Source organism: Telopea speciosissima, chromosome 5, assembly GCF_018873765.1.
Source record: "Telopea speciosissima isolate NSW1024214 ecotype Mountain lineage chromosome 5, Tspe_v1, whole genome shotgun sequence".
NCBI lineage: Eukaryota > Viridiplantae > Streptophyta > Magnoliopsida > Proteales > Proteaceae > Telopea > Telopea speciosissima.
In genome coordinates, this window is record NC_057920.1 from 17,523,535 (window position 1) to 17,595,623 (window position 72,089).

Consider the following 72,089-nt stretch of genomic DNA (forward strand, 5'->3'; position numbering starts at 1 on the left):
TGTCCCAACATAGGGTTCACATACTGAAGGCTTTCACATCTGGTTGTCTCATTACCTAACCCAACTTTAGAATGATTTGGAATATTGATGGAATCTCCTATTGTTCACTCCCGACGGAGGGAACGCATTTGGTGATCCATTACCCCATTCATATCTGTCGTTGGAGAAGGTTTTGTTACATCCTTCGATTTTAGCTCTCACAACCTTTAAACCTATACACAATTATCCCACGGGAAGAAGTCCACATCGAGTCCTCTTTCGAGAACCAACAACCTTTACTAGCTTTTGTCCAAGTCAACTCTTCAAGCAGTCTCCATAATTTAACCTATCCGGTCATTAAATTCATTATTCATTACCCTAAGGTTTGGTCAACCAAGGTCAGGGCTCCAACTAGTTTCACAGCAAGGTCGAGGTAAGTCATACTTGTAGTACCAGAGAATCACTCTAGTCACACAAGTCCAAGGTTCTAAGGTATATCTATATATATTTATCACACCAATATGTAGGCATAGATTCAATAATTACATTCAAATCCCTATGGACATATCTGTCATCTAGGTCAATCCACAAGAACAAGAAGTTCTCAGGTACGGTTCACTAAGTCTTTTTTTTTTTTTTTTTTTTTTTTTTTTTGGAAAGTCAAATCACGGTGTAGGACTTTCTCTATGAGTCTAAACAAGGTTTGGATAAACCAAGTAAAGTTCAAATAGAGTCGTCACTAGCTTGAGGTGTTATGAATGACTTCCAAATACACGTGACCTTCATGGCTCAATCACATAGACCAGCCCAAACCAGCCTATTACTTTCCTTTCTTAGTACCTACCCATAAGGTTTGGGTCCTTAAATTCATAGGATCAAAGGTCTTCATCCTCAAAGGTAACTCTTCTCCTCTTATGTAAGAGAGGAGTCACAACGGTTACCAATGCCTGCTAGTTCTTATTAGCTGGCCCAGTCGGGTACAAGTCCTAACCTCTTTCAATTCAAGGTATTGACTAGACTTAGGTGGTTCCCACAAATGGGTCACACAACGGGGTGTCCGATCTAGGGTATAGGCACATAATCATCACATATAAGTGTAGTCAAAGGTCTCCAAAACAAGCTAAAAATCCTAAAAGAAATTGGGTGGACTCACGGCGGTGTCGTACTGCGGTCGTTCGTGGCTCCTCCACGAAAATAGGGAGAGCAGACTAACGGGCGGATGTGGAATGCGAATCCGTTCGTTTGTCCAATCTCAAAAGTCTCAATGGCCGAGAGGGTTTAAGTCAAACGGATTTACGGACGGATGCATGAGTGTGGATCCGTTCTGTTGATCCCACTGATTTATAATGAAAATTTCAAGTTTTATGCGGAGCGGATTCACGATAAGTGGATTCGCTCGTTCGTTCATTTGCGAGAAATTTAACATAATAGAGCCGCGAGTTTTAAAACTCACTTTTGGCTCCAAAGAAAGGAACATAACCGCGAGGAGAAAAAGCTCTGAGGGACTTCCGTTCAAGCTTCCCTCGGGTGGTTTTCTTGTAATCTTAAGCCTCAAGGTTTAACTCTCACTTGTTCAAGATATGGCTTTCTTCCCATTTCTACTTTCTCTTTTCTTAGATTTGGGATGAATCATCTTAAGTTGTGATCATGTCTTGATTTTGCTTGTAATCCCATAGCCATGTACACCAAATCCATACCAAAATTGATTGGCCGAAACTAGGGTTTTTGGGTGTAATCAAGTCCTATTTGATCGATGGCACTAAGTTGTTGGATCCTTGTTTGATTATTGCACCTTTTATAAATTTCAAGTCTTTGCAAGTATTTTAGAGATTGTTGCTAGGTTTATCATATATAGTTGAATTTTACTTGGATTATGTTCAAGTTTTGGTTGTAGTAAAGTCCTCAATTCACAGTATTTTGGGAAAACTCTCCAAGTTCAAATCTAATTCTTTTACATGCCATAAAATTCTCATAGAAAATTATCACATTGTCTTATCTTCAAGCATATTCTCTTGTACACATGATTGTTGATAAAATCCTTAAAATCTTTCCTCTTTTCCTCAAATAAATAATTCTTGTCTCTTGTTGAGATATTTTCATCCAGCAATTTGCTTGGTTGGCATTGGTTGGAATGTAAAGTAGCCAAAAGTACATGTTGTTCACATTGATCTCATTATTCACATCCACACATTAGGAATGTCACATGAATTTTACATGTGCATTGATCTTATTTATTTCTCTTCACTCCAAACATCTTCCTATGGTTATCATGTCTCATTTTCCTTATATGATCTTGTCACAATACCATTTTCACATCTTGTATATATTTCACTTCTATACTTTTATTTGTCAAGCATAAAGTTTAAGTTACCGGGGTAAGATATGCCACAAGAGGGGCGAGGAAACATCAAATAGAGGTAATAAAAGCCTAACATAGGTTGGTTCATCAAGACAGGCAAGAAAATCCTTTACGGCTTGGCGGTTTTAGGTGTGGTTTCGATAAGTTGCAACCACGGGTAAATCCGAGCTTTTTAGAATCAAATTTTGTTCTCGAGAAATTCATGGATTCTCAGTCGATTTCACAAAATTGAATCCACGGGTGAAACCGCATGGCCCAAAATTAAAATTTTAAAACCCGTGACTTAGAGGTTTATTTTTCTCCTTCAAAACACAACTCTAAAGCTCCGGGAGAAACCCCAACTGCGACCATACTTGCTCTCTCCTCACTCCTTGGTGGATTTTAGTGCTCCAAATTACTCCTCAACAACATCCAATCGCATTCGAGTAAGATCTCTCTCTCTCCCATTGATTTCTCTCAAGGAGAAACCCCAAAACATAATTTAGGTTTTGAAAACTTGGGGGTTTTGCTTTCTTTTGCTCAGTAGGCTGTTCACAATCTAATCTTAACCATTTTCTCACCATAAGCAACCTATACAAGGGCTTGCATACGATCTTGGCATCTAACTCAAGGATTTAGGTTGGATTTTGGAAAAACCAAAACCTACTCAAATTTTCCTCTTCTCTTTTGCCATGTATGAATCGGTCTTACTAGATAGGGCTTAGTTTACATCCTTTGAGTTGTCACAAGCCAACTTTACTTGTTTCTCAAGATTCAAACTTCCAATCACAAAATCTGAATTTTTTTTTTTTTTTTTTTTTTTTTTTTTTTTTTTTGAAGCCTAAGGCATGCTCCATGATTGAACAAGTCTACTTCTTGTTTGAATTTACTACTTTGTAAAATATCATGTCCTAGGCATAATATGACCATGAATCTTCATTATTTATCATGTCATTCACATAATGGCCATGCCTTCCCTTTTTCCCAACTTCTTAGATCACAATTGGATAAAATCAGAATTTTCTAGCCTAAGAATCCTGCTGTAATTTAATTTGCTTTGAAAGGAAAATCAAGGGCTAGGTTTTGAACTTTACAACCTTACATTGATCATCTACTTAGGCCTTAGCATTCAAGGTACAAATTTGCTATCAATCTTGGCTTTTAGCTGCAGGTTAAAACAATCAATGGCTCCAAGCACGTGGCGTGCATGCGTGGAACAAGTTGCACCAACTGTCCTAGATCCACTATGGTTTCAAAAGATAGAGGACCCAGAGCTTTACCCAGACTACTTCCGCTTTAAAAAAATATAGTGGAAGGGCGGGATGTAGTGTTGGATGATCTCAAAGCTTCCATGGTGGGGCAGAGATTCGAGGCATTGGGGTGGACCAACATTCTCAACCTTCCTGAACCATACTACCTACAACTCATTTACCATTCTATACAAATCTGGACACCGAGAACCCAGGCATACAGAATTATCAGGTTGTTTCATGTGTCAAGGGGTTCCTATAGCCTTCATTGCGGCACGGTTGGCGGCGTTATCAACGTGTCCATTGGAGGAGCAAGAACCTATTGTTCACTTAGAAGGAATCCCTATACCTTAATCAAGTGGGAGGTATTGACATTCGATGGCCATCGGTGGCTGAACTGCGAGTGGTGGATGGCTTCGATGAGGTCACGAAGCAACTCTCCAATCAGACTTGGCGCCTAGAGGGTATCGAGAGAGGGGTAGATGACATCGACACCTTTCTTGGTCGCGATGGTGGCGGTGGTGCAATGTCTAGCTCGACTTTCTCTCAACAATTAAAGTTATCCGGATCGAGTTCTTATAGTTCTTGTCTTAGGATGAACAACTGGGAACTTTTAGAAATGGTAGACTTGTATATTTAATCGAGATGAAAGAATCAAATGTTTTGAGTTGGAACAGGATGAGATCTTGCATTTTGAGTTGGGAAAGACACGTTATGCCGAAGCGGAGAATGCGGAACAATCATGGTGTTAGATTAGTATCTTTTGGATTGAAGCGGGATAGAATCATATGTCTTTGTTGGAATAGATGAAATCATGAATGTTGAAATGGGAAGGATATGATCGCCTCCCAAGAAGATTTGGAACGATTGAATATTTGTAATTAATCTTATATGTATCTCTATGTATTTGCTTACTTCTTTCTTGTTTAAATCATTGTTGATAATTATGCTTGGTTATAATTGGTTCATTATTGTTTATGAATTTTAACATATAGTTACTCATTTATGACCTACTTAAGGCTCAACCAAGCAATTTCAAAGTTGTAGCTTAACAGCCTATGGTTCAAGTCCTAAGTGCCCTGTTGCCTATTATCTTCTAAGTTCTTGTTTCACCACAATCAGTCTTCTCCTATGTTTGCACACCCAATCATTTATGTTCTTAAAGATTTTTAGTTTAGAACCTAATTGTGGAGAGTAAATCAAGAGTCCGCGAGGCGTGGTCGGTGCGAGCATCATTGCTCCGATACCACTCTGTCACGCCCCCATCCCAACAAGGGATAAAATACATTATAAGGGGTGACTAGGACGACGCTTGTCATCCTACTAAGCTGCCAGGATCACGACACGGTGTCCCAACGCACGATCATAACTAATATTAAAACAATATAATATCGAGTGCGGAAAGGGAAATATTACATTCCAAATGATCGGTAGTTTTGCGGAGCGTATAAAATCAATAGTTACAAGATGATCAAAGCCTAGATGATAAATACTGTAGTTAATCCATTTTTCATTACCACCTAATAATGATTAACAAGGGTATAACAAGTAAATGTTTTTACATGGGCCTACGCCTAAAATAAACAAAAGGGGAACAAGTCCCTAGAATTCTCACGGCCGTAGGCGCAATCGTCACAAGGACACCCGTTGCCATGTTCCTCTAACACGACTTAGGCTCCTCCGTACTCCGCATCATAATCTAAAAATTGTGTACACGAGGGGTTAGCTCTCCACCGAGCAGTGAGGGGATGGGGATGCACAAACACACAATTCACATAGTCCAATGATGCATGCATATGTTAAGTAATTTTTCCACCTAACATCACAACTAAGTCAATGGCATATGCTCTTGTGACAACTCGGGAGACACTTGTGGGTCACTTAACTTATCGCCACAATGAAACCTCAATTGTCACCTGGGACCTACGCCGATCGAAGCCTCCAAGACCACTCGGTGGCGGACCCACGATAACCAATACTACCATGATCGGCCTCTCCCACCTCCCACGAATCCGGTGTCGATTACCCAACACCTAAACCCCTGTTGGTAAGGGTCGTAGCATAAGGGTGTAAAATCCTAGCCACGCTACATGCAAGTCCTATCGTCCCGAGAGGTAATCCGGCGCATCAACTTTTCATCCGGTTTAGTGCCCGGTTACACCACGGCACGGCGCATACGATTCAACATGACATTCAACATAATTTCTTCATAAATATATATATTATCCGGGGTTTAACACGCACCCACCGCACTCGAGACCCATCAAAGTAAAGCATCTCCAATTAACATCATAACATTCATATATAAAAGTATGCAATATCGCAAGCATGCTTAATAATTTATAATGATGACATAATATACAATGCAATAATAATATCAAGCCCAAACAACCAAACCCACTCACAACGTATCGCAAGCACCACGATTATCGGTTGTCGCCTCGATCAAGCAATAAGCCACAAAAGTGAATATATTAACCTATACAAGGAGTGGAATAAGGTTAACGAGCGAAAGGAACGGATCCCCAAAGGTCTCCCATAAACACTTAAGTATAAGGTTTGAGACGAAGTGGTTGCGGGAGTGGTTTCATGCCCAAATTCGCAACCACATGTAAATCCTAGGAAACCGGGGTTCGGGACAGTTTTAGTCAAGGTCGGATGCGAGATGTGGTTTAGAAAACTGAATCCGAGTGTAAATCCGAGCTTCACGGGGGCTCAGGACAATTTTTGTCAAGGTCGGATGCGGATGTGGTTTGTAAAAGCGAATCCAGTGTAAATCCGACCTTCACAGAATCCTTCTCGGGAAGGTAATTTCGGTGGTGGTTTCTTGCAGTCAAACCACATGTAAATCCTAGCTAACCAGGGGCTTAGGATAGTTTTAGTCAAGGTCGGATGCGGATGTGGTTTCGAACATCAATCCGAGTGTAAAACCACATACTGCGAACCGAAAATTGAAGGGTTTCTCACTAGGGATTCATTTTCCAAGGGGTTTAAAGGTAGGGAGGCTTCAAAAACTTCCTCCTAGGTCCATTAGGGTTCTAAGACCTCATTAGGTCCATGTAATCCCATGGATTTAAGAGAAAACAAAGAGAACCTAAATTAGGACATAATATGGTAGAAACCTTAAATTTCTTAAATGGAAAGAGATTACTTAGGCTTAGGGCTTGTAATGGAGTGAAATAACTCCACCATAGTCTAGGTTTAGAGGTTCCATCGATTCCTTGGGTTCCAAGAGAACCCTAGGTCGAATTTCTCCCATTTCCCAAACCCCAAAACCCAAAATAGAAGAAAAGAGATGGGATTGAATGGCTTACCCACCCCCAATATAGAAGGCTCCATGTTGAGGCTCCAAGAAGTGCTCTTCCAACCTCCAACCAAGTTTCTCCACCCTTCTTCCTCCTTCTCTCCTTCCTTCTTCCTTCTTTCTTCTTTCTTCTTTCTCCTTTCTCCTTTCTCTCCTCTTTCTCTCCTCCACGATTTAGGTTAGATGGGAGAAGAAATGAAATGAATGCTTCTCCCCCCCCCCCCTTTGTCTTATTTAAAGAAAATGGACCTTGGATCCTCTAAGTTAAATGGGTCAAATAGCTAAATGGATAGTTTAAGTTAAATGGGTCAAGAGTTAAATGGGTGGATCCAAGTTAAATGGGTCATTAGGCTAAATGGGTAGTTTAAGTTAAATGGGTCACCCAAGTTAAATGGGTACTCTAAGTTAGATGGGTCAAATAGAGTCAAATGGGCCTCTTAACTAAATGGGCCTGCCCATAGGTTTCAAATAGAAAAGAACCCACTTGGGGATGGGTCCATCCACCATGGGATTATAAGCCCATCACACGCTCCCTTAAATAAGTGGGACCCACAAATGGAATATTCCCAACTCAACTAAAATAGCCGGGCTGTCCAAATCTTGACCCGCACGAGGGCATCGAGGAAAAGGATAAATAAATAAACTTAAGGGCTAGAACTTACTATTTCCTTGTCATGGTTTGTCCCCATGACCCGAATAGTTTCCTCCAAGTAAAACCGCATCATGGTCAATAATTTTGTAGCCAGTTTGACCACCGGTGAGAACAGCTCACCAGCATACGTGGCAGTGATAACCACACGTCACGGGGAAGAAATAATAATTAATTATGATCCGGGGTGCGGGTGTAACAGTATCGGCCAGATCCGTATAAAATGCTTTAACACAAAAAAAATACTAGTATTTTAGTACGTAAAATGATCCAATCCAACCTGATATGGCCCATCGATTTTGATATTAATACCGAAACCAATAGAAAATGTATCTTAGTGTAGAATGAGAATTTCAAGAAATCTTAAATGGGTCGGATTAGGTCAGGCCTTGAATCTGTCGGTCCAGTTAGGCACCCGACACGCTAGGACCTCACAACGGGACTATTCGATTATTAAATGTGTCAACATGGATTAATTATATTATATTATTCCTTACTATTTTTCCTTATTATTGGGTGCATAATTTATATCTAGTCTACATAACTTGCAATCATTGGATTTGAGTGGTAATTCTCTCAGGGCTTCTTCACAAATAAACCAAGGTAAATTAAGAGAGGTAGGCTAGGCTTGGAGCATCTTCACTGCTTTAGCTAATGTAGTGAGTGTTGCTCAAAATAATAATTAGGGAAAAATTTTCTTACACGGCTGTGTATGTGAGAGGGTCTCTCCCAAAGAGTTGGAAAAGTTATAAATCCCCACTCATTAATTAATGCCTTGAAACTCCCACCCTCTCACATACACAGTTTACATGACCGTATATGAAAACTTTCCCCTAATAATTAATCAAAATATATTTGCTTTTGTTGCCCTCGATCATAATTGTTTCAAAGGAGCACTTTTTTTGGAAGGTATGTCTTTCTACATGGTAATTAATTAATTAATTTGTGACAACCATTGGGTGATCTCCTCATTGGCGAGTATTCTGATCCTCCCAACACGTACTGCCCGAGTGCAATTTTGGGCGAATGAGGAACTCAATCATTTTGGAATCTGACAATAGAGGGAAGGGTATTTATAACATATCACCTTTTCACATGAATAGCGATATATGATATGAGGGAGTTTGCACTTAATTTCATTTTTGGACTAACTTTTGTGCAAATCTTTTTTCCTAGTTATAATAACATTAGGATTCTTGAACGTACTGTTTTCCTTTCTTAGTGCAGAATTAGCTAATTTGCATGACTAACAGTCGTTGGATTTGAGTGGCAATAACTTCAATTGCTCCTTCGAAAGAATCTAAGGTAACATTATTAATAAGCCTAGCTACATGATTAGTGAGTGAGTACCCTTGTTAGGCATTATTAATTATCCCTCAATTATCCTCGGCCAACCCCCTTTTCATGCATGCATGTCTTTATATGGAAGCACCTTAGATACATATTAATTGAAATCAATTGAGCATGAAGAGCTAAGCTTAAAGGATCGATATTTGTGTCCTCTTGGAGACCAGTACGTCTACATGGCATTATTGTTGGGATTATTCAAACTCACTTGTCTAGTGTGTATTGAGAAAGCAATAATTCAATGTAAAATTACCAAGCAAATAACAAAAATAAAATTGCAAGCAAGCAATTACACAATCAACACCAAGAATTTTATGTGGAAAAGCCCTCCAGTGTAGAGGGAAAAAAATCACGGTGTAAATATTGCACCAATCCACCATGAGAAAAATAGGAGTACAATGATTCTCTCAAGTTTTCACCCAAACTTGAGATGTACAAGCAATTGGAGACAATACAATAGGGATTACCTCACAAGAAACCAAACCAAGTTCTCACCACAAACACCACCTCTCATAAAGTCTCTCTGCTTTGAAGAGTTCTCCAAGTTGTAGTAGAAACACCAAAGCTTCAAGACCAAACCCAATCTCCTTGCTCTTTTCTTTCTCCTCCTCCTTCTCTTGCTTTTTCTTTTTCTTTTTCTTTCTCTCTCTCGTTTTTCTCTCACGGACTCACAGCTTTTGGGCGGTTTAGCTTCTGCCTTGACTTGGGCATTGGGCTAGGCCCCACCAACAATTATTTCTTGCTTACCTTTCTTGAGTGTAGAAGTTGTATCCACATTCCATAATTTTAAATCAATGGATCTCAGTCATAATTCTCTCAGAGCCTCCTCTTCGCAAACAAGCCAAGGTAAGAGTGGGTTGGACCATCCATCTTCGCTGCTTTAATAAGCTATGGTTGTACTGTTCAATTATACTATTTTGGATCATAAATTTGGTAGAATATTCTTCAGGCGAAAGAAATTATGATCCATAATCCTGTCTTTTGTCTTCACGTACAGCCATCATATATATATATATAAGAATTAAGACGCTTATACAAGAATAATGTTAATCTCATAGTGACCGTGTTAGGTACTTGATTGATACGTCAAAACCTTCGAAGCTGATGGAACGCGTTAAATCAAAGCCTTTAATTTATTTTATACTAGGCTGGTCCAATCTAGCGCCCATACACTAGAGTGGGCTCTATTGAACACATAACAGACCACCATGTTTCCGTAGTTGTCATCCTTGGCGACTCTCACTCTAGGCAGCTTTTACTCTAGCGGTAGGTAGTTCATTCCAAACGGCTCCAATCTGCTCCAGGGTTTTTGCCTGGCTGTTGATAGCCCTTTCTTGACGGTTTTCACTCTACTCCAGATAACCCTTTCCGTGATTCGAACCCCTGATGTGGTGTCCAACTCTGATACCAAATGTTAAGTACTTGACTGATACGCCAAAAGCTTCAAAGTTGATGGAACACGTTAAATCAAAGCCTTTAACCCATCCCATACTAGGCTGGTTCAATCTAACGTCCATACACTAGAGTGGATCCCATTGGGCACATAACAGACCATTGTTGAATCACCCCTCATCAGCCATCTCCACCAATTTTTTAGTCAATCACCAGAGTCACATAGTGTTCAAATTATTGGATGGTGAAACAGTTTTATAGTTGTTACTGAAGGCAAGCAAAACCCAGATGTGTCTAGGCGCATGCACCCAGATGCGCCCCTGGACAGAGAACGTGCACCCTAATCATAAATATGGGAATAACAACAGGCTCTAATCACTCTCTCTCTGTACTTGGCTTCACATGTTCAATCACTTCTTAAAGAAAGTAGAATATAAAAAAAAAGTTATGTTATAACAAAATACTTGCCTACCTAATCCATTGACATGTTTACCCATATAATATGCTTTTGTAGGCCCCACAAGTTTGGTTGGATTGGGAAAGTCGAAGGTTCTAAACTTAAGTTTAAATGGTTTTAACAACAGCATCCTTCCATTTTTGGGTGTACTGACATCTTTGAGGACTCTGTCCCTCAGTAAGAATTATGATCTGGAAGGATCCCTTGCTATGGAAGGTATGTGTACATTGAAATTCATAACAATATTTTTTTCTCCTAAAATATAAACCCAACAATTAATACTTCATTCATGTAGCTCAAGGACCCTTTCAATTCGGTGCAGAATTAGTTAACTTGCATGACTTGGAATCATTGGATTTGAGTTACAATAACTTAAATTGGTCTACCCAAGCAATCCAAGGTAATTAATAATAAAGCCAATTCAAATGAGTAGTTGCATGATTACGTACCCACCCTTATATAATTAAGTGCAGTGATTGCGTACAATATTGTAGCTGGCTAAAGGTAACTAATTACTTCATTAATTTACTTTTTATGCAGCTTTATTCTAGACCGTTGGATCCTGGCGTTTCGGCTACTCCTCAGCCATTATAAATAGGTGAGTACTATTCCTCATTAGCTCTTGTTTGCGTTTTCAGAGCACTCTAGTAACTCAGAGTTCTCGGACTTTCAAGCACTTCGGCTCTTCTTGCGCTCGATCTCGTCAGCTTTTCCTGCTTTCTTCCTTCGGCATCTGAACGCGTCTAAGCTTGCTCCCTTCGACAACCTCCCCCGCCATCTTTGTTCTCAACCTCGGCATCAGTAAGTCCTCTAACCCTTAGTCATGTCGGTCAGTAGTGGGTCAAAAGAGGAAGTTTTCGCCAAGCTGCGAAATGCCGCGAGCCCGAGTCAAGAATTTATAGTATTGTCGCCCGTGGTGGACCTTCTGGGCTTGGGCTCGGGCTCGGATGAGCCCGGGATGGTGGATCCCCATCCTTTCGATGACGCCGAGGTCCTCTACCTCAACAGTCTGTCCATCCTACTCAGTCTACCTCTGAGGATCGTGAAGGGGATTTAGGATCGTCCTCGGACGAAGACGAGTCTTCGGAAGATGAAGGGAGATGGGTCAGTGGGATCATCTTCTGAGGTCCCCGACCCTGTCGAAGGTAGCGTCGGGGCTATGGAGAGTACCGTCTCCGAGTCCGACCTGACGGAGCTTCGGGTGAGGTATGGGATCCTAAAAGCAACCGACTCCGAGCCCTGAAGCTTCGAGAGATGACTTGTTTTATTCGTCCAGACGAGGTGGCTCTTTACGAGATAGCCTTCAGATAAGGCTTCCGTTTCCCGATTCTTCGTCTAGTGGACGAGATCTTAGATCACTAGTACTTGTCTTTGAACCAGCTGACTCCGAACGTGTGATTGATCGTGTATGACCGACATGATCCGAGGTGACAAAATGAGGTCTCTACAATAGCCAACATGAACAGGTTATAACTATCAATTAGAAGCATATTTGGTGCTCAAATTTTAGCCCTAGTTAGAGTTCATGAACTCTTATACATATGTAAAATTCATTACAAATGGACTCTTATATGTGGCAAAAACCATGACCATAAATTATTAAACAAAATAAGCCAGAGTAAGAGTGAAATGAAAAATAACAACTCAATGGTTCAAAAAACACAAGTTGGCAATGTGGTGAATTAAACCCTAAAATTCGATGTGATCCTAGCAAACCATGGCAAAATGTTTGAGTTGAACTTCTAAAATTTGACATGCGACCTTAGCAAATCAACACTTCAGATTGTTCAAATGGACCCTCCACGTGGCTAAATTATAAGTGCACGTATTACTTGCACTAACAAAGTAGGCGTTCTATGATACTTTAGTAATTAAAATTTTATGAAATAAAAAAAAATCAGATTATTGAATGTTAGGGAACGATAAGAAAAACAAGAAGAAAATTTCCATTTATGATTGTTCAACAAATTTAACAGATTGTATGTCTCAAGGTTTCCTTGTTTATATATTTCAAAATGCCAAATCACCAAATCATACACAGTGCTGAAGCATATGGTTTAGCTGGTTAACTTATTACTGCAATACTACCAATCTACCTTCGCTATTTTGACAGATACTTATCGTTTCAAATGCGATGCATTGTCCAGTGCATCTACGTACGTGGTGCATCAAGCGGTGCACAACACTTGAGAAGATAAAAATCCATCACTTTTCTTTTTTGGTGCACTGTCCGATGTGCCACTAGGTGTATTGGACAATGCACTGCACTTGAAAAGATAAAAATTCTATTTTACTAAGGGAAGAGATGGATTGAGTTAGAATTCAAGAAAAGTTCAGTTGAAACAGAAGGGAGGCACTTAAGAAAGTAAGAAAATAGCAATAATCAAGTAAAAATTAAGCTAATTGACCTGTGACTACCTTCCTCTATTCCTCTATTCCTCTATCCTTAAGTCAATTAAGATAGAAAGGAAGCACTACTGGCAGCACGAGGAAAAGCATTAACCAAGTAACAACTAAGTTAGCTGATCTACAACTACTCTTTGTTTGATCAACATCCAAGGGCTTATCAAAAAAAATAAAAAATTCTCCAAGGTTTATGTCGAAATCTAAGGTCATCATTACTTCCCATGGTTTTAGTGCACAGTATCGGAACGGGTATTGGCAACACGCAAAATCAATACAATATCGATATAGTATCGGCTTGGATCGATTGTGTCAGACAAACTGAAATTTCTTAAAAAATGAGTTTTCTGACCATTTTATCTCTTATCCGTATTGTGTTACCGATATGGTATCAACACGATATCGATATTGGTGATTATCAAAACCGATACATTATCAGGCGATACGATACCGATACTTAGAACCATGTTTCTTTTTTTTTTTTTAATGAAAAGAAAAAACTTTATAAACTAGAGGAAATTAATTTACATCATTTCCAACTTTGTCTGAGCAAGTGTTTCTAGCCATATTTTTAACTATGGTTAGACGGAACCTATTACCATCTGTAGTGAACTTTACATCTTAGGTACGGTTAGATATGTATAGAAAGTCTTTGAACAAAAACCATGGCAATGGGCATTTGGTAGGAGATGGAAGAGTATTAGCTATCAAAGAATGATCGACCCACACTTCTTTAATCTTCAACCCAATGCAGGCCACACGATCGCATCCAGAGTGGATCGCAAAAAAAACTGCTACAAGTTCTGCAGTGTTAGGAAGCATTCCTATATCAAAAAACTTTAGTCTGCCATTTATCAAAAAGACATAGGACCACCCTGCTGTGGTTAGTCCAGTGGTAGAGTATCCTGCACATATTAAAACAAGAGAAGTAAGAGGGGGTATGTGGAAAGATGAAGGAGATAAAGTCACAACATCACCAATATCGTTTACAATCCGGGATAGAATGGTTGGGGGGGGGGGAGATCTGTAGATCCGAAATCCATTTGTGAACATTTTTCAGTACCCAATCTGGATCAGGTTGCTTTAAGGCCATAACAGCCTTGTTTCTAACCGTCCAGATGAAATAACAAGTAATGAAAAAGACACTGAAAAACCACTGGAGCATGGGTTTATCCGTCTTAAAATAAAGAAAAAAGAGGAAGTAGACAGACTTAAAGTTCTCCAAATCCAAAAAATCAGTTCTTAATCCCAAAGGACTTCCTGCCCAAATGTGTTTGACCCAATCACAAGATAAAAACATGTATCATGATGATTCAACACCAGTTTCACAAAGAGCACATGAGGAGTCAATTTGAATCCATCTTGAAAGAGTGACCTTGGTGGGTATTTTGAGTATTCCACACCCATCCATACCCAATGAAGGATGGATGACCTTCGTTGATGCATGAGGAAAATTGGGTTTTTATTTTGGAAATGTTAAGGTACTCCGCACGCCCAGTCATTTCCTCAATTGCACGCGCAACGCATTTCCTGATATCATCTTACAGTGGCCAACCAATCAGGTTGTATGACGTAAGATAGACGCTTAGAAGTTAGAACTAATTCAAGACTTCTAGCACCTATATATACCCCTCTTCGCCGCTTAAAGAGTCAGAAACCTCTTTCGACTTTCGGAGCTGTCCTCTGTTCTGGAATTCGTAACCCTAGGTTTCGTATACGCTGCAGGGTTTCTTTGCAGGCCTCGACCTTAAACATATCTTTGGTGTATTTCGAGATCGGATCGCAATATTGAGCATTAAACCCTAGATTTTGTGATTAGTGGTGACTGTTTGCGTAGGTTGGAGATCTATTGGGTTGTAGCAGACGATCTCTGGTTTTGGTTATTTACCGTGTTGATCTCCTTGTCAAGGATGTCTAGATGCTTTCCTTATCCTCCTCCGGGATATGAGAGAAAGAGTGGTGGCCTGGACGAAGCCCTGATTAATTCGATTAAGGTTTGTTGAGCATTCATGGCCATGCTTATTTTTGCGTTTATGCTCGACTACTTTCTTCGGTTCGAAAAAAGTGATCAGAATCGAATTTGGGTCTCTTTCTGTACTATTGTATAGATTCTTTGTGTAAACAACGTATGATGGATTGGATGATCTGTTATGAAGATGTTAGATGGATACTTTTGTACCTATATAAATATTAAGAAAACACTTCGGATGAAGGATCTGTTCTTAGTTTTTATGTTTTTGGTTCCCCGATCATAAAGTGTACAAAATAATAATTTCCCTTTAAGGGTTATCATAGTTTTCTGTAAGTAGTCATTTGGCTGCGTGAATAGTGGTGTCAATCTGTTGAAAGGGTTTTTGTACCATGGGAGATTTCGGTTTTCAGCTGTAATCGAGTGTGTGCTTGTTGAAGCTTGGACTATTGATCAATGTTCTAGATGGTTTCGTTCATGTATGCAGTGCTTAGCTACCTGGAAGATGTTATAGTTACAGCGTTATAGGAACCAACCTAGTCGGCTATTCTGGAAGAGTAGAGCTACTTTGTTCCATTATTGACATTATTTTCTTTATGGCTGAAGGCTGGAGAGTAAAGACAGTAACTGAACTTGATCCCATTCAATGGTTTACTAGTATAGTCTAATGGGAACTGAAACTTAAACTCTGGAGCTCCTCCTAATAATGCCATCACTTTATAATGTTATGAATATGGTATTATAATCAGGGTTCAGAGAATTAGTCATTCCAGAGAGCTGCTTGCTTTTTTATTTTTTGGTAATACGAAGAGAGCTGCTTGCTGCCTGCAACTTCTGGGTGAGAAGATGCAATTTCAGAAAAAAAATAGAGAAACACTTGTTGTTTTGTTTGTTATAATGTTAAAAGTTAGAAGGTGCTATCTTGATGAGCATGAACATGCTAATTACTCGATAAAAGAAACAGTTATTAATTACATACGATTGTGGTTGTATAAGCATGCTGTGTATGTCGTGGAATTTCTTGTGTAGAATTTGCAGTTGGGCTGCTATTGATGTTGCTCCTTATGTTACTAGTGTACCTTATCCATGTCAAGTCTTTATTCCCTTCCCCCCCCCCCCCCTCCTGCAAATCAGAGAAAGCTTCGGAACTCCCTGACTGTTATTGTCCATTGTCATATCTCTCCCTTTCTCTTTTGCTTATTTGATGTTCAAGTGGGATCCCTTGTGTCTTGTTGCCTTGCTTCCTTTGCAATAATGTGTATGCAAAGATGGTCAGATATTCTGGATGTAGCAAGCCATTTGCTCAAGTCAATTTCTGGGGTTGCCATTCGTCTCTGATATGTTCAGCATCGTTTCTTTGATTTAATCAGAAAGAGATCTAGGCCTTCAGTTTTCTTTATTGATGAATTAGTGTTCTCATATTTATTTATTTTGTGCATTAGATGCGTGTTGTTTAATATACTTTACAATGGTTCTGAAATACTTTTCTCTCAGAAGTATCTTACATACATTGCCTACTTTCCAGAGCTAGATGCTCATATTTTTTACTTCTGCTATTAGGAGCAAATTCTAAAATCTTTTGCAACTTTTGTTGGTCCATATCATTTATCCTAATAGTCTATTCCTTCCTTGGTCACTTACAAATACTTCCTATTGGCAATTGCTTCATCAAATTGGTCAATCTTCCCTTTCTGTCAAGACTTGTGCCTCTATGTTGGTCTTTGTGAGACGTATTTAGTGGCTTAGTGCTGCCTATCAGATTGGTCTTCCTGCTTAGGATTTAGAGGTTTAGGCCGGTTGCTGTAGGGTTGATGTTAATGATTCTATATCGGGACAGATGAGAAAGTTGTTTTTCACGTAGTAGAAATTATTTACTCAAAGTTTCAGTAATTATGCTGTGGAAATAGCTACAGAAACAGAAGTAACTGTCTTGCGAGGTCCAGTTCTCTCTCTCCAAGGTGCCCCATGGATTGTGTGATCTGTGTGTGCCCCTTTCTTAGGCTGAAACTAAATTATTTTTAGCCTTGCACAAGGATACTTTGATAGAAAAACTTTTCTGCTATCTGACTTATTTGCATGTCAAATTATTGGGATGTATTCTAAGTTGGATCTTTCTAAAATCCCACATTTGTGTGAGATTTGGGCTTTCTTTTTTTCTGGGGTTTCCTCTGCTCTGCTAGTTTATTCTTGAATTAACAGTTATTCTGGTCCTCTGAAGCTCCAGAAAAAAATAGAGAAGGCCAAAAAGGAAAAGAAGAAAGAGAAGAAGAGGGAGAAGAAAGAGAAGGAGAGAGAGAGGGATAAAGCCAGGGAGAACAGAGGTGTTGACGATAAAAAACAGAAACATGAGAAGAAGCACAAGAATGAAAGGGGCAAGGTAGAACATGGGGTAGGAGATCATCCGAAAAGAATAGAAGAGGAAGCTGAACAATTGGAGAAAAGCAGCCTCACTGAAGAACATGGGCAGCCTATCAGTTCCCAGAACTTGTATGACTCTACTGACAGCACCCAGAACAGCCACAAGAGGAAAAGGCATAGCTCGCCATCTGATGGCAGCCATTCTAATCATGGTGAGTTTGTGTATCTCTTTATATCCCTCTTTAGGGAATAGATAACTGTGCTTGTTGGGCTTGTTAGCTTCTTACAGGCACTGATGCATTTTAAATTTTAATCACAAAGGGAGCATTTTTCGCATCCGTTTGAAGCAGAAGGATCAGGAAATACTCCCCAGCAAAGAGCTGCCCCGTCCAAATTCTGTCAGGGCTGATCACATTTTGCAAGGGAAGTGTGAAATTCCTCAGAGACTTGGTGAAGAGAAGCATTGTTCTACCTCCGGAAGGGAGCAGCAATTTTCTACTTCTGGAAGGACTCCCATTGGTAGGCTAGAGAGTTTGAAACAGAAGGATAAAGAAATACTCAGCAACCAGAAGTTGCCCCGATCAAATTTGCATGGAAAGTATGAAATTTGTCCAAAAATTAGTGAAGTGCAGCATTGCTCTACCTCAAGGACTACTACTATTGTGCAAGAGAGTTTGAAACAGAAGGATAAAGAAATACTCAGCAACCAGGAGTTGCCCCGATCAAATTTGCATGGAAAGTATGAAATTTGTCCAAAAATTAGTGAAGTGCAGCATTGCTCTACCTCAAGGACTACTACTGTTGTGCAAGAGAGATTTGCAAACGATCCAAAGCCCAGTGAAGAGCAGATTTGTTCTACCTCAGGAAGAACAGATGTACAAGCTCCGGAGATTGTGGAAAGTGCTCGTAAATCTGGCAGTAAACTAAAGAAGATAGAATCTCTATATAGAGATTTGATTGAAAACTGGGTTCCACCTCCTATTGAGAATAATGGTACTGATTTCGATGATCAAGAATGGCTCTTTGAGACAGTCTCTAAATCAGAGTCTGAGCCAAAAAGATTTAAACCAAGCAATGACGGAGTATGTGAAGGAAGCACTAGTATCTGGCCACAAGCCTGTTACTTGCCTGAGGCTGATATCTATGTGTTGCCATATGCAGTTCCTTTCTGAGTCTAGTTCTCTCTGAAAGCTGTTCACATAGGCATTGTGAATGTTAAAAGAGCTTAGAAGAGCCCGGAAATATCGAAGATGACAAGGATGTGGACTCTCTACTTCATTCTTCCCTTGCTTTGCCCAGATATAGCTGGGTAGTAGAAGAGGTTGCTGCTGGAATGTCGGCTGCTCTCATTTTCCCATGCCCATGCGTGTGTTGTGGCACAGATTTTCCTTGGAGAAAGCTCAACTGAAACTTGAAATATACATGTGAGAGCAAATTTGGTGTGAAACATTATACTTTTGCCAATACAGTTGAGTTAACAAAAAGAAAATTTAGCGAAAAAAAAAACAAAAGAAATGGAAAAGAAGTAATTGTTTTTCTATTTTTTATTTTGGCACAATTGATGTGGATTCGTTGGCTTTGATTTTTCACATGGGTCTTGCCAATTGGACATATCTAAACCATAGAATGAGAAGAGGAAATTTAGGGTTCTACCTCAATTGTAAATGAAAAACACGGTCTATCTTGTGTTACATTTTCTAGCCATGGAGGAAATGCTAGCTATAATATTTGTCTGTTGAAGACTTGCAGTTGGCGAACCCCTGTATTTAGCTTGTATCTTCTTTCTTCTTATTTAATCCAAAGATCTATCTAGAAAGACCAAAGCTAGATGTTGTTGCTTTCTTCCAATCAAGCAAGGGAAGGTTTTTTCTTTTTCAACCGTGGTGGATGAAAATGATATAGTAAGGAGAGGACAATCAGAACACGAAGGAACGGAAGGTGCCTTTGGGGAAGTCGAGAGGGTGAGAAAGAGAGAAGTTCTTGTTTCTGGCATCATTAATCCTAATGAATTTTTCCAAAATCATTATTTATGTTGTAGGGCGGCTTCCAAGGTCGTTTGTGAAGTTTCAGTCTAATTTGACTCCCAAAGTAGTCTAATTTAGGTTTTGAAAAATTCTTCCCAATACACAGTAGGGGGTTATATTGAAGGGAGAATGTTCTCTGTATTGCAACGTAGGCTGTGTCCAAGCACATGGGTTTATCACTCAGGGGGCAGGGTGGTTAGTGCACCCACTCCCATGTGCCTGGGTGCAGCCTACGCTGCGTCACTGAGAACAGCGTCCCTGTATTGAATTAGGTCATGAAAACCGATATGTGGTCATCAATCCACATTTCTTAGATATCCATTAATTTGAATTGGAATCAATTCACATGGAAATGAAGTAATTATTAAGAAATGTTTTATCAAGCTAGCGCTTAGAGGAGTCTTACCCTTTATCTTCTTCCCCTCTTATATGCTACTATCCAAGGTTTGAAAAGATGGAATGGGGACGGAATCAGCCCTAGTTGAATCTAATTTGGATCGGATGTGAATTGGCTGAAATCGGTACCAGGAACCCTAGAATTGGTTCTTAGATCCAAAAATACAATGATTCTAGGGTTTTAGGTGTGAATTTGCTGTATCAAATTAGGATCGGTAGTGACCTTTTAGACTCGCCTATTTTTTTTTTTAATATTTTATTATAATACATGTGAGAAGGCATAGTGTACACCTTAAGCTCGAAGAGTCTTTTCTCATAAGTTAACAAACAACCGCTAGCTCGGTTGGTTGGAGGCATTGCAAGTTGAGTGCATGCCCCCCAAGGAGGTCAAGGTATCGACCCGGTTAGTTATAGATTGTGGGCTTGTCTTAGCCTTCCCCCTTAGCTTCTAGTTGGCCTTTGGGCCTACAGTAGGATAGACCAAAAAAAAAATATGAGAAGAAGAAAAAGATAATCCTCTCAGTAAAAAAATGGAAAAAACCAACCCTCTAAATTTATTCCTAGTTCCAATTGTGTTTCCCACGATGTATTGATTCTTGAACTTTTGTTACCAAAAAAAAAAATTCATGAACATTTTTAGTGGCCAATAGGCCCTATCCTAAACAATTTGTGCAAGCTCCAACAGACTTAACACCTTCAAATGCCAAAATAAAGCAATAGAAGTTAATCATCTCCAATTCTTAAAGCTGTGCAGTGCCGCAGTGTTAGGTGGAGATGTCGGCACCTGGTAGCTTGGACAGTCAACGGTCCAAGCTCAACATAAGTCAGTGAATTCGGACCGTTGGATGTCCAAGCTACAATTGTCGACATCTCCACCTAGCACTGCCGCACTGTATATCTTTAGGGAATTGGAGAGGATTATTTTCCGCCTCCGCTAGCATCTGCTCTCTATTTCTCTTTTTTCCCTATGAAATTACTTCTCTACCACCTATTGATAGAATTGATAGGGGTCTTCATTGGCTTTTGCTTGCCGCGTAGCCTCCGTGACCAAGCAAGAAACAGCTTCGCTTCCCAAAAATAAAATTTCACTTTAATAAATTTCTTTTGTGTTTTTTACTAGGAAATTGAAATTCTTCTCCTAGGAGACATTTACCAAGTTAAAGTTTTTTTCTTGGGCTCATGTTCTCTGTGCCACAGTGCAGGCTGTGCCCAGGCACATGGACCTGCCTCTCAGGGGGGCAGGGTGGTCATTGAACCCACCCCCATGTGTTTTGGTGTAGCCTGCGCCCTTGACATAGAGAACATTCTCCCTTTTTTTCTTTTATGAAATTCAGTGAGAGAATGTGTGGTTTCTTAAAATCCTATAGACCAATATGAGTTATTAGAAGGGGTTTGCTACCAGGCTGCATGGCCCCTACGTTGATATGGGGTCAATGGGAGCACACATACAGGTAAGGGTGTCAAAATGGAATTGAAACCGATTGTCGGAACCGGAACCAACCGTTTACGATTGAACTGAACCGCGTAGTATAAAAACGATGCGATTCTGATTTCATAGGTTCTATTATCGGTTTGGTTCAATTCAAAATCGGAAAACCGTCGGTTAACAGAATAGAAACCGGGTAGAAAACCGAAATTAAGAATATTCTTATTTGTTTAAGAATGGGATTAAGCACTCAAAAATATTAGGACTCCTCATTGAGATTTTTAAGAATTTCAGTTTGAGTGCTAAATTTATGAAGGGACAGAAGGTTTTTAGTATAAACATGTCTTAGTGGACTTTATTAATGAATTGAGTGGGGTATGGATTGGTGATGTCTTCAGGTTGATTTCTCTTGTGGTACTTTGCGGCCTTGAATAATCACTTAAAATTATCATTGCAACTAGCATGTCTAAGTGAACTTTGCCTAGAGTTAGATGTGTATAGTATGAAACAATATAATTTCTCCCACATAACAAGGATATGGAAGATAAAATTAAAGGGTACAAAGGTGAAACCGGTAATACAAACCGCATGTAAACTAGATGATAAAAATTGAATAGAAACCGCTAAAACCACATCGCATATAAAATGATTCTGATTTTTGGTGATTCTTATCCGGTGCGATTTTAATTTCTACCTTGCAAAATGTGCACCGAACCGGAACCGCATCGTAAAATCAAAACCAAACCGTTTGACACCCTTACATACAAGCATGTAAGATGATTATTTCACTGCTCCCATGTGAGACGGCAAAGGGGGCGCTGCCGAGCAGCATTCTTTTTCCCATGACTTATATATGTATCAATAGTCCTTGACATTTTATTTGAAGAATAGTCAAATTCATTGAAAAACAAAAGGGAATGAACACATATATGGGTCATACAATTTGGATAGACTACCATATTTGACTCATTGTTCCTATCTACTAATGGTCAAAATGTCAAATTATAAAGGAGAGCAGTTTTGGTCAAACCAACCTTAGATGAGAAGGTTCACCCCTCCTCTCCTCTCCCCCCTCTCTCTGGGATTAACCACATGGTCTACCATGTTAAGAATATATGGACATGGCCAACTCAATTTGGGCTTAAACATATATGAAGAGTAGATACCTTTTTACTCTCTGTAGAGTAGAGATCCCCTTCCCAAAACAAGAAGAAAGAAGTTTTTGAGTGAAGGAAGAGAAGAAATTGACATATAAAGAAGAAGCACATTGTCATTTGTCTAATGACACTATTGCTCCTATTTCTTATACATTTTTTGTTTTTGTAAACTGGATCAGCCCATGATCCCATGGCAGATTACAACACCGAGCTCCTCAAAGTTGTGAAGAACTTGGGGTTCAGCCCTGTTTATAACATCTGCAATCTCAGACTTACAGTTCAATTCACACTACAGTTGGGTTCAACACTTTTAACTACCCCCCCCCCCCCCCAAAAAAAAAAAAAAAAACTCTCTTTTACACACAAACTGTACAAAGGCAGACTACACTCTCCCCACTCAACTGTACAAAGCAAGACTACATGTCCTGTGGTGCCAAATCGGCGGCAAAATTGTCTTCAAATAATTGAAGAAGAAAAGGCAAAAGTGAGCCGGGGGAAGCTAATCGAAGCTGAATGATCGATTGACTCCATCATCCCTTCAATTAGTCCTCCAACGATTGGTCGCTGTTCTGCTCCATGCTACTCAACGATGTATCATCATCCACATTAAGTAATGCAACACCAAGATGCAACCCAGCACTAGAACCTGGATAAATTTCGTCTTCGTCATCATCATTATGATCATCTGACTCTTTTGGACCGCTTTTGAGGGTGTTCATCCAATCCTCAACATCATTCTCACCTCTTAGAAGCTTCAGTATCTGGATCATGGATCACACAAACAACAATTGTCTTATGAGCTTTGATTGACCAATCTAATATAAAGATCTCACTCCCTCCATTACCCTTCTGATTTTTCACCATTGCTTGACCAATCTAATGTAAAGAAAATTAAGTTCTTATCAACTTCCCGTGCCGTTTCCCTCAGAAACGAAACAGCTATAAGAAAGTTCAGTTTCCCTTTCCTACAGTGCTATCTCTTGTATCATCTTCTGCAAAAAATGCTCGAAGCCTAGGCAATTGATCTATGGCCTTCAGTAGAGGTCCCATCAAAATGGATTTAATGGTTATAAGATTGGAGGGGTTCCAATTAAAATATTTATTAGACATCAGATCAGCTGTGATGAACAAGTCGAGATAATGTATTTATTTTCTGTATATATTATTTATTTTCTTTTTTGTGTGTAAATTGTATATATATCTTTAAGGGAAAGGGATGTTTAGTAAAAGTTTCTAAAACCTCTTAATATTTTCTTTCCTTGGACAATATTTTAAATGAACTGTATGTCTTCATTCTCTGAACCTAAGTAACAGGGCAAGAGAATTAAGCTCAGTCCCCAGACTTTCCTAATTATCTTTTGGATCAGCTGGCTGATTGGATTATTGTCGGTGGAAACAGTTCAAAGCCTTTGCAGTTTACAGTCACAGTCAAGACTGCATTTTGTGTCTACATTAAGCTTGGTAGCAACTAACAATGGGTCTCTATACTGTTATTGTTGGCCATGTCAAAAGTTACAGGCACCCTCACCTATGATCAAAAGGCTCACCACCTATAGTCCCTTTTATTGGAGGTAGTTAGAAATAACTTCCCAGGAAACATGATTAACCCACATGGTCATCTGGATTGGAAGACTGAGTGAACATTTTGAACCCAGATCTGATTCGGGTCTGGTGTTTCTCGATCTGATCTGACCTAAAACAGGCTAAACAGTTCCCAATTTAAAGTTGAAGATCAAGTCTATAATATTAGTTCATAGAGTAGAACTAGGAAGAATATCTTAACTAGTAACACTGAACACATGGCCTAAATACATAAACTAATCAAAGATAACATTGAATTCTGGCCATTAGTACCTCGTTCATTTTGGGACGTCGACTAGATGATCTAGTGAGGCAAAGGGCTGCAGCTAGAACCATCCTCTGCATCTGAACTTCATCGACTTTCCCAGTTAAATTCGGATCCAGTAAGCCGTTCAGGTCTCCACTTTCTAGTAATGGTTTTGCCTGGATTTAGAGCAGTTAATTGTAAAATTTATTGAACCAAGAAATGAAGCTGTTGTATAAATCCAGGTCAGAAATGCTTACCCACATGACCAAGCTTTCTTTTCCCTTGGGAGATTCGGTGATGATTGGCTTTCTTCCAGATATCAGTTCAAGGAGAACCACACCATAGGAGTAAACATCTATCTTGTCACTGACCTTCCCATACATGAAATATTCTGGAGCATGATAACCAAATGTCCCTACTACATCACTGTGTGTCACATGAGGTGATGTTGTTGGTGCCCATATGGCTAGCCCAAAATCGGATAACTGTCATGGATGAACAATACGACACTAATCAATATTTTTTTGTCACAATTCAAATGTTCAAGAACTCAATACCTCAAACATGGGATGAGGTAAATGCACCTGTGGCTCAAGGCCATCTGAGAGAAGTATGTTTGATGACTTGACATCTCTATGAATAACAGGTCGCGCACAATCTTTGTGTAGGTAATTTAGGGCCTCAGCAACCCCAACAGCCACATTGAATCTCACCTCCCATGACAATACGGATTTATCTTTATTATCTGCCTTAGTATATCAAAATGAAGTGTCAACTTTGAATATTGTAGTCTTCTACAGAATAAGCAAGTCATATAAATTAGAATCTTTACCGTGTAGGTTTTCCTCTAGATTTCCTTTGGACAAGAAATCATAAACTGCTATAAGAAAATTATCTTTGATGCAGAGACCAATCAAAGTTGTGATGTGTTTGTGGTTCAGGGAAGATGAGATATCAATTTCCAAAGCAAAATCCTTCCATACTTCTTTTGATGACTTCATAACCTTTACTGCAACATGCTTGCCATCCCAAAGACAACCCTTGTATACCGAGCTACACCCTCCCATTCCGATCAGATTACCTGTTAGCAGAGCAGATCTTTAGAAAGAAAACTAGACTCAAAATAGGTAAGGTTAAGCCGAATGACAAACCAAAGCAACCTGAGGAGAACTGAGAAGTTGCAGTCATCAGTTCTTGATGGCTGAACCACCTACAACTGGAAGAATTTGTCTTTAAGAGAATCTCCAACTCTCTCTGTAGTTCCTCAGACATTGAGAAGCTCTTATTATATCTCTTTCTTCCATGGTTATTGATGTCTCTTTCAAAAGAATTTTGTGTTTGATCCATGTCATCACCCATCTGGGCTTGAGGTGTTGGCGGCGAAGACCGGTCTGGTAAGCTCATTACCCACTGAACAACTGACATTTTTCTAGCTTCAGAGTCTTTTGGACTATCTGGACTCATTGAAACAGTTTTTTGGAGAAGGGGCCAACCAGGCTTTGCGTCTGTTTGTTCTCTCATAAGTTGAGACATTGAGTTCGAGGAACCAATGCTTAAAACATCAACTCTCGAGTCTCTGCTACTATTCCTGGATTGTTGTTTATGGCTCTGAACAGAGAAATTGAGTTCAAGATTGGAATCATCAGTATTGGAGTCTCTGCTGTTGATTTCTGGAACATTGTCGGCATTTTGAACTATACTCAAACTTGGCCTTGGATCTCCTGTGAATCCTTCACATTTGAAAAATTAAAAAAATTACATTTACAGGAAACTAATTAATCCAAAAACCAAAAGGGTCTCTCTGGATAATAGACATTAAACCTTGGAGCTGGTTAGTGGAAGAACCCCTTTCGAAGATTAGCTTCCCGTTGTCTATAGCAAGTACTGCAATAGTTTTAGGCAATCCATGTGCGCAATACTTAGCCATGGAAAACCAACCCCTGAAAAAGATTTCAGAGTTCAAAGAAATTAGAGATGAATTTCTATAAACCAAATTCTAACAAGATTAGATTTTTAGCTCGACTGACCGCAGATGATTTTGCCAGTTTATCCCAACAACTAATGCAGAGGCATTGCAATGTTTTGCCTCTCTCACCAAAGCCCTCCGAGCAGAACTTCCCCGTATGTTCTTCCCTGTAAGAGTCACCTGAAACCGTGGTGTGACTTTGTGATCAATACTTTTCATATATAGAGTACACCCCAAAAATTTGAAAGGAACCCATATTAAAAACAAAAATTTTGAAAACGACGCGATACTGGAAAAAAATATATATATATGAAAGGAAGGAATTACAGACCTGCTTTACATGGCATAAACCTTTGTAAACTTCTAAATAATCATCCATTGAGGAGTTTTCTTTTGAATTGACATCTGAGAAGATTAATCACTTGAAATCAGAATGAAAAAACTGAAATTAAGGAGACCAGGAATACGAAATTAAGATGGAAACAGAAGGAATCGAAGAAAAGTAAGGCATGCTCTACCGAGATCACGACAGACGTGGACAGCCACGACGATGTCCCCAGGTTCTGCAACTTTAACAAGGGCCCAATTGATAAGTTGTCTGCTAATGTTATCTTTTCGGATTCCAACCAATACGGTGTTCTTAATTTCACCCTTCTTCTCTGTTACTCCCCCCAAAACCGTCATTCTTCTTCCACCTTTTCTTACACATTCAATCTCCAAATCCTCTTGGCTAAAACCCACCTGGGTCTTGAAGGAAACCTTTCAAAATCTGCAAGATTAAGAGCACTTCGATCAATTCCGTCCAAGAGACTCAAAATGAGAAGAACAAACGAGAGGCTTCCACAAGAAAGGCTATGAAAATGGGTCATGCGTCTTTCCGTGGAATTCCTCTTAGCAAATTACAATCAAAAAACGACAAAGTTCAAAATGTATTCAATTCCTAACAAAACTTTTTCATACTGTGATAATAACGGTCCATGTATATTTCATGTTTGAATGATCCATCATCCATGAGCTCAGTTATTTCGAAAGTATAGAAAGACAACCCAGTAGAGAACAATTGAAATCTACCTCAATTTTTGTCTGGTTTTGTTAATTGATGTATAAAACACATTATCTTTTTAAAAAAAAGACGAAATTGCGGCCATAGGTAATCAGCAATTCAGCATACCTACTGCAACAAACCTCCACCACAAGAGAAAAAAGATAAAAATTCTATAAAAGGTGGAGTGTTGATGACGATTGAGCTTTAATTTAGAAAATCAGAAATGTCTTTTACAGATAAATTAAGAATAATTTTTAAATTTTCAAAGAGAGAGAGAGATGATCAGAAGAAGAGAAGAGAGACTCAAACTCTCAAATCGTCGGCTGGAGAAAGGAAAAAAAAGGTAAAATTCCCGCGAATTAACCGGTTATCAATAATCGCGGGAAACCCATGATATAACGGGTAATGGGTCCGACCGTTGGCCCTTCTCCACCGGCTATAACGGGTTTCCACACAAACATGAGGCTTCACTCAATCTGTCTTTATCATTTCCCGATGACAAAAGATTCTAATTCAGCAGTTTTAATTGGTGTGATGGCGACAACTACAACGTATAATTGAGAAGTTTTTAAAAAAAAACAACAACTCCGTTGACAAGCGGCGTGCATGCGTTTACTGAAAAAGAAAACCTCCAAGGGTCTGTGAGTAATTAAAGTAAATACGCCTTGTCATGTCCACGTAGGAGGAATAGAACAGAATTTATTTTTAAAAAACTTTTTATCCATCCCAACCCACTTAAGTAGGCGTTGGGCTTCTTTGTAGCGCGACAGAGAGTGTACCACACACCCAACTGCCCAGTGTGCTTGTTACTACGGGTCATCGTATGGTGCATTACACTTGCTAAAGTTGGATTTTTAAGGTTAAATTTACAAACATTTGGCGATCTATAAAAAAAACTAACTATGAAATGGGGATCATGTCCTTGAACAAATACCATCCAAGGTCCTTAAGGACTAGTCAAATAAAATCTGTTGTGGGATTCATCGGACAACTCACAAGACGATAAGTGAATTCTATGTGAATGAACTTGGAAGACCTTAAACGGTACTTGTACAAGGACATAATCCGGTCTATTACCTATAGTCGCTACAAAGGTAGTAATTTTAATATGTGCGGTGGTAAACTGACTTCGAATTTCTCCGGGGTATCCATCTCCCTTCAACATAATCAATTTCTCTGGTGTTTCCATCTCCCTTCAACATAACCAATGGACCAATGCCTTTCATTCCCTAACCCAATATGTTATCAAGACCAACACTCATTCCCTCGAATTTTTATTCTCTCCTGTTACTGTACGGTGTAGTAATGTATCGTGTGCAAAGGCCATGTACACCATGTGGGGTTTGCTGTGCCACATGACTTCTGTAATATCGCACAATGCAATACTGCACTGTGCAGTAAGAAGAGATGATAAAGATCATCCTTCGCTCTCTCTCGCTTTTTTTATATGATGTACAACTTTCCTCTTACTTTAATATATAACTTTTCTTTTCATCGAAACAAAAAAAACACATGTGCGATGCTGAAGGATGAACGAGAACGAAGGTCACCGACACAAGTAAAAGGTGGTGACCAGGCCGCCTTAGAATCCAAAAAGGTAAGGAAAAGTATTGGTGAATCGTGGGCATGTGCATATGGTATGTACTGTGTACCCGTCAGTCCATTCAATTTTTTTGATGGGTTCCATTGCACCTTCTGGCTTTCACTCCTAACGATTCGAGTGAGTGGAGTGGGCAACGAGATCAGTCTCATTCATGGTTTTATTGCATGCCGATATATCGATCTGGTCGTGGAATTACAGAAAATTCTTACATTTTGTCATGAAATGTGTATATATGTTATAGTCTCTTTTATTTAATGTAATGTATTATTTTTGTCTTTTATGGTGATGAGATAATTATTTCACCCTTCCTTTTATGTGGGCACACGAGCCATATTCTTAGACAAAATTCTTTTTTTCTCAAACCATGCTTAAGTCCTATCATATTACTAAGACCGAAAGCTTCGACTTGGGAGATATTTTTGGTGTGCATTATTAGTATTCCTTCTAGGAACATGATGATCGGAAAAGACGATCAATCGTAGAACAGATGGCAGAACGATGGCTTTTCAGTCTCACCCTACTTAATTTTGGGTCCATTACTAATTGCCAATGACTGGTGTTGTTCTTTTCCTTGTGGTTTTTTGGTGGTGGATTGAGGGTGGTGGTTGGTGAGATGGCTATTTTCAATGAGACACATGAAATCAATCTTGGAACTAACAAATGTGGAGTACAAATAGTCATTCCAAATAGATATTGAAATGCTTCCATTTAAGAAAAAAAAAAAATAGATCAATTATTAGAGCGTGAAAAATGCATGGATTTTGTTTTACTTAGATCGAAAAACAAAGGAATGGAACTAGGCCATGTTGTTTGATACATTAAGGACAAGGCTTTTCGAGCAAGGGAATCAGCTACGCTGTTAATCTCTGTTATAATATGGTGAAAATTGCCAATGCTTAGTGTAGTTCTTTTCTTTAACGTTGATAATCTTTATCGTTGCTTCTCGCTTACCTTGGTTGAGATTAACAAGATTCTTACTATCCACGTCTGCAAAATTGTAAGACTAGTTTTTTTTCTTTTTGCTAAAACTTAGAAGGTAAGTGATACATATCAAGGGGAAGTGTTTCTTATGGGGGAGTGTGGAGCGCGCATAGAAGCTTCAATAGGGGTATCAATATCATATTCCATGGAGGGTGGGGTGGCCATTTTGCCCCCTCTATGTCTGGGCGTAAGAGCCACACTCCCTCCACAGAGGGTTTTTTCCCCTATAAAAAGAAACAAAATATATGGATAGACAACAAGATTTACCTCGGATATATCAAGGTTTAGACATAGCTTCCCATTCTAAGTTAATGACAATTGACGACGGAGATGGTGCCAATAAAAATCTCCTCCCATAGGCATACCTCGATTTGCAACATGATCTGCTATAACATTGATCTCATGATAGTAATGAGAAATCTTTCAAGAACAAAATGAAGATAGAATTAGGATGTAAATGGATACAAATCCAAGAATCATCCGTGGTTAGGGCATCCGTATTCGTTAGAGATATCGAAATAATCCGAATACTCGATTAAATCTCAAAAAACGATGAAGATAGAAGGTCCGTTCGAGATGTAACGATGGTCAAAATCACTTTCAAATCGAGATTCCACCACTATGGATAAATTTTCATGGAGAAGTTTATGATTGTACTATGGAATTCAGTTGAAAAATCACTTTCAAACCAGAATTTGTCAAATTTTCTTGGTTCTGTAGTTTTCAATGCTTTTAAGAAAGCCACAATCTTTATTGAACAATTAAAGGAAATTAATCATGTGATACATGGCAAAGGAACACAAAAAGTCTACAATCATGATCTCCATAAACACACATAAAACACCATTTTGTCGAATAATGTCACCAGTTGGTAACCTCATATGAAACACACGAAAAAGCCACAAAAGGTCTTTTCCTAGCCATGGCCAAGGTTTTGAAAATCGGATCGGAATCGACCTATCAACTTGGAATTGACCCACAATGATCTGATTAACCCCGGTTCTTTGCATATTGAGTCTGACTAACTTAGGCCGATTTCGATCAGGACCGACCAATTTTGGGCACAGTTTTGGACAATTTGGATCAAAATCAATTGGCCGGAACTAATGGAAACCGATCCATTGCCTGATTCCGAGTTTTTAAACATTAGTTAGGGTAATAATTAAAGAAGAGAGAATAATTCAATGTTTTGCCTTCTTCCTCATTTCATCCATGTGGTTCCAAATCTCCATTGTTGTTGTTCATACAAATGATATGCAAGCTCTAAAATTTCTCCTATTGTGGAATTATTTTCCATGCATCTAGTGTAACTAATGTTGCTTTCAAATTTAGTGGACATGTTATCTATATCATCACTTTTCAATTTTTTCTATTTCTTTCATCGATCTTTCATATTTTTTTTTTTTTTTTTTTCATTACTATCTTTCATCTATCCTTTATATTTTTTCATTTTTCATTCATCATCTCTTTCCCCACCCCTCTTTTCTCTCTTTTTTTTTATTAGAATTATATTCTCCCTATTATGTTCTGTTTGGATCCATGTAACTAATCCCATTAAGTTGGGATAAGACTGAGTTTGTTGTTGTTTTTGTCTATATCGTCACTTACAAATGTGCTAAATTCTAATAATATACTCCCTTAAAAAAAAAGAATCCATATCGCTCCAACTTCTCCATGTATCTTTGAAATGCTTTGGAAATTTATTGAAACATTCATTTCTCTCACTAATGTTTAAATAACTAAAAAAAGAAAAGAAAAAAACCTATACGTAATAGGTCATATGATTGAGTTAGGCCACCAAAATTAATATATAATTTGTATAAAGAACTTTCTCATCGCTATCTTAGGTCAAAATGCCACATCATTTATCCACAGAGCATAAAGTAGATAATGTATGAAAAAGGATTCCAATAATGGGAGTGTAAAAACTTTTTTAATATATAAATTATAATAAAGAATTCCTTAAAATAAATACAAAATAGAGAAATCCACTACAGCTTCTATTTATAATCTTAATCCAAAAAGTTATAGCCATTCACCAACAGTATTGTCCTTTGCCATCAATCAACATGATTCATCGTGGAATGAGAGTCAAAAGAGCCATCACCATCCTTTCCTCATGAATTCCAAAGTGGAGGTGCTGATGTTGGAAATAGTCTATTTTTTAATAGAAAAAAAAATATTAATCCGTCGCATGGTTTCTGTACCTAGACATAGGATCATGGGCTCAGACTCTAGCGTATTAAAAAATTCTATTTAGTTAAATACTCTTGCACACGCTCTTATTTTGCCCTATGTTGGTACAGGCACTACACGATTAGATAGTGATCTCTTGCCAATTTTGAATAACTAGGCTTTGTAGTTGGTATATGCCGTTAGAAATAAAGGCTATTTAGTTTTATAGTTTTCCTACTATTTCTATAAGACTGAAGTTGCTTGATCTAATTATGAAAAAGTGAATGATCTTGATGTTAATCAAGTTCAAATTTTGGATCTAGACCCCACTAGTAAGCGAGGTTGAGTTCATTATAAAATCTAGTAATTATTTTTTACATGAATTATTCTGAATGGAAAAATAAATAAATTTGTCACAAAAAAGTAATTTTAAATTATCTTTCTATGAAAACTTTCACGTTAGTTCTGATATTTCACAATGAACTTAACTCTATTTACTGCTTTTAGTTGATTGATTGATTCAATTTAACCCCCAAAACAATTGAGTCTGAAATTTGATAGATGGTCTATTAAGACCATCTCTGTTTATCCAATGGTTAGAAATACCACATTATCCTTCAATTCTGACAAAATTAAGGGTTTTGTAAAGAGTGACCTCTCTACAATACATTGAACTTAGTAAAAATAAAATCAATTAATATATGAATAATTAACAAAGAAAACAAAATCATCCCTTCAGAAGAAAGGTGGGGGGGGGGGGGGGCTATTATCGAGCCTTTTCAGTTTGTATTATGGGACCGGTCCAAAGAAAAATTGCTTGGTCTAGTCCATAGTTAGCAAAAACAAGAACAGTACAACAAAAAAAACACGGTAGGTTGGAGTTTTAAAAGGTAAAAAAAATTACAAATGGATGATCAAAAAAACAGAGAACGGTAAAAAACGAATAACAGACGGTATGAGTTTTAAACTTTTATATTTCAAAAAAAAAAAAAAGGCACTATTTCATATAAATTGAGGAATTTTTTTTTATGCTTCTAATGTTCAAAACAAACCATCTAAAATTAATTTATATATATTCCACAACTCATTAGAAGTTCCAAGATATGCCAACTAATATATATCAATGCCCAATTCATATACCATAATGTCCAAAGTTGACAATGTGGCTTGACTATGATGTTACTCATTGTTGTCAACACAACCAACAAATTCATGGAGCGATGCATGTTTAATTCTATAGAGCTCCTCTCCAGGGAGCCCAGCACGCCCAGGGAGCATCCAGCCATTGGATTGTGTCACACACATCCCTAGGCATGAGTAGAGATGTGTGCGGCACAGCCCAACCCTTGGATTCCCCCTGGGCACTCCCTGGGCTCTAAGCTCCCTGGAGAGGAGCCAGATCCTATTTAGTTGGAGTTGGGAGTCACTGATTTAGAAACCACTTTTTAGTATAGAGATGTAAACGGATCGAATTCGGTCGGATAGTGGCATTATCATATTCGTATCCGGTTATATTCGGACGGATTCGGATAATATCCTATTGATTTTTGGACGGATTAAGATAGTTTTCGAATAGTATTTTTTGAATACAGATTCTCCTAAATAGATATGAATACGCATCGAATACGAATTTTTGACTATCCGTTGACATCTTTACCATTTTTATGATAAGGGTTAAGATTGAGACTTGAGGGTTCAGCAACTACCCTTTCTTCTATTCTTCTTAGTCTTTGATTTTCATACTTTTTTTACTTTTGATTTTATCTTGTATTTATTTTAACAGATATGTGATTCCATATATCACATTGTATAAAGCAATATATATAAACCAATAGAAAATCTAGAAAAAGAAACACATTATCTTAACTTAAAAATCTATAAAAATAAGATTACAAAATCCAATAAAGTAACTTAAAAGGATAGCCGAATACAAAGATATATTTTATATATTTTATAACCGTCGAATTGCTAAACGAATTGGATAATAATCGATCGGATAGGGAGATTATCATATTCGTATCCAATTAGTTTCGGACGGATTCAGATTCTCCTAAATGAATACGAACGCAGATTGACTACGGATTTTTGAATAGTCATTTACATCTCTATTTCAGTAGATGCATTAGTTTGTAACTCAATTTCGGGGTACATGCATTGACTTTGAGTTGAAGGTGATGTCATGAAAAATGTAGCCTTTCAAGTCATATTTTTATCAATGAAAGAATGAGATCTATCAGAGTTTGGGTGAGAGATATATGATTAGTTAAGCAAGGTATTGTTCAACAAGTTCAATGTCTTAAAAAACACCCAAAAAAAACAAAAAAGAAAAGTATTTTAAACGTGTTTAAAACGATAATACTTGCCGTTTTTATCATTTTTTTTCCGTTTGATTGAAAAACATATGACAAAACGTGTTTAAAACTATGAAAACGACAACACGTTTAAAATGAAGTTTTAAATACGTTTTTGCTAACAGAGGTCCAACTTACCTCTTAATAGTTAAGAGCCCCAACCCCAATATGATGAGGACGGTTGATGGTATGTTCAATCGATCAGTCTCTTTGCCCATATGAGGTTGCAACCTCCTAATTATTTATTATGAATTTTTTTTATAATAAAAATAAAACAGCAATTTGATATAAATTAAAGAAAGAATATAACTTTAAAAAAATCAGCATAAAGTGGATCAGTAGGACTTAATATTTAGTTCTATGAAGGGAAAATAAAGGATTTTAACAACCATAGCTTTTCATATTTTAATAATTATAGACTTTTGCAAAATAATATGAACAAGTAAGACCTCTCTCTCTCTCTCTCAGAAGAAAGAATTGGAAAGTCAAACAAAGAAAAGTCAGATTCTTCGAACTACCATGTTTTTGTTAGTTCATCCACCAGGAAATTTCAAAACCAAGATTCCATTAAAATTTAGACCTTCAATGTGCCTCGAGCCTACAAATAACATAATAAGGGAGGGAGGACCCTCCAATTCTAGAAGACTGGGTTGGGTCGTGGTCTCCCTTGTTGAAAGAAAAGCCGCCTTAATACCAGGCTTGGGACTTTCAGTTGAACTCAACAAATATAGATTGGATAAAGGCTGGGCACGCTAGCACTGTGGCCAAACACTGTATCTACCTTTTTTTTCCTCTCTCGTGGAAAAGTCTTACCTACCTATTCTATTGCAACCCTCATTGATTGAACCGCTAACTCTAGGAAAATCAGATTAATAATCGAGGACGGGGTTTGTTTGTTCCCACTATTACCTAACAAGTGGTTAAACAATTGGCATCACAAGAGGTGCCTTTGATTTTGGGGCAATTATTATTACTACCCTACACTTAACCTATACTTATTAAAGTTACCCTATTTTTAATTTTTTTTCTAATACTACCCTATTTTTAAACTGTTACATCTATATCTACCCTCATGTTTTTAAATACCTAGATTACACTTTCTTTTCACCTAGTAACCTGTTAATCTATTTAATCTACCATTCTTTTTTTATTTTTTATTATTTTTGTCATTAAACCGAGTCTGTACCTTCATGTACGTTCATAAAAAATAAAAAGCATGGAAAGATAAATTGGATAAAAAGAAGAAGAGAGAGAAGTGGGGTGCTTTGAAGAGAGTCAATCTGTTCAATTTTGTTTTAGTGCACGGTATCGAAATGGATATCGATAACCTGTAAAACCGATACCGATACGATATCAGCCTAGAACGGCTGCATTAGACAAAATTACCCCTGAATCTCCTAAAAAAAATGAGTTTTCTAACCATTTTACATCTTATCTGTACCGTGCTACCGATATAATATCAGTATCGATGACTAGCAAAACCGATACATATCACCCGATACGAGCGATACGATACCAATATTTAGAACCATGATCTGTTCAAAAAAGAATGATGAGGATGAAATGTTGAATAAAAAATTAATTAAATAAAAAATTTGAAGAAAAAAAACCGAATGGAATACAAAACGAGAGAGAGAAGAAGCTGGTAGGTGCTTTCATTTTTACTATTTTAATGATGAAAATACTAAAAGATAGAAGAAGAATGATAGGTTAAATAAATTAACAGGTTACTAGGTGAAAAGGAAGGGCAATCTGGATCTTTAAAAACATGAGGCTAGAAGTGGATGTAAAAATTAAAAAACAGGAGAGTTTCAGAAAAGAAGTTTAAAATAAGGTAGTTTAAGTAAATATAGGTTAAGTGTAAGTTAGTGATAGTTATTGTCTTTGTGGCAAGTTTTAGGGTTTACCCATGTCCCATGTCATTATTGCCACATGGTTAAAGGACCTAATGTTCAAATTCTCAAACTCGAGACCTACATGTAATGGCATCTACTATGTCAAGTCAATGAACGCATGAAAGAGAGTGCCTCACAATTTATATATCTTATGGCGCGGTAGAGGAGTCGGATCCTTTATAAGAAACCCATATGATTAGAGAGAGAGAGAGAGAGAGAGATTATGGGGACAAAGTATACTATAGCGTGTATAAATTAATTTAGTATTAGAGCAAATTAAAAAAAAAAAAATTGACCCTCTCTGACTTGTTTGTGTTTCTTCTTTGTATATTATTACTATTTCAACCCTTCGTCCAATTGGGGCCAAAATAGTATTTCACAGTGTCCCTCTCTATTCGATCTAACTACTAAAGCAACAACCATGAATAATTATCACCTCCAATTTGTGGGCACTTCCATGCACAAAACCTTTGGCCTTCACCCTTTTTTAAATAAATAAATAAATTGCTCCAACCTTCACTTTGCTACATGAAAGAGAACGATTCCTAGAATAGATGTCATTTGATCGAGACTGCCCAAGTAAATCAAAAGCGATCGATTGTTTATTAAAAGATTCGATTTTGTTTTTAAGATGTATAGTTTTTTTTATTAATCAGTTGCTCTTGGTCCAACCCCATTAACTTAATAGATCGACCAATTTGGATAAATTGAACAGATCGTTCGAAACCTAATCGGCGATTAGGATCCGGCTCCTCTTCAATGAGCACATCAACCCTAGATCGACCAATTAGGATAAATTGAACAGATCATTCGAAACCTAATTGGCGATTAGGATCCGGCTCCTCTCAATGAGCGCATCAACCCAATAACTGCCCAATGAGCATCCGATGGCTGGGTTGGCTGGCTGGCTGGCACACATCTTACACATCCATGAGCGCATGTCGAGATGTGTGCCAGACAGCCCCAGTTGTCAGATGCCTCATTGGGCACTCATTGGGCAGATGCTTCCAAGGAAAGGAGCCTAACGCAACCGAATTAAGAACCATCAATTAAGAAGTATTTGATAATTTATGAGAAAAAGAACGCTACCTGGTTGCATGGTCAACGTGGCTCCTATGCCTAGACATATTACCACCATGGTTTTAGTGCATAGTATTGGAACGGGTATCAATCAACTTGGAAATCAATACCATATCAGATCGATAACGTCAGGGATCAGTTGTATCGGACATTTTCCCCTGATCCTCCTTTAAAAATAAGTTTTTTTGATCGATTTACCCTTTGTCTATATTATGTCACCAATACGATATCGACACAATATCAAGATCAGCAAGGTGCAAACCTATAGGGATCGCTTGATACGAGCCATCCGATACCAATACTTAGAACCATGAGTATCGGCCTGCCCCCATGGAAAAGTAGAAATCTTGCCTAACTCCCCGTGCACTCCCATTGACAGTGCATGCGTGCAGGATCTAAAGGTCCATATATATTATACCCTTCACTATAAAAATGGAAGAACCAATCAATTAAGATAGATAAGCCAAAACCAATTGAAGACCGATAACCAACCAACCAACTGAGTGACTGACCAATTACTAAAGTGTCGGTCTTTGCTTTAAAGACTGATTTATGTAATGTCAATTTTGTTCCGGACCCTCAAAAGTAGGAATGTTAACACCAAGCAAACCGAACCAAAACTAATATAAACTTATTGGATCATGTTTGGGACTAGGGGTTTGTGACACTGAAATCAAATCAGATCACATCGAAATCGATAAGACACCGAATCAAACTTAAAAATCGGATCGAAATCGATAAAAAACCAATACCAGAACAAAATTTTACAGAAAAATACACTTTTTTCATACACTGAATATATTTATATGGTAAACCAAAATCGGTGCACCCTTATTGGATTATGTTTTGAACTCACTCATTCTCAAGCTAAAACCGATGACAACGAATTGAAAACGGTCCAAACCAACTGATTGACACCCGTACTCAAAGGTACAAGATCGATTAAACCTGACCAAAACCAACTTGACTGACTGGTTGGACACCCTTAATTCACAGTCTTAATTACTCTTAAATTTTGGCATTATTAATCCTAATGAATGTGTATATGAAATGAATACAGTAAAAATTGATGATGATGCACATGGGTTGTTATTAGTTATATTTAGAGAGAATTATAGCCCTATTTGATGTACCAGATCATGACTCATGTCCTAAGTATTTATATATAGGAGCGATGTTCTCTGTGTCGCAGCGTAGGCCTCGCCCAGGTACATGGGGGGTGGATGCAATGACCACCCTACCCCCCTGAGTGGCAGGCCCATGTGCCTAGGCGCAGCCTGCACTGCGGCATAGAGAACATTCTCCCTTATATATATAAAAGGGCTTGTGGATCTTTTGAGTTTTTTGACCATGTTTAGCAAGAAATAGAAATTAAGCTTGACAGTGCAACAAAGTATTAACCTTGACAGTACAACAAATTATGTCAGTGTTGTGTTTAGTTAGAACTTAGGTTAGATGTTCCCATCATCTTTTGAATTCTTAAAACAATTTTTTATAACAAAATCTAGGGTGAAATCTATTACAGTTTCTGAGTTAGATGGGAAGTGATTAATGTATAACTACCATATATTTAATTAATTAATAGTCATACCTAACTTACCAAAAAGCCTTATCCTACTTAAGGTTCCAAACAAAAACTGTTGATTAATTAGTAAGGATAGTTATTAGTGTCACAACTGTTTCTAAACCGTTTGTTCATGCTCAGAGTTGGGAGACTGCATAGTAATGAAATCCTCAAGGAACCAGATCCTTTGTGGTGTGGCAGGGTGTCTGGTACACATCGGACAACCCTGTTGCCTCAGGCACGAAGCCTCATACCCCACCCCTATGTTGAGCTGCATGCTTGGAGCAGCAGGGCTGTCCGATGTGCGTCGGGCCTGCTGTCCGATGTGCACCGGACACCCTACCGCGTCACAGAAGAGCCCTGACCAATCCTCAACCTTCCGAAATTCTAAAAACAAAAAAGGAAAAATTACATGATTAGCTACTTTTGGGTTTTCATTTACAAAACTGTCCACCCTATGTTTGAGTTAACAAAAATAGACAAAAACAAGTTAAGGTTTACAAAACTGGACAAAATAGTGTCTCTCCCTCCCACACTTATTTTTTTAGACATTTTTATCCCTATCAGTGTCTTCTCGCCCAGGCATCCTCCGTTCCCTGCAACCCTACCCTTGTCCCAGCCACCGCCATTTTCTGTTACCCCAAGTAACAGAGGGGAAAAACAAAGATTTTTTCAGAGGGGAACTGCCGAGGAAGGAAGGAGAGTCATTGTTTTGCCTAGTTTTGTAAAACTAAATTTGTTTTTGTCTATTTTTGTTAACTCAAACATAGGGCGGACAGTTTTGTAAATGAAAACCCAAGAGTAGCTAATCATGTAATTTTCCCAAAAAAATTTAGTCAAAGGTCTTCTAAAATTCAATGTAGATGGGGCTGCTTCCAGAACAAGAACTGCAACAGTGTGATGGTACATGATCTAAAAAATATGCTTATAGGGCCTTAAATTGGGTTTAACTTAGAACGTTTGAGTGTCCAGCTTTCAGATAAGCCTTACCTCTAGCTGTCGAAACAAGAGTTCAAGCAGCCGCAATCGTAGGAGATGTTATGGCTATTGTGTTGGTGTTGGGTTTGTCTTGTAAATCTTTGATTCTTTCGGATGGACGTAGACATTTATGTCAATACATATCAAATTTCTCAAATACGATTCCTCTCCACGTACGTGCAGGTGCACATACATGTGAGAGGCTACCACCTGTCTTATTTTTTCCATTTACAGGAGGAGGAGGGTTATTTATGAATACAAAATAAATAGGTGATTGGCTCTGAGATGTATGTTCACCTGCACGTGATCCATTCTCAAAATTCTCATGTTGGGTGTGATTGTTTGCTTAATTTCTTCCCCATAGATGCACATTCATCCCCAACATATTGTTGAGAGAGACCCTCCATGGAATTTTTATCCTCTTCCGTTATTGCACGGTGCAATAATGCATCGTGCGGGGGGGCCCACTGTGCCACATGGCCTTTGCAGCACTGCACAATGCAGTACTGCACCGTGCAGTAACAAGAGGTGATAAAGATCCCCCTCCATGATCCGCTGCATATTGTTCAACTACTAAAGAGCCCTGAGATACACCCTCCATGAGGGTTTATATATGGGCATTTAGGTGTTTTTACTCACCATGAGCTCTCTCTCTCTCTTGGGCCAAGCATAATCATGTTAAAATGGGCCATAAGTCTAAGGGCATTATATGTTATAGATTTTTGTCTTCTTTTATTGTGGATTGTGTATGGACCCAATTTATAGGCTAAAAAAAAACTTTTTGGGCTTAATTGATTAACGTTTTGGTCTTCGGATTGGTTAAGATTTGAGATTAATTAGGTAATTAGAAACCGAAACTAGATCATCTTATTATTATTTGGTATTGGTTCCAAGGTTTGGAACCAATTGGTTAACCAGACAGTTTTGGTCCTGAACCCAAAAAAGTGGAATTGATTAGGACCTGTCCCAATGAACCAAAGCCACCTTCAAATGACACCCCTAGTCCCCTACATATAAGGAACCTAATCCATGATTGCAGAGAGCTAAGCACTGTGAGTTCTAACGGGCCTGGGTAGGGCCTAATGTGATCAGCTTAAGTTTGGCATATACGCTTTAACCCAATTTTAGCCCAGGCCCATGATAATGAACTGCTTGAAATCAAATACCTGGCCAGGCCCTTATCAAGGCCAAGCGACATCCTTCACGAATTTTTATCGTATGTGGTTTCCTGACCGGTGCGGTTCCCTAGTGCCTCTCACAAGAGGCGTGTGGATCCCACCCAGGTAGAGTGTTCGGTCAGGTGCCTTGGGTGGATCCCACCCCCCTCTTGTGAGAGGCACTAGGGAACCGCACCAGTCAGAGAACCGTAGACGATAACGATTCTCCCTTCACTTTTAAAAAAGTCTGAGTAAATTACTCAGACTTCTCTTGTACTAAGTCTTAATTAAAATCAACATCCCTGAGTTTACAACAATTTCACACTCCCTCCCCTAATTGTCAATTACTTCCCTTGTAATTGTTGAAATTCAAGGGATGTGATTGAAAATAGAGCAAAGCCCATGGAAGGTCTGAGTAATTTAATCACCTAGAATTAGGGGTGTCAATACACAACCCGAACCGATGAAACCGGCCCGAACGAGTCCGAACCGAACTCTTAATGGTTCAGGTTCGATTTGTGGATCCAGAAAGGCAAACGGTTTGGTTTGGTTTGGGCTAGCTTGACGGTGCACCGGTAGCCCGAACCGTTAGGCCCGAACCCAAACCGAACCGGCCTAACCCGATAAATGAGTAAATCAGTAAATGCCTAATGCCCCATTGCCCCCTAAATGTGTTGTGATAGTTTCTCACTTTATCTCATATCCTTTGTTAGTGATTAGCCAACCAATTGTATCCATAGGCCATAGGACATAGGATACAAAGATGCATTGTATTTGAAATATTTTATGTACTTAAAAGAGAAAGAGAAGAAAAATTAGCACTAACCGGACCTTACTAGTTATATAAAACCAGTACCAAACCGAATCCAAATCGATATCAACCCGTTATCATAAATCGAAACCGACACGAAACCAAACCGCACCGAAACCAAATATTTCTTAATGGTTTGGTTTCGATTTCTATAAAAGTCACACCGAAACCGAAAAGCCCGAACCAAACCGGCCCGTTGACACCCCTACCTAGAATGGAGATAAATGTAATCGCTGTGAACTCAAGGGTACAGACTGTAGTTAAGGCATAGTACAAAGGGGTCTGAGTAATTTACTCTTAAAAGTTTTTGTGTGTTCAGGTAAACTTGAAATTTGAAAATAGGTAGGGATGTCCTTTGTGACAAATAATTACTTTGGACTGGACTAAAGTTAAGTGGCCCATCATCAAGTTTTGAGTGGAACCTACCCGCCCAAGCTTGTATCGGGATAGGTTAGAGTTGAGGATTTATAGCCTGGGATTGGTCTATGTTTGAAGTGGTCTTGCATTGTGTCACAAGGTATAATTAATTGGCAAACACGAAAGCACATGAAAAATGATTTCAAATTAAATGAAAAAGTTTTTACCAAAAAAAATTTAATGAGAAAGTTAAGGCCGAGTTTTCCTTTGATCCATGTCCATAGGGTATTGCGTAATTTAGGGGTATATCCGATCATTCGTGAATAGGGGATGTTTTAAGACCCTAGGATGGTGAGTTTTTATCCACCACGCAGTCAAGGAAAACTTTGTCTATAGAGTCATATGAATCTCAATTGCTAGATTGACATTCGTTTAAGGAGAAAATTTTCCAACAGTGTAGGAATCACCTGCCCCCTTATTTACAAATGATCGATAATATCCTTTACTATTCCACTATACCTATGGACGCTATCCAAGGCCTTGATTCTCCCTTGATCATGATTGAAAGGAAACTTGGTCCCTATAATTTTTTATTGGTAAGACCTATTTTATAATTTTATGAAACTCTAATAAAAGACACTATTGACCAGTTCCTTGTGCTTAATGTGATCTGACCCACCCTACACCCTCATTCATCCATGTGTGCCATATGGCAACTGATGAAAAAATCTGGATGTGAGCAACTATGGTGATACATAGGCTTACAAGGGTTTAAAGAAAGGTTGCAAGAGGGTCGGGTTGGGCCGGATTTTATAGAACCCTAGTCCAACCCTGAGTCCCCTCAGCTGGGCCCAGGCCTGACCCGACCCTAACTCAGGGCCTTAAAAATCCAATCCTGACCCGCCCTCAGGGTCAGGCCAGGCTAACCCTGATTGGCCATGATCTTGGGGAGGGGAAAGGAAATGTATGAGTTGGAATGAATTAAGGAGAAAATGATCAATTTTACGTAAAATAACACTATAATAAAATGTAGGGAGAATGTTTTTTGTCCCGGGGACGCAGATTGCACCCAGACACATGCGAGTGGGCAAAATGACCACCCCCCCCCTCTGAATGGGGGCCATGTGTCTGGGCACAGCCTGCACTGTGGCCCAAAGAACATAAGCCCTAAAATGTATTAGATCACTTATTATCTTCATATATAATATAGTATATAACAAAATGTGGGTGACGCTTAAAGTTTATAATATATATATATATATATATATATATATATGTATATATAAATATTTCAATAAATATTTTATCAACCTGAGAATAACTTAAAACAAATAGCCGAGAACTTAAAACAGCGGCTAGGTTGGGCCAGCTTAACCCAAGGCCTCAACCTTACTCAGGGTCAGAAATTTTCAATCCTAACCCGCCCTCAGGGCCAAATATATCAGTCCAAACCCTGTTCGGGTCGACAGGGCCAAACTTGCACCCCTAGTTTAAAGTCAATTTGCATATAATTTATTCAATGTTCCTATTATTATTATTATTTTGACAAGAGATCGTTGTCTTGTAATGTAATTCCTTCATCAGAGCAGACGTAGGGGCATCAATATGGATGTAATTTTTTATTTCACAAGAGGCACGATGGTAATTTCATAAGATCATGTGTTAGGAACAGGCTCCACGCGACCTTCTTCCTCTTTTTTCCTGTTGGGTATATAATCTTGTTCTTATTAATGATCATCCTAAGAATTCTAGAAGAGTTTGACCAGTAGGTGGAACGTTAGCTGCAAACCACATGCCTAATTTGATTCAATCTTTGGAAGGTCAAATTGCCTCAAACTCTCAAACCTTATTACTATTAGTTGTTTGAGAACTACATCAAACCAAAACGAAGCCCACAACTATTAATTTCTTCCCAGTTGGTTTAACACATTAGCTACGGGGAGCGGCGGCGGCGGCAGCCTTCATACTGGCCTGAACCATCTTGGCAAACTCAATCATCCTGTCCGGCTCCGGTATCAACCCCTTAACCGCGGCATCCGATCTGAACCGCTCTGCCCATGCTGCCAACAGAGGTGTCTTCTCCTTGTCAAGCATTTTCATGCCACACATCTTCTCCTTGGCAGCAATCCACCCTAGGAAACATCCCAACGCAATGTCAAGGTAACCGATGTGGTCCCACCGAAAAACCCCTTCCCCTTGCTACAGCTCTTAAAAGCCTCCTCCAACAACATCAATCCTTGGACCAATTGATCAACTATTGCTGCCTCTGCCTCCTTCTCCAATCCTTTTCCAAGCCCAGACATTAATGGGTACCACTACATTGCCATAAAATACACAAGAAATTAGCATTAAACAGCAATAATTGGTCATCCTCTTCTTAATGATTAGTTTTTAAAGATGAGTTATATTAAAAAAAAAATAATTACGTACCTTATCATCCAAGTAAGTTGCCCAAAAACGTGCAATGGCACGATCATAAGGGTCAACCGGAAGGATGGATGGACCAGCAGTCCAGACCTCATCGATGTATTGAACAATGACCAGTGACTCGCAGAGGGGTCGGTTTTCATGGATAAGAACCGGTATCTTTTTGTGAACTGGGTTGGATTTGAGTAGGAGTTCACTCTTGGTTCCAAATGTCTCTTCTAGAAACTGGTAGTCCACCGATTTGAGGTTGAGGACGATCCTAGCCCGCATCACGAATGGGCTTGGCCATAGCCCCAACAGCTTTACATCGCTCTCTGGCATTGCTTTCAAACCAAATTAATTCTGAAGAAGAGACTTAAGGAAGCGACTACCTTTAATAGTTTTGCTTGAAGGCGTTCGCATATATATACAGTAGAGGAAGAGAGGGAGGTGAAGAATTTCATTGAATTTAGAATTCAGGTGGTGGGGCCCATTATGGTCCATCTAACAGGTGGTACATTTGTTGGAGGGTCCTACATTTTATATAGCAACTAATCTGACCGATTAGTTTTACCAAAACAAAAAATCTGACCGATTAGTTAAACTCGTGACTATCTAACTTTCATTCTAAGAGGTAGGTAAGTGAATTGCTTTCTACCCCCCCAAAAAAAAAAAAACAAAATGAATTATGAAATCAAATACGATGATGTAAATTCCAATCGGACGGTATCTCTGTTGCATCATGATCTATGGGAGACCATATGTCCATATTTTGGAAGAATAAGCACCCGGAACAGGATCCTCTCTAGCGCGCATTGGACAGCTGGACAGGATGACACCGATCCCAAGACCAGCTTCCAGCCGTCCGATGCGCATTGGAGAGGATTTTCATGCATAAGCATCCTCCTTAGTTACAATTATTTTTTGGGGGGAAAATTACACTCTCCTTCCCTGAACTAAGCTCCAGTATTAAAACAACCCCCTTCCTTCTAGGGATGTAAATGGTTAGCTGGAAATCCGTATTTGATCCGTGTTCGAATCCGTAATTTTGGTTTCTAAAAAATATCAAAATCCGTTTAAAAGACAATCAAATTTGGATATTTCCATTTTGGACCGAAAATATCCGGTTAATTTATTAATAGATTGTAAAATGCGATCAATTTAATATTTTTGTAAAAAAAAAAGTGATCATTATATTACCCTTTTGTAAGGATATTTTGGTAATATGCTTAATCCTAAGTCGGAATACATAATCGATATAGGTCAGATTCGTTTACTAACCAGATAGTTTATCGGATCGTATAATATCCGAATATTCGATAAACTTCCCAATTCGAATATGATATTAGTTTTTAAAATTCCGTCCGATATCGGATCAGATATGGATATGTCATTCGGAAAACGGATTCTAATTGGGATAGTAATAAATCCGAATCGAATCCTATCCGTTTACATCCCTATAGTTCCTTCCTTCTGAGTTTACACAAACCTTCACCATGTGTCCATATTTTGGAAAAATAAGCACCTTCCTTGATTACAATTTTTTTAGGAAGAACTCGCACTCTCAGTCATATAAAAGCATTGACACACTGGACATTTTGGGCGACGGGGAAACCAATCCCGAGTATAGTGATCATGATATATATGATGGCAGCGGGGTAAGTCACATAATATGTCACCATCCTGCAAGTCTTCTAAACAAATGTGGCAAGCTGGGTTTGTGGTCGAATCTCTGTCCGTATCACTCCCATAAATATAAATGGGAAATGACACGCTTATGTCAACTGGGGCAGGGGCAGGGGTAGCAGGGTTTTGCTATTGTGCTAAGTTATCTACTTGAAGCGTTTATTGTGCCCTTCTTCGCGAGAAGAATACACACACTATAACAACTAAGCATGTAATGATGACAGCAGCCACTAGAGGATCTTCTTCGAAATCGGTGGTTGCGTTTCATGCATAGCGAAGCTGTTGGCATCATCGGCTAGTACTTGAGGCAGAATATGAATGAAGGTGAGAGGTTGGGTCCGGGTGCTTTTAAATCATGCGCACACCAAGCCGGGCCATGCCATGATGGAGGTCGAAGTCGGGTCGAGTATAGTTGGGAATATGGGTATGTGTTCAACATAAAAGATACATTTTTTTAAATTTTAGCTCCAAGAGATGCAGCCATTCATGGAGACACCTCTACATATGTGAAAGTATAGGATCATTATCGTCTCCTGTTCCCTGCCCGGTACAGTGGTCCAGTTCCTCTCATAGGGGGCTGGGAATGACGACATAACCTCCTGCCCAAAAGCACTGCCCAAGGGAGGTTAAAACGTCATTTCCACCTCCCAATGAGAGGTACTGGACCACTGTACCGGGCAGGGAACAAAACAGGAAAAAAATTCGAAAGTATATCAGCTGCACCCATGTATTCTGTTTATAAAAAAAATTGTATTATATTGGTAACGTTGTAGTAGTGCTTTAGCTTCTTACTACCTTCCGTCGTTGCATCAAAAGCATCTTCAAACATCATTTAGTGGGCATAGCACCATAGGCACCCATACATGTATACAGGGCACCATAGGTACCTATATGTATAGGTACATGCCCATACGTATAGACACCATTATACCTATAAATAGATGAGGAAACTCCACCAAAAATTATAGCCAGATTTGACCATGCTAAGTTCTGTCCAAATCTCTCTCTCTCTCTCTATCCGAAATACTCTTATAGTATTTTGTTTATAAACAGAATACAAAAACAGAATTGTATTATGTTGGTAACGTTGTAGTAGTGCTTTAGCTTCTTACTACCTTCCGTTGTTGCTTCATTCAATGCTGCTCGTTGGATTATAACATAATTCTCAATCCTCTAAACCAAAAAATGGAACTATAACATCACTTTCACATCCAATAGGTTTGACGGTCGTGATTCACATCAACTCTTGGCAAGGAAATTTCCTATGTTGAAAGTTCTTTGGTGATTTGTTGTTCATACCCATGCAGGCCGTTATCTTGAATTTTGTTAAATTCCAAGGGGATGGGATTCTAGAGAGAAGTATCTCTCATATAAGGTGAGGGATTGGGACTGGGTGCTTTTAAATCATTTGCACACAGAGCCATGCCGTGTCGTGCCGTGGTGGAGGTCGAAGTCGGGTTGATCGAGTACAGGTGTGAATATGGGTATGGGTTGAGCTAAAAGATACATCTTTTTATTTTAGCTCCAAGAGATGCATCTATCAATGGAGACAGCTGTACATATGTGAAAGTATATCACTTGTACTCATGTATTCTGTTTATAAACAGAATACAGAAACAGAATTGTATTATGTCGGTAACGTTGTAGTAGTGCTTTAGCTTCTTACTACCTTCCCCTGTTGCATTAAAAGCTTCTTAAAAAATCGTTTAGTGGGCATAGCACCATAGGCACCCATACATGTATACATGGGGCACCATAGGTACCTATACGTATAGGTACACGCCCATACATATAGACACCATTACACCTATAAATAGGTGAGGAAACTCCACCAAAAATCATAACCAAATTTGAGCATTTCAAGTTCTGTCCAGATCTCTCTCTCCCTCTCTCTCTCCCCGAAATACTTTTATAGTATTATGTTTATAAACATAATACAAAAACAAAATTGTATTATGTTGGTAACGTTGTAGTAGTGTTTTAACTTCTTACTCTTTGCACTTGGATTTTTAGTGTTTCTACAGTCAAGCATCAACAATCAACTAATGGCTCCACTACTAGAGTTGGTACATGAACGTCCGAGAATGGCTCACAGTCGTTCAGATGGAATCCACTTCATGTGGTCCCACAAAGTGGACTCCATCTGAACGGATGTGAGCCATTCTCGTACGTTCACATACTTAAATGTGATCCTAACTCGTAAACACAAGCTAGCAAGAAGAGGTAGGGCAAGAGATCGCTCCTGCTTCCCTTTAAATAATAACTAAGAGAAGAGTTCTTCAGTGGGTGAATTTTTGTCTTCTTTTTCTTTTGCAGGTGATGGCCGGTGACATATCTGACCTAGCTAGTCCTAATACCCATGAGCCAGGTGGGAAGAAGATGGCGAACATTTGGGTGTTGGTGGTGTTAGCCATCATGTTATGTGTAGCAATAGGGTGTACATGCTATTGGTGTACGTTGAGGAGGAGACGAGCTGCTTCAGCCACAATAGATCCATTGCCTTGCTCAGTACGTAGCGGGTTAAATCTAAAATCCTTGTTATTTGGGAATGTTCAATTTGAACGGTTATGAGTCGTTCATGTATATTCATGTACGTGAACATTCACCCCCTCGATTTTGAGTACCAGCACAGCACATCCAGGCTTTCTACCCGCTCCAACTCTCTCTTTTTTGTGAAGATAATTGATCTTGATGCAGAGATTTCATTCTATGTAAACAAGGACTCGTTTCTATTGAAAAAGGATTATGTTCCACCCAGGCCCCACTTGTGAAATGATCACCTCACCCCTGTTTTTTGTTGTCAATATTTCTAATCTGGCCTCGGAGAAAAGATCTTCATTTGTTTTATAGGAGAACGATGTAGATATATCTCTTGCGTGTGGAAATTTCCTATGTTGAAAGTTGCTTGATGATTGAGATTTGTTCATACGCCACAACAGTGGTGGTAGTGGTGGAAGAACTCGCAATCTCAATCATATAAAAGCTTCGACACACTGGACATTCTGGGCGACGGGAAAACCAATCTCAAGTGCAGTGATCATGATATATATGATGGTAGCGGGGTAAGTCACGTAATATGTCACCATTCTGAAAGTCTTCTAAACAAATGTGGCAAGCTGGGTTTGTGGTCGAATCTCTGTCCGTATCACTCTCATAAATATAAATGGGAAATGACACGCTTATGTCAACGGGGGCAAGGATAGGGGTAGTAGGGTCTTGCTACTGTGCTACGTTATCTAATTGAAGCATTTGTTGTGCCTTTCTTCGCGAGAAGAATACATACACTATAACAAGAACCACTACGCATGCAATGATGACAGCAGCCACCAGAGGAATAATGTTTATCTTCTTCGAAATCAGTGGTTGCGGTTCATACACAACGAAGCTGTTGGCATCATCGGTCAGTACTTGCAGCAGAATATGAATGAAGGTGAGGGGTTGGGTCCGGGTGCTTTTAAATCATGCGCGTACCGAGCCGGGCCATGCCATGGTGTAGGTCAAAGTCGGGTTGAGTATAGGTGTGAATATGGGTATGTGTTCAGCATAAAAGATACATTTTTTTTATTTTAGCTCCAAGAGATGCATCCATTCATGGAGACACCTCTACATATGTGAAAGTATAGGATCATTATCGTCTCCTATTCCCTGCTCGGTACAGTGGTCCAGTTCCTCTCATATGGGGCTGGGAATGACGACATAACCCCCTGCCCAAACACACTGCCTGAGGGAGGTTAAAGCGTCATTTCTACCTCCCTATGAGAGGTACATGACCACTGTACCGAGCAGTGAACAGGACAGGAAAAAAATTCGAAAGTATATCAGAACAAAATTGTATATGTTGGTAACGTTGTAGTAGTGCTTTAGCTTCTTACTACCTTTCGTCGTTGCATCAAAAGCTTCTTCAAACATCATTTAGTGGGCATAGCACCATAGGCACCCATACATGTATATAGGGCACCATAGGTACCTATACATATAGGTACATGCTCATCCGTATAGACACCATTATACCTATAAATAGGTGAGGAAATTCCACCAAAAATCATAACCAGATTTGACCATTTTAAGTTCTGTCCAAATCTCTCTCTCTCTCTTTCTCTCTCTATATCCGAAATACTCGTATAGTATTTTATTTATAAACAGAATATAAAAACAGAATTGTATTCTATTGGTAACGTTGTAGTAGTGCGTTAGCTTCTTACTACCTTCCATCGTTGCTTCATTCAGTGCTGCTCGTTGGATTATAACATAATTCTTAGTCCTCTAAACCAGAAAATGGAACTATAACATCACTTTCACATCCAATGGGTTTGATGGCTATGATTCACGTCAACTCTTAGCAAGGAAATTTCCTATGTTGAAAGTTCTTTGGTGATTTTTTGTTCATACACATGCAGGCCGTTATCCTGAATTTTGTTAAATTCCAAGGGGATGGGATTCTAGAGAGAAGTATCTCTCATATAAGGTGAGGGATTGGGTCTGGATGCTTTTAAATCATGCACACACCGAGCCATGCCGTGTCGTGCCGTAGTGGAGGTCGAAGTCGGGTCGAGTACAGTTATGAATATGGGTATGGGTTGAGGTAAAAGATACATCTTTTTATTTTAGCTCCAAGAGATGCATCAATACATGGAGACAGTTCTACATATGTGAAAGTATATCACTTGTACCCATGTATTCTATTTATAAACAGAATACAAAAACATAATTGCATTATGTTGGTAACGTTGTAGTAGTGCTTTAGCTTCTTACTACCTTCCGCTGTTGCATTAAAAATTTCTTCAAAAATCGTTTAGTGGGCATAGCACCATAGGCAGCCATACATGTATACATGGGGCACCATAGGTACCTATACGTATAGGTACCTGCCCATACACATAAACACCATTACACCTATAAATAGGTGAGGAAACTCCACCAAAAATCATAACCAAATTTGAGCATTTCAAGTTCTATCTCTCTCTCTCTCTCTCTCTCTCTCTCTCCCCGAAATACTCTTATAGTATTCTATTTATAAGCAAAATACAAAAACAATATTGTATATGTTGGTAACGTTGTAGTAGTGTTTTAGCTTCTTACTCTTTGCACTTGGATTTTTAGTGATTCTATCGTCAAGCATCAACAATCAACTAATGGCTCCACTGCTAGAGTTGGTACGTGAACGTCCGAGAATGGCTCACAGTCGTTCAGATGGAATCCACTTCATGTGGTCCCACAAAGTGGACTCCATCTGAACGGATGTGCGCCATTCTTGTACGTTCACATACTTAAATGTGATCCTAACTCGTAAACACAGGCTAGCAAAAAGAGGTAGGGCAAGAGATTGCTCCCGCCTCCCTTTAAATAATAACTAAGAGAAGAGTTCTTCAGTGGGTGAATTTTTGTCTTCTTTTTCTTTTGCAGGTGATGGCCGGTGACATATCTGACCTAGCTAGTCCTAATACCCATGAGCCAGGTGGGAAGAAGATGGCGAACATTTGGGTGTTGGTGGTGTTAGCCATCGTGTTATGTGTAGCAATAGGGTGTACATGCTATTGGTGGACGTCGAGGAGGAGACGTGCTGCTTCAGCCACAATAGCTCCATTGCCTTGATCAGTACGTAGCGGGTTAAATATGAAATCCTTGTTATTTGGGAATGTTCCATCTGAACGGTTGTGAGTCGTTCACATACATTCACGTATGTGAACATTTACCCCCTTGATTTTGAGTACCAACACAACGCATCCAAGCTTTCTACCTGCTCCAACTCGTCGTGGTCTCTTGTCTCTCTTTTTTGTGAAGATAACTAATCTTGGTGCAGAGATTTCATTCTATGTAAACAAGGACTCGTTTCTATCAGAAAAGGATTCTGTCCCACCTGGGCCCCACATGTGAAATGATCACCTCACCCTTGTTTTTTGTTGTCAATATTTCTAATCTGGCCTCGGAGAAAAGATCTTCATTTGTTTTATAGGAGGACGATGTAGATATACCTCTTGTCTGTGGGAATTTCCTATGTTGGAAGTTGCTTGATGATTGAGATTTGTTCATACGCCACAACAGTGGTGGTAGTGGTGGAAGAACTCGCAATCTCAATCATATAAAGGCTTTGACACACTGGACATTCTGGGCAACAGGAAAACCAATCTCGAGTGCAGTGATCATGATATATATGATGGCAGCGGCGTAAGTGATGTAATATGTCACCATCCTGAAAGTCTTCTAAACAAATGTGGCAAACAAAGAGAGAGAGAGAGTAGTCCAATTTCAGAGAGAGAGAGTCGTCCAATTTCAGAGAGAGAGACTAGTCCAATTTCCAACAAAAAGAAAAAGTAACTGCGACTCTTAACCACCACTGCCCCTGTCGTTGCCAAGCAGTTTCTTAACGTCATTTGGGAATTGCCTCAATTTTTTTTTTCCGGAATTGCCTCATTTGGAGCATGGTTTTAATATATATATATATATATATATATATATATATATACTAGTAAACACGCATGTGCAAATGCACGTGTAGAAAATGTATTTGACCATGTGTGAAATAAAGAGAAAAAGAACAGAAGAGATGTAAAAAATAGGGATGGGGGAGGTGAGAGATGTAGGCAAGGAAGAGAGGGATGGTCAATGGTCGCCAATGTGGATTATCCAAGGTTAAATGATTTGATTCAAGTTACGTATTCTCAATGTTTATTGTTAAGTATAGATTAATATCTCAACATGTATCCAATATCCCAACTTGTATCCACTCTCATAATGAGGAAATAGCAATTGAAGCACATTGTAATGCATCCTTACAGTTTATTCAGTAAGGCCTACTAAAGTCTATATGCTGAATCAAGAATCAGCCAAAATATGCACATTTTTTATGCATATTTCCCTCTAAGCTTCAATTAAAACAAATTAATCATTCCCATGCTAGATCATGAAAAAAAGAACCAGTGAAAGGCAATTTATCTTGTTGAAGATCAACTGTTTCAAATCATTTTTTAAAGGGTAAATTACACATCACCCCCTAGTTTTCAAACGAAACTTAGATCACCCCCTGGTTTTTGAAAAAACTCAATTCACAGAAACCCTAATGGTGAAAAATAAGATAACCACAGAAATCAATATAAACCGTTATCACTTTTCGGCTTCTGGTTCAGCTCTGAGGACCTTGAACCTGCAAAAAATCAAGAATTTTTTTTGTGAGACCAATGTAGGTATTGAATGAGAACTGAAAAGGGGAAGGAAGAGAGAGTTGGTGAGAGAGAAAGAGTCTTTCCAAATATGAGTAGAGAGAGAGAGAGAGAGAGAGAGAGAGAGATGTGTGATTTTCAAATTATTTCTAACTTAACTTTCAAAATTTTCCAAAAAAAAAAAAAGGATAGGGTTAAGAAACAGAGAAAGGGGGATGAGCAGTTGAGAATTTTATTGTGGGCCATCCCATTCAGTTCCATTTGTAAATGAGTAGATAGTTCCCAGCTGCCACAAGATAAAATTCCACAAGTTCAAAAAGAACGATCATTTCACTTCCAACACACAAAACTAATAATAAGAAGAAGATATATTTATAATGGAGAGAAGAAAAGGAGCCATATCCATATCACCTTGTTTCCCAACCTACAAAAAGAACAGAAAGGATCACTATGCAAGCAAAAATTAGGAGAACCAAATACGTTCCCTTATCCCACAGGCCCATCACAAGCTAGAATTTGGAATAAACATTCCTCAAAGGCCAATGATCCGACATGAGAGCTTCTCTACAATTTCTTCTCTGCTCCTAATAGTATGACAACCACCATCTTTAGAGAACACAAAATCACTTTTTGTAATCAGTGTTGTAAGTCTGTAACACGGCAAAGTCCCACTATGGATATCCTCTTCCAGAATCTCTGAGTTGGTGGTTCTTTTTTTTTTTTTTTTGTTTCACAGGAGATGGTTGAAGATTTCATTGAAGGACTAAAATCAACTTGGCATGAATAATATGAAATAAATATCATTAAAAATCATATTGTAGGTGTCTTTGGCTACTGCCAGAGCTATCACATACAAAGTTAGCAGAACAAGCAATAATCAAAACATCCAAAAAATGGAAACAGCCTCTCTGCGAAAGGGTAAGACTGTACATTATGACCCTTCCCGGACCCCATAATGGCAGGAGCCTCGCGCACTTGGTACACCTTTTTACCTTTTCGGGTATCTATTGGTATTTTGGGAACTAATGCTGTATTTATTTCTTAAAGGATGGGCCACACATTTGGGTTTGAACTAATCAGTGCAGGTCAAATCAAAGGCCCACATCAACCCACCCCAATCGGTTATGGTTTGGTATATATAACCTTTAATAGATGAGGGTTTGCTTTGGTAAGCCATAAAAATAAAAAAAAAGATTTTCAAAGGCCCTATTCCATCCTTCCCTTCCTCAGACCATGGGTTCACTACAAAGCTATCTGTACAAAGATGGGAGGGAAAGGGCAAGAAATAGAGAGACAAAAACTCACAACTCTAAATAGCAACAAAAAAAAAAAAAAGAAACATTGATTAGCAGCGAAAAAATAAAATTGGATTTCATTTACTTCGATTGATGCTTTGTTGTTTCATTGAATCCTCAAAATTTGATTATGAAGAAAAGAAAACAAAATTGAAATCTACAAGAGAGAGAGGGATGTCTCACAAAGATGGGAAAGGAAAAAAGGAAAAAATAGAAAGTGTTACTGAAAACTCACCATAACAAATAGGTCCGAACATACCAATGACAGCAATTCCGAACACTTGAAGATGGAAAAAAGGAGATCAACAATGAAAAAAAGGAAATTCAGATTGAAAAATTAAAAATTGGGGCTTTTGGTTACCTCAAAACCCGATTAACGCTCTAAACAAATATTCAAACAAAGAGAGAAAAATCTGAGAGTGAACTCAAACTCAATTACAAAAGGGTAGGTATGCCTCCTATTGTCAGCATTGATGTTCATATCCACACTTCTGAATAGAAGAAATCATCATGAATTTATGTGGATGTCGCTGCCTCAGTTGCAAATACAATAAATCACCTTTCATGAATCTCTGTTTTTGTATCGCTGTCTCAGTTGCAAAGTCGAAGTCCAAAGACAACAGAGAAAGAAATTTGAGTTTCATAATAATAATTAAAAAAAAATTCAGAAAATTAAATGCTTACGGGCATACTCAGGTGCCAGGTATCCGAACGTCCCAGCAAGTCTTTTCACCACTGATTCATCTCCATCAGCCAGTTTGACCAAACCGAAATCAGAAACTTTTATTCGATGATCATCACCAAGAAGAATATTTGAAGATTTTAGATCTTTGTGTATAAAGCTCCGGTGTGCAAGAACATGAACATACTCCATCCGTCTAGCAACATTAAGGCAATACCATCAGAGTCGAGTCGAGAGACAGAGAAACGCTCTGAAACTAGGGCGTCTATCTAGCATGAGAGGGTGAAAAGGAAAGCGATAGAGAGAGAGAGAGAGAGAGAGAGAACCAAACCTGAATTGGTGAAAACGACCATACAAAAAGATCGAAGGATAGAATGAGATACAAGGGGAGGGAAGAGAGAGAGATCTCACCGGATTCAGGAGGGGTGACAAAAAGGGCTGTCGATGGATGTTTCAAATCATTTATGCAGTGAATAAGAGGCTTTAGGTTTGAGGGAGAGAGAGGTTCGTTTTTGCAATGAATAAGAAACTTTGAGACGTGAGAGGGACTGAAATTGGGAGATTGAGAGATTAGGAGAGAGGAGATCGTGGAGAGGGAGAGGGAGAGGGAAGGAGAAGGTCACGCGATTAGATAGTTTTTTATTTTTGGTAAGAAAAGGATTCGATAGATTTACTTTCATCAAAAAATGGTTTTAAGAATTAAGTAAAAATAAAATAAAATAAAGACTAAGGGTACCAATTTTCAGGAAGAATATAATAACAAAAGACGAGAAAGATAATGAGGAGAAGATGGTATTTAAGTAAAGAAAGAAGGATAAAGTAGGAAAATGAAAGTAGAAAAAGATTCGTTACATTTACTTTCATAAAAACTATTTTAACAATTAAGCAAAAATAAAATAAAAAAAAACTATGGGTACAAAGTTTCAAGAAGAATATAATAAAAGACGAGAGAGATAATGAGGAGAAGATGGTATTTAAGTAAAGAAACAAGGATAAAGTAGGAAAATGAAAGTTTTGCCACAAAGAATGAGTTCATGTACTTATATAATAATATGATTGTATAATATGATATGAGATATATATATATATATATAGTTATTGGGACTGTCTAAATGAGACCTTTATAGATGCATTTAAAACTTGTATCATTTTCTTCTTTTTGACTATGATTTTCGTTTTTTTTAAAAAATTCTTTAAGTCAAAGGTTAAAAAGAGTATTCAAGTATCATTATCAAGATTTGTTATTGTTTTGTGGAATATTATTATTTTTCAAAATTCAAATACACAAATAAAAACAGGTTGTAATTTATCTTTTTTGATGAAAAATATTATAAATTATTTGATGCCTAAAAGATGTGAATAAGAAAATGCTTTATTTATTGTTGAATAATCTTTTTTTGTTGTTGTGTTTTATAGTAAAATTGATTGAATAACCTCAGCCTAAGTTAAACGCTATACCCTCCAAATGCTGGTTTGAAAGGCCAGTTTTAATGGTTAACGGTTCACTTGGAGAGTTCGAGTCCTACTTCGTGGTTTTTCAATATTTCTCTTGAGCTCAGGGCGGTTGAGCCGTTAGCTCAAGGCGAATGTGGGATATCCAAAGGGACATTTGTTAACAAAAGAAACAAGAGAGAGAGAGAGAGAGAGAGAGAGAGAGAGAGCGAGAATGATCGGAGACGGAGTGGAAGACGAAGAGAAATGGCTGGCGGAAGGGATTGCTGGCCTTCAACACAACGCCTTCTACATGCATCGAGCTCTGGTAAAAGAAACTCTAGAGCCACGTACACACCTCTACCGAACCCTAATGACACCAGAAATTTGTGACTTTTCGTCCATTTTTGTGTTCTTTCAGGATTCGAACAATCTCAGAGACGCTCTCAAGTATTCCGCCCAGATGCTTTCCGAGCTTCGCACTTCCCGTCTTTCCCCTCACAAATACTATGAGCTTTGTAAACTATCTTCTACCTGAGATCCAACTTCTATCTGCTGGATCGAGAGATCCAAAATGTTTTCAATTAAGTTTGACTTGGCTTCAATTCAGAAGAAGGAATGCAAGTTTTCCTGAATTGTCGTCTCTCTCTCTTGTTTGGTGTATCAGACATGCGGGCTTTCGATGAGTTGAGGAAATTGGAGATGTTCTTCAAGGAGGAGACCAAGCGCGGTTGCTCTGTAATTGACCTCTACGAGCTTGTGCAGCATGCTGGCAACATATTGCCCAGACTGTAAGTGAGAATGAATTGATCAATTTCCCTTATTTGTCTTTTGCAAAGACTTCTGCTTCTGCTGTATAGATTCTCGTGATCCTGCTCTCTGTGTTTTCGGCGATTAATCATTCTCTTAAGATCTATCTTTGGTGCAATTGACGAGATTTTTCTTAATTATGTTAATCCATAAGTTTCAGATGCATTCAAATGATCATTCAAATGATCAAAATAGTCTATTCAAAATCCACAACACAGTTTCTTAGTTCCTACATCGTATCATCTCCAACGGTTGCAGTCTCCTCATAGGGAAAAAGATTATCCTAGCATGGGCCCAGATTACTCAAATGCTATTCTGATGTATGTTTGATGACTTCGTGATTCAAATCCTGTCATTGAATTGCCCTAGAATAGAAACCTTTGTTACCCATCTTGAGGAAACGTTTCAAATTAATTTCATATGTTGGTGAAAGATTTATTTTTGTTTGGCTAAGATTGCTCCTCTGCAGATAATCATAACTTAGCTCAGATTCAAACAAACCATGACATGAACTTATTTCTTGATTGTCTTTAACCAAGACACCTTTATTCGAGTTAATACCACATATTTATGGAACTGTAGAAAATGCTGAGAGAGTGCTGCCTGTTCTCACTGAACATCTTTTGGAAACTAAATCCCATTCAAATCTTCCCCTTATGTAGCCCCTTTCTAATGTCAGTGATGGTGATGCACTACTTATATTGCTCCAACAACATTCCCACCTTGGTCACACGTCCACCCAACTTCCTATTCATTTAAATTTCTTCAGAAGTCCCTTGACTTCTTAGTGTTTGTTTGCCTAAGCTTCTTGGCTTCTGCTCCCAGGCTTTTAGGAGCCAGCTTATAGTGATCATGGGGGTTAAAAAGAGCAGGTCCAATGAAAACATTCTATTTGGAATGATTACTGCCAACAGCTTGAGAAGCACCCCCCGTGCTTTTGGGGTTTCTCCAGCTTATGGTGGTTATGATTTCAAATGAAATGTTCTTATTGGACCTCTCCCTTTTTAACCCCATAATTACTAGAAGCTGGCTTCTAGAATCCCAAGAAGCTTAGCCAAACATGCCCTTGGGATGAGCTGCTGGTTGTTTGCATACCTATGTAGTTTTAACAACCTCTAATCATGAATCAATGGACAACATTTTAAGTTCTGCCATTGAGGGAGGGGGAGGAGGGGTGGTAATTTCTGCAAAGCAAAAATATTTCCAATTTACTTGTAAAAGAAGCTATTTTGACCGAATTTTTCCAATTCTAACCTTTGGCAAAACTAAATATTTTTTTTTTCTTTCTGTTTTTTATAATAATTTCAAACACTGCCAAGGGATATGCTACGTGGGAAAGGGTATGAAGAGAAGATGGAACTTTTTTCCCCCTTATTAAGCGCTAGCACGAGGAAGCTACATAATGGGATACGTCATAGGTCCCAATGTACATATGTGGCTTGGACTGCTTGGGATACCTTCTGTTGGAATGAGACATTCCCAGGCATTTGATATGAGATCATGCGCGCCTGAAAGAGTGTATCCCATCCATCAATGGTTAGAGCTGCATCCCCCTCAACATCAGTTGCGAGTAACCATGGATAGGAAGATTTAAAGACCCATGATAATTGTCTTAAATTCCACTGTGAGCTATCAAGTACCAATGGTGCAAATGTTGCCCTTATGGACTCTGTAGGCCATGCAGTACTTGCCTGTCCTGGGTTCCGTTGTGAGCTACTGTCATTATTGAACTTCAAGATTGCAAGAATGGTGGCAGACAATGCTGAATGGTAGTCAAGGATATGGATGATCTGGGTATTAGTAATCACTACATACGCTTAATAATGTAAATTTTACAGCCATAAGGATTGTCAAATTAGGGTGCTCTTACATTTAAGCTTGTTAACACTTCCATTTTGCTTTCTGTCTTGCATTGTTCTTAACAAGCTTGAACTTCAGTCTGGAGACTTAAGCCTGTGAAATAATTTTTGTTTTCTCATAAAAAAACCTTTTAATTTCTTACAAAAGTCCCCTCCCTCCCCAGTTTAAGCTCCAGTCTAAAGACTTCAGGTTCGATCTGTTGTTTAGTTCCCTTGAACAATTTTGCCTGGGTCCTAGCATAGGGAAAACCCTCATTTCCCCCTCCTCCTCTCCGGCTTTTGATTTCTTTTTCTTTAATGAAATATAATATCCCTGTTGTGATATATCAGGTATCTCCTGTGCACGGTGGGGTCTGTATACATCAAATCAAAGGAGGCTCCTGCTAAGGATATTCTTAAAGACCTCGTGGAAATGTGTCGTGGTGTTCAACATCCTGTACGTGGCCTCTTTCTCAGGAGTTACCTTTCTCAAGTCAGTAGGGATAAGTTGCCCGATATTGGGTCTGAGTATGAGGGGTAAGGATATTACTGTTTTTCTTTTTGACTGGCACAATCCTCTAAAGAAGTGGGGATTATTCATTTGTGGATTGTTTTGTTCATAAATTTGTTGGCATTATCCGCAGTTATATCTTTTAGTTTATACATGGCCAAAATCACTATCATTGTCGAGGAGTGGTGCATATGGAAAAAATTATATACTGTTCTTTGTTTGTGTTTCTTTCAATGTACCTCACTAAAACCATTCCCAGCAACAACTTCTTTTGTTAATCCACAACCAACTTGAATTATCAAATAAAAAATTGCTCCGAACTACACGTCTACACTATTTAAAGGTCCTGTGTCAACCCATTAACTTGGAATTTAAAGTCTCCTATTTCAACAATAGTTGACCAATTATTACGAGATTGTGATTGATATATTCAGATGGTTGAGTTTTCTTTTAGCTTTATTTGTTAGTTTTGTTGGATACATAACAATTCTATTGAGACAAGAGACAAAAATGCACAATGGAGAGTGTGGCCTAGTCACGAGTCATGACCAAGTAAATCATAAAGCAACAAAGAAGAAACGAGAATTGGTAATGGCTCTCAATAATTTTTATAACCTTCCAAGCACCTCGTCATCTAACGTGTTGGTGGATCTTAGGACCCAATGGAGCAAGACCAAAAATGAGACAATGGCCTGGGATTTCCCGATGTACTGTCACAGTATCAGAACTTCATGGATTTGAACTGTGTTTTGTCTAATAGATGATTGAAGAAGTGTATCCTTTCACAGTCTTAGGACTGGAAACCTTAGCTTTGACCGATATAAGACCGAAAAGTAGGTCTAAAGAGTCAGACTTGTTTACTTGACTTGTGTTAAAGCTAAAAATCAAATCTCCATTGGTATTCCTGAAGGGTATGCGCAGTCCAAATGATGCAGATCAGACGGGGGATCTCCTGGTGGTGGGTTCAGATCAATGGAAGAGAAGGAGAAGAAGAGGGAGAAGAAAGAAGAGAACCAGAAAACTCAATTGTTTGGGGTGGGGGAGAGAGGAGAGAGAGGGAGAGAGAGAGAGAGAAGAGAAAAGAAGAAAGAGACTATAATCTCTACTCAAAATAAGCTAAACTGCTTCTTAATCCATTCATTCAATTGTGAGGGCCTGCTTAAGCCCTGTTAAAACAGGGGGAAAAAATAAACAAAAACAAATAAGGAGCCTCCTACAATCAACTATGTAGTCCTTAACAGGCTCAACTACCTAGGTAATAAAATAGAATATAACCCAATTAGAAAAAAAGACATCCTTCCCAGCTGCAGGCTGTGTTTGAATGTCCTAACCTGATCTAATAACTAACACAAAATAAAAAGACTACGAAACAAAAAAAGAAAAAGAAAGTTAACTTCTTCCATGCAAGGAGCTTTGTAATCTAGCCCAACAACCTACTGAATAAAATAAGAAGATGATATCTAATTAGATCTCCACAATCCTGGTTTTAAGGAAAACAGAATGCTCCTCACGCAAAGGCTGAAGATAAGATCCCCATGGGCCCCACGAGACACTAAGAATACCTTCCCACTATTATCACTACGAAACTTAAAACAAAAGACTCAAAACAACCAAAAAAAAAAAACTATCCTATGTATTTATGTAAAAAAGGTTTGGCTAATTTATTAATTTTTTTTTTTGTGCCTGACTGCCAGACGCACTAACCCTCCTCTATCCTATGTCTTCCCTACATTATTAATTTATTGCAATATATCCAAGTTACAAAGTACAAATTAAAGGTCCCAAAATAAAAGATCAAACCACATCAAATGGTGGTGATCATGCTCTTGCATTTCCAAAAGGGACAGGATTTCCCAAAGAGCAGTAATTGGAATTTAGCTTGGCATTACCCAGACTAGGAGGAACCCAATCTTGGATAGACCGTGGGTCTCTGAGAAAGTAAATGGAAGTTTCTGGAACCTAATTGATGACAGCCCAATGCACCACTCTGATGGATATCCTGCCAATAATGTGCTGAGTTCTTCTCTTGCCAAATGGTCTAGAGAACTGCTGTGTACACTTTTTCAAGCCTTCCCATGTATTTCCTCTGTTCTAGCATCAGTGGCATTAAGACTTCAAATTGATTTTCCTTGGAATAGCAACGACAATGGAAAAATAGATCATTTGGTGATCAGATGATGTTTGGATTCCTTGAGGAGATATGTGGCTTTTAAATATGTTCGTAGATGGCTAGGTATAATGCTCACTTCCCAATGTCTAGGAATTTGTCAAGGATTTGAGAAGGCTTTTCAAGAACTGTCATTTGCCATATGAAAGTAATTGGGATAACCAAGCACCAATTAGTTATGGACATGTTTGAGTGGAATCTTCAAGTGCGATGATGACTTTGTTACGGATATTCTTTTCAATTTTGGTTAAATTGTGTTTGATGATAGAGTACCTCTGTGGAAATTACTTGGAAATGGAAGGGTAATGTGTAACTTCTGTCCTCAGATTCAAGAGCAATTAAAATTGAAATTGATCAGATTCTTTTTTTTTTTAATGTTAATTATTTTCTGTTGTATAGGGAGGATGGTTAGAGTGTACCATAATTGGGCTTTCTATGGAATCTGTTCCTTTACTCTTCATATTAGAAATGTGAATCTTTGGGTATCTGAAGTTGGGTCTTATGGAGATAATCCCTTCCCCCACCCCTCAAAAAAAGTGGGGAGAAAACAAATCTGTTACTGGTCTTTTGTGGAAGTAGAAGGAAATGTATGTTTGTGGTAGTAGGCCAAGTAAGATCTTTAACATCCACAAGCTGACAAGCAAACAACCAGAATCTTTAACATTTCATTTTTCTGTAGCTTAAATGAATCCAAAAGTGTATTCTTTCTTTTTTCTCTATTCATGATTGGGTATTGGAATTTCATAATTCATGGATGCTCTTATAACCTTTATACTGTTTTGGTTGTGACTTCATATGCCATTTTCTCAATATTTTACAACCTACATTATGTATTGCTTATTTCTATGTTTCCTGTTATTGGCATTGATAATTTAGTTCATCTTGTTAAGTCATTCATTCTCTGGTATCTTCTGTTTAATTGTGATAACAATGATCAATTGAAGTTGGGATATGCACCCAAAAACAATTTGAAGTTGGACCTTTTTTTCCCCCTGGCTGGGTTCTTATTTAATTTATATTGTCTTTGTAGTGATGCTGACACAGTCATGGATGCTGTCGAGTTTGTACTTCAAAACTTCACGGAGATGAATAAGCTTTGGGTCCGAATGCAGCAACAGGTTGGTTGGAATATCTTACCTGCTCTCATGTTTGGACATGCATGGCACCACAATCCTTGCATGTTATTCGTGGTCATGCAGGTGTTAATAGTGCTTGTGAATCATTCATACTCTTAGGTGATCCTGAGTTGAGGCATGCAATCGACCTTTCTGGTCTGCAGGGACCCACCCGGGAAAAAGAGAAGCGGGAAAAGGAAAGGAACGAGCTTCGTGATCTTGTAATCCTAACAACTCGAACTGGTTAATATCACCCACTATATGACATATATATGCATAATAAATAGTAATAATTACTCTGCTACTTTTTGAACTCTCTTATTAGGTTGGCAAAAATCTACATGTCCTCAGTCAGATTGAGGGTGTTGACCTTGATATGTACAAAGATACTGTGCTTCCAAGAGTTTTAGAGCAGGTAAATCATCCTCTCTCCCTCCCTCCTTTCTGGTTCTGAAGCCCCATGGCATGATAACAGACTATGCTAATATTCATATGGAGGAATCTTCTGAATTGATTGTAACAGGTTGTTAATTGCAAGGATGAGCTTGCTCAATATTACTTGATGGATTGCATAATCCAAGTCTTTCCAGATGAATATCATTTGCAGACTCTTGAGACATTGTTGGGTGCTTGCCCCCAGCTTCAGGTGGGTAATATGACCATGCATTTGTATTCCTTTTCTTTAATTTAATTTGGATTAAAAGCCAAATTTCCAACCAAGAATAAGGTTGAAGTTTTTTCCTTCTGGTTTTTAATAAAATGTGTAGGTTTTCATCAGCAACTTTGTTCTCTTTGCAATCATTGGGCTATTAATTTTTCACTTGAACTGTTGCCTATGTATGTGTAACATGTCAATCTTTTCCAAATACGTGATTTTCGGACCAGATTGGTATGTAAAAAGATCTTCAATTTTACCAATATTTGGGGTCTCATGGGGTAATCCATGCAAATTCTCCTCTAAGAGAAGGCTAGCATATAAACAGTTTAAATTTTACATGGAGTGATTTCACAATTTGATAAGGGCTCACTGCCTCCCTCCCCCCACCCCCCAAAAAGAAAAATCTCTTGACTTGAATTATATTTTACAGTAGTTAGAATCCCAGTACTTGATATCTTTTCATTCTATAATGAGGAATATGATCCGCTGATGGATATAAAGTCACTTGAAATCAGTCCATATAATTGTGGGAATCTACTTTAATTATAAAACCGCCGATGGATATAAAGTCACTTGAAATCAGTCCATATGATTGTGGGAATCTACTTTCAATTATTAAAAAATAAGTGAAAGGTTTTAGCAAATTTCTTTTGTTAATAGTTTTAAGAAATCAAAACTAATTTTTTTTTTCTTTTCCCTTTCTCATCTCGCTTTTCTGTTTCTCAGCCGACTGTTGATATCAAGACAGTGTTATCACGACTTATGGATAGACTGTCAAACTATGCTGCTTCAAGTGCAGAAGTGAGCTCTCCACATGCTGTTTCTTGGGCTATTTATCTAAATATGCGCACACATCTAGACTCACAAGAATGCAAAAAATTGTCCATTGGTAGAATCCTGAAATATTTCTAGTGGTTTTATCCTGCAGGTATTACCTGAATTCTTGCAGGTAGAGGCTTTTTCTAAATTGAGCAATGCCATTGGGAAGGTAAATTTTGCAACTGCCTGGTTTCCCCCTCCCCACCCCCCCCCCCCCCCCCCCCCCGCCTCAAAAAAAAAAAAAAGTTCTGTACCTTTCATTATACTGTTTTTATATATTTAGTATCACTGTATACAATCCCAGCATGATTTTTGCTCAAGGGAAGACATGAAATAGAAACAAAAAATTGTAACTTTTAAAATGTGTTCATCATGGTTATAATGCAACCATTTTTCTTTTGTTGGAAATATGTTTAAAATTAGTGAGGTAACTGGGGGATTTCTTGACTTGTCAGGAAAACCTGTTCCTTTTTTGCTTAATTGAATAAAATTCAGCACTGGAATTTTGACCTTGAATCAGGTTCAAGTTGAGTCCAGCCAGCACCAATTGTGTGTTTGATATCACTTCTTTGGAGTGTTTCAGTGGGGTTTCCATTTCCTGGAGCAATTCTGTCCAGTCACTTTCAGCACAGATATGATTCTAGGGAGTGATTCCTTGATTTTGTGTTCTTTTGGAGCGATTAAAAAAATAAAAAATAAAAAAAACTAAAATGCCATTTTCTCCTCTGCTTTCCAGTCTTCATAATCACTTCCTCTGTTTTTTTTAATCAATTACTGCCATTATTTGTTTATTGTAAAAATTACTTTTAAGAATTGAAGAGCTGCTTCTGGATTTATCACCCTACAAAGTCAAATCTGAAACAAAGCATGCCATAAACGAAACTAGAGTGTGAACTGGAGCTGGAGCCAGTTTGAAATGTTGAAGCACCTAAATGCGAAACTTCAAATATTTTTGGGCATCCATGATTCTGGTGTTGTCATGATTATTTTTTTTCTAAGAAAAAATTAATGAATTTAAACACATTTTGATAGCAATATCCTATTAGTTATTGAAAAAAGAAATCAAAGGAATTACTGTTAATTAAAGCTAACCTGAAATCGACCAGGGTTTCCACTGGGTCCCACAGAAGAACCATGCTCTGTGATCTCATAGAACTAACAAGCAAAAGCTAGTGTTTGAATCTCAAAATCCTGGTGAGGGTTTATGGCTCATTTCTTTATTTATAGAACTAAGACATAAACAGAATTAAGAAACTTCTCCAATTGCAGGCTAATGGAGAATCCTATACAAGTAGAACTCGTGAAAATAGAAATAAACTAGGACTGGAATTTATCTTAGCTTTTCCAGCCTCAACAAATTTACTAATAAGAAGAAAATCAAGAAAAATAGAAGCTTAAATCAAGTCCTGGTTGGTTCCAAGAAGAACCTGAATTGAAACTGCATGTTAGAATGGAACCAGAAAACTGGTCTAACACATGAGCCGCAGGTCTAGGTGACTGGTTGGACCTTCTTCCTTTGAAGGTACTTGAGTTTATAGTTGGATTCTAAATCCTAGTTGCTCCATGGTGTATGACCTAGCAAAGGGAGGGTTCTTGAGGGAGACCATGTCTTTTGGGCACATTTGGATGACTAACTATATATTTATTGTTTTACCTTTCCCTCTTTCCCTTTATCTGATTGTACTGTGCCTTAAGCTTCATTTTCATTGAATAGAATTTGTAATTTAAAAGGAATAGGTATAGTTGATGTAGGAAGGTGGGCCCTTGCGATTTTGTTGTTGAGGGCTCGAAGCAGGGTTTGAAACAGGACCAGGTTTCCTGGTTTGACCGACCGTTCAAACTGTTAATGGGTTTCTTTCGTAGCTGTGTCTAACTTCATGACCTTTGGGAAAATAGAGTTGTTTGGGATTAACTACTCTCACGATTGACACCACGGCTTGACCTGAGGGTTTAGGTAATGAATCACAGCTCACTGCTCTCTTAAGGATAACTGAAGCTCTCCCTAAACAAGAGATCTGAAACTGACCTTGGCGGTAAACAGTGCCCAGGTTTTATTTACAGGTTAATATATTAAGGTATGAATGGGAGTTGAGCTGAAATTACAGAGATTGGGTTGCTCAAAGGAGGGTTTCCTTCGACCTAAACGTAAGTTGAAAAGGTGAGGGTAGAGAAGGATCGAATATCAATATGGCTGGTTGCAGGTGTTGCTGGAACAAAGGTAATAGTAGGTGGTGTGTTTCAGAAATTCAACGGGAAAAGTAGGGAGAAGAAATAATAGAAGAAAGAAGAGAAGAAAAAGAGAGAGAGAAGAAGAAGAAGATGGTCACATGACCTGATTCGTATTAATCCGGCACAACCCAAAATAAAACTTCATTCCAAATCTGAATTTTGCGTGATTACAATCTATTATTTAAAGAAGAAAATAAAAGACTCTTAATAGTAATCTAAATCTGAATTTAAACTTGATTCTAACTGGAACTCTTAAACTCCTAAATAGACTCTATCACTAATTAGCCTAATAAAACTAAAAATAGAAAATTACAAGATAAAATCGAACGAATAAAAAAATCTAAAATAAATAAATAAAGTAAGATATCCTACTAAACCCAAAAACCTAGTTGGACCCGGTTTATCTTCATATAGATCCCCCAACGGGTTTGGGCTGGTCCAAGGAATTGCTCCTGCATCACAGGATTCACAGCCTCTCGGCGAAGCGGGGGTAAGGCTGCGTACATTTGCCCCTCCCAGACCCCTGCAGTGGCGGGAGCCTTGTGCAGTGGGACACTTTTTTCACTACACCAGAATTTGACATCTGATAGGGAACGAATCTTCATTTATAATATAATCCTTTTTTTGGGGGTTTCAATTGTTGAACTGGACTTGCAAATGGTTCGATGTCGAGTTCCTTTTAAAATCACTACTCAAAGAAGCAGGAAAAAGATGCTAATCATTGAAAAACCTATCTTGTCATTTGATCCTTGCACTTAAACAATTACCGTGTGTGTTAAATCTTGCAATATGACCTGAATTGATTCTTTAGTTTGGGGGTAAATCTTGTTGTGTCGATTCTATGCAGTTGCATGCTTTATGTTTCTCAGTCAAAAACTGGAATCTTATAGTCTATTTGGAACAGTTCTTGGTGTGTTGGTCATATATCTCTCCTTGTTCTGAAGATGGTTAATATAGATTTTCCTTCATTGCTATGGCTCTGATGACTGGAGGATGCATCCTTATTGAGAATATAAGTGATTTTTTTTTAATTATATGTTTTTAATAGGGCAGTTAACATGATGCTCCCCAAATCTGCTAAATCTTGTGCTTTTGCAGTTGTTTTAGGTCCATCCTTCCTGTCTTCTTCATTTGTGCATTTAGACAACATAGTTTTTTTTATTTTTTAATTGAGGATTTAAAATTTCAACTGCATGTATTTCTATTGCAGGTGATAGAAGCACAGGTTGATATGCCTGTTGTTGGAGCTATAACTTTGTACGTGTCTCTTCTGACATTTACTCTTCGTGTCCATCCGGATCGGCTTGATTATGTAGATCAAGTGCTGGTATGCTTCTTTCTTACATTGCATTCACAGTATTGGTAGTAGAAATTTGCATGCCCCACAACCTCAATATTAGTGGATGTGGATCTGTGTGCTCTGGAGTTAACCAGTGAACTTACATAGTTTGGGATGGTTCAATTTACAGTTTACATGGTGACAAAGACATGTCTCTGGGTTATTTTTCTGCAGGGAGCATGTGTTAAGAAACTTTCTGGAAGACCAAGACTTGAAGATAGCAGAGCTACAAAGCAAGTTGTTGCACTTCTGAGTGCTCCTTTGGAGAAATACAATGATATTGTTACTGCTCTGATGCTTTCAAACTATCCTCGAGTGATGGATCACCTTGATAATGCTACAAATAAAATCATGGCAGTGGTTATTATTCAAAGCATCATGAAAAATAACAGTTGCATTTTGACTGCTGATAAGGCATGCTTTATTTCACTCTTCCCCCCCCCCCCCAACCCAAAAAAAGGAAGAAAAGAAAAGAAACGAATTGTGAATAGGATCTCTCTTAACTTTTCAATGGGTTCTTGTAGGTTGAAGCATTGTTTGAACTAATAAAGGGGCTTATAAAGGATTTGGATGGGTCTCCTATCGAAGAGGTGCATCTGTTGAGTTCTTCTAATTGTTGTATCGATGTGTTTAAGTAGATTATAGAGGCATCTGCATTTAATGTTTGGCATGTACTTCCAGGTTTTTGGTTGTTGTCTTCTTGATCAACTGGTGTTAGTTTTAGTTGCTTTTCCTCTTTCTAGAAACTAATCCTTGTAATTTCCAGTGGGTTATGGGTGGTGATAAATAACATTGTATCCATTGTTTCTATTTTTCTCTATAGCTTGATGAAGAGGATTTCAAGGAGGAGCAAAATTCTGTTGCTCGTCTCATTCATATGCTCTATAATGATGATCCAGAGGAGATGTTTAAGGTAATAGATGTACTGAAGGTTCTATTCTGTCTTTAACTGTTGCACAAGTCTTGATGTTGTCCTCCTTTCAACAGTTTACAGAACAACTTTTGTCTGTTATTAGTAATGGTTTTAATTTAACATGTATTGAATTTCAGATTATATGCACTGTGAGGAAGCATATTCTTACTGGAGGACCAAAACGACTTTCTTTTACTGTTCCTCCTCTAATTTTTTCTGCCCTTAAGGTTTGGTTCTCCTGCATCCAACTTGCGCAAAATGCTTCTCTGTTTACTGTCAATTTTTTTTAAGGTGCATAATTTATTAGAGAGAAAGTAATCATCTGGTATGTGCTGCTGAAAGAGGAAAAAACAGTAAAGCATAGTTGGATGCTTTTTAGCACCATACTTATTTTGTTATTTTTGCCCATGATATTTAATCAGTCATGATTCATTATGCTGAAGTAGAAAAGTGAGTGAATTCTTCTGAAATGACTTAACTTAAAAATAAGTTGACGCGCTTGTTCCAGAGCTTCAGTATGCTCCTGAGGATGTAAATTTCAGTCAATATTTAAGTTTGTTCATCCTAATCTTCCTCTTGATGGAATTTTATGAGCACAACAGTGTTCTTTTTTCTATAAGCTGTGCCTTGAATTAGAGCCTTCAAATACTTGTGCAGTTAAATTATACCCCATTGTTGGATAATGCTTCACAGAAGTGTTTTGAATGCACATATGATGCTTCAATTTCAGTTGTACACTAGTTAATCAGCTTATATTTAGCACTGATTGTTGGATGATGACTATTTAAAAACATTTACATGCTTATGTATCTATTGGTTTTGGAGTTGTATCTGCTTGAATTTTTTAAGTACTTTTAAAAGGATTCAGCAGTTGACCTATTTAGATTTCTTATTTGTTTATATATACTTTTTTAAGGTTTTCTTTTACCTTTCAGAATTTTGAGCCCAATATTTGTAGATTTTCAGTTTACTTGTTTCCCAACAGGGCTGCAAGTGTACAAAATTAAAGGAAAAAGTGAAATTTATAAATCAGCGTAAGGGAGAGAAAATAAATTTATTATTTTTATTGTACAATTAAACCAAAAAAAAGAAAGACAAATGCATCTCTGAGAGAAAATTAATTTGTTGTGGTTTTATACTTTGTGCATGTGCGAAGAAAGATACATTCGTCTTTGAGAGTGAGAATGTAATTTTTCTGGTTGTTTTCTTTGTGTGTGTGGTGTGTATGTGTTGTATTCAAATGACTTACTACCGTTACAGTATGATGCGGAACCCGGGTCATAAAACCCTATTTCGTTTTGCTTATGGGCCCACCCAAGTAACAAACGGCTGAACAATTGAAGGAATGGTGTGACTGTAAATATTTTAAAGTTTCAAGGGGAAGTGGCTGAACTGTAAATAACCAGGATCTTAAATGACTATTAGGGAAGAAAGGAAGGAGGGATATAAGGGGGATTGTAAATTAAAGAGAAGGGGTATACTTGGAATGAAATAAAAGAAAAGGGATAAAGGAGAGAGGGAGGTTTAAATCTGGAAAACAAAGTAAAAGTAGATTAAAGAACAACCGTGAGGTTGTCTTCAACCTCGGGATGGGCAGAAAGGGCAGAAAAACCAGCGGAGCTTCGAAGGAGAGAACTCCTTTGATACTTCTCTGTATGGCCTAAGGTTTTAAGGGTAGGTGGATGATGGATAGACCTCTTGAGTGCAACTAAGGATCATCCAAAACAGCAAGTGAAGAAAGAGTACTCAAACCTGGCGGTAGAACTTGAATCAGACTTGGAGATGTGTCTAATTCTCTCAACTGGCTGAGTTGTTTGGAAGAGTCTAGGGTTAAGGTCGCCCCTGGGGAAGGAATTAATCCCCAGATCTGGAAGCCCAAAGAACAGGAAATGAGAGAGATCAGGTACTCTCTCTATTCAGCCACAGGGCAACGATAAAGAAACAGAAAAATAGAAGAAGGGAAACGAGGAGAAACAGAAAAATGGAGAGGAAAATAAGAAGGGGAAAGAAGATGAGGAAGGAAGAGTGATTAAACAAAAGAGGAATGAGGAAATCTGACCTGGAGTAGAAGAATATGATAGAGATGGAGAAGGAAGAGGGAAGAAGAGATCACATTCGACCAACCTGGTCGCACAGCTCCGTAATTGGGAGGTAACCATTCAAATTTTCCTTCCATCAAATCTGTCCAATGCATTGGGTTACAAGAATATTTATGAGAAGAAATTGAAAGTTCCCTAATTGTAGTTTAAAACTGAAATAGAAGTAAAATCTAACTGTCTCCTAATTATCTAACCCAATCTAAAAATATAATGGAATCAAACTCCAAGATTAAAAATGGAATTGAACTCTACCACTACGTAGCCTATCAAGTTTTAAAAAAAAAAGCTTACAAGATAAATTCAAATAAATAAATAAACTACTAATATCCTACAGGATCGAAACTGAATTTGGACCTGGTTCATCATCATCTGGGCTCCCCAATGAGTTTGGACAGGTCCAAGGAAGTGCTCCCGCATCACAGTATATCATTGCATTCAAGAATTAGTATGTTTTTACTGGAATAGAGGTCCCCAGTAGTGGTGACCACTCTTCTACGACTCAAGCCTGCAAAATCTGGGAGATACTAAGATTCATTTTATTATTATAAAATTCACATGGAAAACCATAGCAAATACTTGTCTGCAACTGCAAGCCAGAGTGCAAGTTATCGTGTGTGTGTGCGTATGTGTAAGAAAGAGAGAGAGCATGTATGTGTTGACAAAATTTGCAACTGACAGCTTTTTTCTCCATCTT

General features: G+C 38.3%; 3 protein-coding genes and 1 pseudogene across 5 annotated transcripts in view; 2 read left to right on the forward strand and 2 right to left on the reverse strand.

Moving 5' to 3' along the window:
* Positions 1–14,785: 14,785 nt before the first annotated feature.
* Positions 14,786–18,655, forward strand: LOC122662108 (glutamic acid-rich protein-like). Its single transcript, XM_043857668.1, has 3 exons — positions 14,786–15,113; positions 17,307–17,658; positions 17,768–18,655. The coding sequence occupies exons 1-3, from the start codon at positions 15,030–15,032 to the stop codon at positions 18,616–18,618; spliced, it is 1,287 nt and encodes a 428-aa protein (XP_043713603.1). The 5' UTR covers positions 14,786–15,029; the 3' UTR covers positions 18,619–18,655.
* A 3,888-nt stretch (positions 18,656–22,543) lies between these two features.
* LOC122662107 (receptor-like serine/threonine-protein kinase ALE2) lies at positions 22,544–27,433 on the reverse strand. 3 transcript variants are annotated; one of them, XM_043857666.1, is made up of 11 exons: positions 27,415–27,433; positions 26,762–27,012; positions 26,575–26,648; positions 26,305–26,423; positions 26,099–26,217; positions 25,438–26,007; positions 25,110–25,358; positions 24,862–25,022; positions 24,535–24,762; positions 24,304–24,453; positions 22,544–23,210 (listed from the first exon to the last, which is right to left on the reverse strand). In XM_043857666.1, exons 2-11 carry the CDS (start codon positions 26,925–26,927, stop codon positions 22,992–22,994), a joined length of 2,055 nt encoding a protein of 684 aa, XP_043713601.1. In that variant the 5' UTR covers positions 26,928–27,012; positions 27,415–27,433; the 3' UTR covers positions 22,544–22,991. The 3 variants fall into 3 exon arrangements, with proteins under 3 accessions (XP_043713601.1, XP_043713602.1, XP_043713600.1); XM_043857667.1 differs by lacking the exon at positions 27,415–27,433 and having other exon boundaries at positions 26,099–26,221; positions 26,309–26,423; positions 26,762–27,165; XM_043857665.1 differs by lacking the exon at positions 27,415–27,433 and having other exon boundaries at positions 26,762–27,165.
* A 16,713-nt stretch (positions 27,434–44,146) lies between these two features.
* LOC122660978 lies at positions 44,147–45,013 on the reverse strand (annotated as a pseudogene).
* A 12,048-nt stretch (positions 45,014–57,061) lies between these two features.
* The window catches only part of LOC122661982 (vacuolar protein sorting-associated protein 35B), an 18,650-nt gene continuing 3,622 nt past the window's right edge, over positions 57,062–72,089 (forward strand). Inside the window, exons 1-15 of the mRNA XM_043857515.1 lie at positions 57,062–57,225; positions 57,319–57,415; positions 57,565–57,688; positions 59,897–60,082; positions 63,254–63,341; positions 63,503–63,559; positions 63,664–63,753; positions 63,862–63,984; positions 64,723–64,797; positions 64,925–64,984; positions 68,255–68,371; positions 68,558–68,797; positions 68,908–68,973; positions 69,207–69,296; positions 69,434–69,523. Of these exons, the coding sequence (XP_043713450.1) occupies positions 57,133–57,225; positions 57,319–57,415; positions 57,565–57,688; positions 59,897–60,082; positions 63,254–63,341; positions 63,503–63,559; positions 63,664–63,753; positions 63,862–63,984; positions 64,723–64,797; positions 64,925–64,984; positions 68,255–68,371; positions 68,558–68,797; positions 68,908–68,973; positions 69,207–69,296; positions 69,434–69,523 (1,596 nt within the window). The 5' untranslated portion in view covers positions 57,062–57,132. The remainder of the gene's footprint in view (positions 57,226–57,318; positions 57,416–57,564; positions 57,689–59,896; positions 60,083–63,253; positions 63,342–63,502; positions 63,560–63,663; positions 63,754–63,861; positions 63,985–64,722; positions 64,798–64,924; positions 64,985–68,254; positions 68,372–68,557; positions 68,798–68,907; positions 68,974–69,206; positions 69,297–69,433; positions 69,524–72,089) is intronic.

Coding starts and splice junctions, on each gene's coding strand:
- LOC122662108 (XM_043857668.1), top strand. CDS start 15,030: ATGTCTAGATGCTTTCCTTATCCTCCTCCGGGATATGAGAGAAAGAGT. Junction 15,114..17,306: donor CCCTGATTAATTCGATTAAG/GTTTGTTGAGCA, acceptor GGTCCTCTGAAG/CTCCAGAAAAAAATAGAGAA. Junction 17,659..17,767: donor TGGCAGCCATTCTAATCATG/GTGAGTTTGTGT, acceptor TTAATCACAAAG/GGAGCATTTTTCGCATCCGT.
- LOC122662107 (XM_043857666.1), bottom strand. CDS start 26,927: ATGACGGTTTTGGGGGGAGTAACAGAGAAGAAGGGTGAAATTAAGAAC. Junction 26,218..26,304: donor AACTGGCAAAATCATCTGCG/GTCAGTCGAGCT, acceptor AATCTTTTTCAG/GGGTTGGTTTTCCATGGCTA. Junction 26,008..26,098: donor TTCCACTAACCAGCTCCAAG/GTTTAATGTCTA, acceptor TCAAATGTGAAG/GATTCACAGGAGATCCAAGG.